The sequence below is a fragment of the Chenopodium album genome, chromosome 26 (genome assembly GCF_948465745.1).
Source record: "Chenopodium album chromosome 26, dcCheAlbu1.1, whole genome shotgun sequence".
NCBI classification, from domain to species: domain Eukaryota; kingdom Viridiplantae; phylum Streptophyta; class Magnoliopsida; order Caryophyllales; family Amaranthaceae; genus Chenopodium; species Chenopodium album.
In genome coordinates, this window is record NC_137859.1 from 12,293,246 (window position 1) to 12,364,224 (window position 70,979).

Sequence of the window (70,979 nt, forward strand, 5' to 3'; positions counted from 1 at the left end):
TTTCCTTCTCTTATAAAATATTCATTTCAGTTCAGTTCAGTTTAGTTCAGCTGAGTTCAGTCAATGAGAACAGGCCCTAAAAGATAAGCTTGTAGTATATATGGACACATGCACTTGAAATAAAAGAACATACAGTTTGGACCGATTGGTTTAACACTTAAGTTAATACGATACATATTTAATACTCCGTATTTTCAAACTTAAGGTTTTAGCATGATCATCAAAACATTAGCATTAGCACTCTCCTCCACTCTCTTTCTCTATTAAAAATTTAAAACTTTGTAGATAAAAACTCCTCATTATCATACAAATTTTGTAGCAATATAATCACAATAAGCTCTCTTCAATTTGAAATTTTGACATCCAAAAATAATCTCCAATTGAACATGTTTGAGTATAATTGGGATTGTTTGGCCACTTGTCATCACGAATTTTGAAGTTTCAATCACATGAAAGTTACAACATATATTACCTTTTGTATTTGTTAGTGCTCCTTTACATATGTCATCTAACACTTTTATATTAGCATCATGTACTCGTGTCCATGATCTAATTTACACATTTTAAGGTATATGGCCAAAATTTACAAACATGTGATTACAACAAAATTACTATTTGGATCCTTCTCCATGCCCAAAATTCAGCTCCATTGCTTTTACTACATTAAAAAATTAAAATGTTGGCTTCCTAGGAATTTTCCAAAAACAACATTATGCAAATGAAAGGGACGAAAATGTTTGGGTCTCTTTCTATTTATAAAACTTTCCGTCGCTTTTGTGATGTGGTAAGTTGAAGCAAAAGAGTCTACGTTTGCTAATTATTGCAAACTTATTGCACACAAAGTAACACAATAACGCAAGAGTTTGGGAACAAACGAAGGTGCTATGATGTTTCGCAACTAATACAAACACGCATTATAAAGACAAATTTATGTTCTTTTGTAGGCCAAAAAAATTTAATCTTTTATCACTTACGATAACGTTTTATATTATTTCACGATCTTGAGAGAACACATACCTAATTTCACACCCTATCTTACAACTGTCAAAAAAATAAAATAGTTATAATACTCTAAACCTAGTTGTTTCTCAATGTTTTTTAACATTTTTTTTTTTTTGAAATAAACCAAGGTTTTAACACTTTCTTAATATGAATCAAATTAACTACTCTGCATAAATGTTTTGATTTTTTAATTTTTGTTCACAAATATTTATTTTAAATCAATAATAGTAACATAATACTAAAACAAACATCGGAGTAACTCATGTCACATCCTGTTGCTGTTTTTTCTCTCCAAAACTCCCCTTTCCTTTTTAAACTTTTTTTTTTAATATATTTTATTGTATAATAATATCATTCCAAATATTTTATTTTATCTTTATAACAAATATAGGTTCTTTTTTATTTGGTGTTCATAGTTATTCAATATACATTTACCTAAATAATTATTTCAACTTCTTTTAAAAAAATTAATTATTTCAACTCCTTTTTAACTATCTTTTAAATGGAGTATTATTAGATTTTGCCAAAAAAGTTATAATAAAATGATATAATTTTTTTGAAGAGAAATAAATTGATTCATATAATAGATGTTAAAGAAATTACTTTTAAAAATCACTTAAATTATTATTATTATTATTATTATTATTATTATTATTATTATTTATATTTCAATTTCAATTCAATATAACTATACATTCAAGTTAATTACAATTTTGTTTATAAAATTTTACTACTATATGTACATATTATCACAAATTGATTTATTGAGTATATTATAGCTATAAAATAAATGTTGTATTTAACACATGATTTTTTAGATATAAAGGTGATATATTATTGTAATTTTGTGTATGTTTGCACTTTTGCTAATAGTTTTAGTGGAGATTTAAGTTTGTTATTCGATAGATTTTTGATGTTTATTAAAAATGCTTTATAAATAAGTATTCACTAATATGGCCAAGACCTAATCAAGCCCCGCTTGAAAAATTCTTGAGTTCGGGCAGACTAAAAAATTCATTTTTTAGATTATTTATTGCTTTGTCTATTAATATATATATATTTGGATTATATGTTTTATCAAACTTTATTTGTGGAATATAATTATTTTTTTAAAAAAAAAAAATTAGACTTACTGTGCATGACACGGGACTTAAGCATTATAATACTATAAACTTTGGCGGTTATCTTATAGACAAAAACCAAAGTTATCCTCAAAAATGCCACTTGTCCAGTTGTCCATCCACTTCAAATGATCAAGCTAAACATGTACACCAATGATTAATATTGAACCCACTACAGTTACAAATGATCAAGTTTAAACATGTAATTTTCATTGATTTGCAATCCACTGCAATTTTAAACAAATGATCGATCCTTCGAAAGTTAACATACTGATCTAAGAACCAATACCAGAAAATACCTGAAAAGCAAGATTAGTTAACTTCACACCATTGGAAGAAAATACCAGGAAACCTCAAGGCAAAAATACAGCAATGTTCTCTCCAACCCCAAGCACGATTTATTTTTGTGCAATTACTATAAACTTTATTCATTCTTTTCCAATATAATTAGGTTTCAGTATATAGGCTATTACAATGAATAACTAAAATACGGATTCATCTATATTGAGTATCATATACAAGAGTAAAAATGGATTTAAAAAAGAAAAGAAAAATCTCTCTAAAATCACTAATAACAACCTATTAACAGATTACTCCAACATCATGGTGTTAATCTCACCCAAAATCGATAATTTTGACCTCCTCTTGAGTAAAGATTCAATTGGTGTTGTAGAATATAGCTTCTGAAAAATAAGAAAACATCCATTTAAGATCATGAAATATGCAGGAGAAAATATCAGTATGAAAATACACAGTATAAAGCACGTATATAACGAACCTGGGACGATCAACATGTAAATATCTCTTCACAAGGTTCAGATCTATCATTAAGGATTTTCTGCATTAACCAAAACAGGATCACAACATGATCATTTAGTAACCTAGACATATATATATTTCTTCTCCAGAAATTAGTGATATATACATACCATGACAAAAAATAATAAAAGTGATATATACATACCACGACAAAATTGCATGAACCAAGCATTGATCAAGGTGGAGGTGGAGGAGATAGACCTTCCCTATGGCGAAATAATTTTACCAATGCTCTACGCTCACAATCCTTTGAAAAAAATCAAAAACAAATATTGGGTTAGAAATCTTCTGTGTCTCGTAAGCGATAAACTGCATGATTGGTAAGACTAAACAGCACAAGTCATTAACATGTCTTGCAATAAAAGTTATTTTAACAGGATCAAAATGCATCGCCGCCAAAATAAAGATGCAAAATAGCACTACAACAAACTGCTACCAAAATCTGTCATGTATCCCATATGATGTTGCGAGAAACAACCAAATGAAGCTGGCAAGCACAATCCCATAACTAATAAGTTGATTTGGGGAAAACATAACAAGCTAACACCAAAGAGAAAGAAGAGAGAGAAAAGGAAGGACTGCCGAAAAGTTCATTACTAAGAGATTTGTTGGAGCCAAACCATCACAAGAGTGGATAATTGCTTTGATCTAAAAGTTCATTGATCATGAGGTTTCCTGATTAGGTGAGAAAGGTAACAATACAGTCACTGGCAAGCAAAAGGAACGACTGGTGTTATTACTAAGGCAGTAGCAACTCTAGCAAGGATATTTTGGGGATGCAGATCATGTCAAGGAGAAATTTCATCGTTATTACCACCAAAAATAAAATTGGCAGTTTGGCATAACCAACCATACAGCGATGAAATACAGGGTAACACTGATAGCCTTACAGCTTCCAGCTGATAATGGAGTATATGAGAACCAAACTGAAAGACCAGAGGGGTGGATAGACAGAAATAGACGGACTAGCATCAAACACGATTTATTTTGAACTTTCATATTCTGTTCCATTCAGTTACAGCCTGAAAATATCTACATGTATTTTTCATCACAGTAGAGTGACAAAGTATTATGCAAGCATGCTGAAAGAATGCAATCTGATCTAATATTAACTACTGACCTTGAACATATTAAGAAAAAATGGTATATCAGGATTCGACTGCTTCAATTTCAAAAAGGTATATGCAAAACTCAGTTGATCACGGGAAGTGAAACGATCAACTTCATTAAACCAGAGGCACGAGAAGAGATTTGACATAGGTGTGTGGGCTCTGATAATTAAGGAACCTTCAGGCACATCTGCACAGACGGTAAGAATAGTTGTTAGATTTAATGAATTCAGTAGTGGATAAAGAGGGAAAAAAAAATGAAAAGAAAAAGGAAAAGAAAGGGGGGGGGGGGATTGAAAGAAATTGTCGCAACAGAGACAAAAAAAATGGATTAATGTATGGATAGGAAAAAGTTACTTGAAATAGGAGTATGAAGTCTATTTTGGTACATCCAATAAAAGGAAATGTGAAAATATTTAGGGACAAAGGGAGTAAAGCATTAATGTTAAGAATAAAGATATTAGCACCCACTACTTGGAAGAGGAATATGTGGATCAGATGAATTAAACTTGGTTAGCCCATCAGACTGGTAAAACTGAAACTGCTCATCAATGGCAGTGTGATTATACTTATTAAGACGCTTATTTTGGAGCACCTCCTCCCAAACACATTGGCGATCATAATGTTTCGAGATGGCATACTCTGATTTTGTTCGCCATAGGAAGTACTCCAGGATCAACAAAGGATCAGCATTAAGCCGCATCTTGCTATCAAGCCAAATAGAATACCTACACAGCAGCAAAAAAATTGTGTTAACAGACTCTACTGATGAAACGACATAAACTAGTCGATTTAACAACTGGCATGAGGTAACCTACCTAGAAGATGGGAATAGACGATGAGCTAGGAGCTTTGGCACCTTACCAGTTCTCCGCATGTCTTCATATGGCAAATTTTTAACTACTACTATTCTCCATAAACCTATGAATCCCCTGTCATCAGGAACATTTCCTTCTGATAACAGTTTCTGTAGTGTTTCCTCATCCAAGAACATAACAAAGCAGACATGTGTCTTTGAATATTCACTGATCTGTAACAAGCATATTTCCACATGTTACCTCTACAGCATCAATATAACAAATCATACTATCTTTAAGAGAGCCTAATAAAAAACCACAGTACATGGAGGATATCCTCTATTACTCCAATACATATGCGTAGCTAAGAAGCTCAACACATCACCATGGTTGTCACGGTTTAAGTGTTTGGACATCAGATCATGTGGCACACTCTTGCCTTTCTGTCAGCTAGGGTGCAAGACTGCAAAATCTATGCAGAAAAGTGTGCACATAGCAACACAAGCAGGTGTCGAGAACATCGAGTTGCAATACTTAATTGAGTTGGAATGCTTTAAAACGAATGGCAACACAATAATTATAATGACCTAACAATGCAGCACAAGTATTATTATTAGGAAACACGGGGTAGGAACTAATGATTCTCATTCATTAATCATCACAGCCTAATGAGCTTTATTTTGGAATTTTAAAAAAATCCATGGATTAAAGTATTAAACACAATAATTTCCTCTAAAACATAGAATTCTTAGAAGAAAAGTCCTAAAAAGCATCTAACATGGAAAGGAGGGTTGGATTCTAACACTATTGCTACACTGCTACATATATAAGGCTATAATCTTCAATGAAGTCTGTTTACAATATAAATGCAGGCTAAGCAATCCAGAATTCCAAATTAGCCTACAGGCTACAGCTAAAAAACTGCAATTAATGACTAAAAAAAGTATTCAAAACTTATCCGTCTTAATCCAGCTTCTTTTCCTATAGTAGGAACTTTATCACCATGTGGTTCTAAAATTCGGAACCAAATGCTTGACTTCCATAAAAATTCAAGGGATATGACTCACTTCCAGGGTCTCATAAAAGACAATACGAGATTTATGACTTCCCTTACCCTTTGAAAGTGCTTGACTGCTTGTTCCATTTAATATTATTTTCCCTTCCCAACTCTTTCCCTTAATGAATTTTTCCTCAAAGTGGGCTTTCCTAATTCCCCTCCATTTCCTCCCCCTACCATTCCCAAAGGCTTTACATATCCCCATTCTTGGTAACAGACGAATGGGGAAATACATAACCTTCAGGGGGGGGGGGGGGGGGGGGGGGAGGTAGGGAGAAAACAGCCTGACTAGAAAATAAAAAATATACGGTATAGCCAATAGAACAAGCAAGAGCCTCACTAGTAATAACATACAGCCAGTATAAAATTGAGAGAGAAATAACATATGATAGCACAAGAAATTCTGAAAAAAAATAATAATAATAATAATAACTCACCAATCTACTTGTTGGTCGTCTTAGAAAATCAGAACTCCCAAAAATGCAAGATGACACAACAACAACACATGACTTCATAAACTTCTTATCCTTCTCGTCCAAATCAAATCCAGTACTTCCCATCCCATTAGGCCCCTTTACAAAACCACAGTGCAGAGATTGATTTATAGCATGAAACGACCTTTCCCGTGCTTCTAGAGTCTGATGACCAGCAAATCTGAGTTTGTACGTGCTCGCCATCAAAGATTCCTCTTCTTTTTCCACATAGTCCACTTCAAAATGTGTGAAGTTTAGATAGTCCTTGGGCTCCAAAATATACTCAACAGACTTTGCCAATTCAATTTCACAAGGATAATCTGGAAGTTTTTGGCAGTTTGAGAAAAGGCGAAGGAGGAAAGAAAAAAAAGAAAAGAAAAAAAAAAGGCAAAGATAATCTGATCCATTATATATGATGTCCAAAGTTCTTGACAACTCTAAGGAACACCCCTGTTTTTTGACCCATCGTAGAACACAGGCTTACCATTTATTTGGGATGAATATACGCAGATATGTCAATCATATATTGAAATTTGAGTTAAATTGTGACAAGTTGTAATAGACTGATTTTCAGATTTGTATATTATATGGATTATAAGATGAAAGCTTGGAATTTGATTAATAATGGCAGATTTGATACAAAGGTGATAGGTAATAGCTTTAGGCTATTACTCTCCTTGATAACTTTAGGTTATCACTCTCTTAGTAACTTGAGGTTAAAATTCTCTCAACCTAATTCCTCACAATTCACAAAATGATTTCTAAGCACTCCCTTTGCTTAAGCTGTCAATCTATTTCTAAGCAAAATTTAAAGGACTAATAGAAAGGGAAGACCGACAAACAAGTGAAATGACTAACAAACACATGGGCTAACTGCTAACATAAAAATTAATATAATTAATGGGCATAAATAAACAAGACAATTAATGAGCCTGTGAAGATAATATTAGTTAAGCACTCCCTTTGCTTAAGCTAGGCTGACATATTAATCAGTCTCAAAATCTAGCTCAATCTATGTTCAGTTGTTCACTTAAATATTTATACATGAGCTGTCATGAACCTTTAAACAACAATCAATAAAGAAACACAAAATAATACTTACGCTTAGGAGACCTTCTTTTAGGATTTATATTGCTCTCAGTGCCTCTTTTTGGCACACTGAAGACAGATGATATGACATCTTCCTTCCCACCTACAAATGAAATACCTCATGAAGATTATAAAACATTAACTACAAAACCTTCCAGATGACATACAAAGTGCTTCCTAGAATACAGTAAATAAATTAACCATCTATAAATAAGAATTCTTATTCCATCCTCTAACAATTAATCAATAGAGAAAATCACTTACTTGTTGGGGAACTTGTTCTTTGGTTAATATAACCCTCAAGGCCTCTTTTTGGCACACTGAATAAAGACGGCGTGCCATTTTCCTTCTCACCTACAAATTATATACAATCATTATGATCTTTTAACGTTACCTACTAAACTTTAAAGACGACTTACAAAGTGCTCAAGAATACAACGAATATCCTAAGATTCCTTACTAACTATGCATAAGAATTTCTTATTCTGCCCATTAGGGGTGTTCAAAAAAACCCGACCCGATTGTCCTGACCCGATTTCCCGATGACCCGGTAAATACCCGATGGGAAGTTTTGGGAAAAAAGCTTTTTTTTTCGGGACGGGTACCCGACCCGGGAAAAATACATATTATCCGGGTCGGGACATGGGCCGCGTTTTGTAAAACCCGGGTACCCGTTTCCCGAAAATAAATTAATATAAAAAAAAAAAACCAAACCCCCCTCAAACTTTAGCCCAACCCATTAGGGTTTTCATTTCTCACAATCTCACCCCCCTCTGCCGCTCTCTCTCTCTTCCCCTCTCTCTCTCTCTCTCTCTTCCTCTCTTTCTCTCTCTGCTTCATCTCTCTTCCTCTCTCTGATCTACTTCGTCTTCACAAATCTTCCTCTCTTCCTCTCTCTAATCTGCTCCAAAGTAAACTAGCTATAATGCAATCAAATGGTTAGATTCATAAGAAATACGGGTACAATAAATGTAATCAGATGGTTTTTGCAAATTAGGGTTCATGCGAGTTCAAGCCTCCACATATCTGCCTTCATTCAAGCCTTCACGGATCTGTCTTCATTCAAGCCTTCACGAGTTCACGCAAGTTCAAGGCTTTAAGCGACTCAATCTCAGTTTAAGCCTTCACGGATCTGTGGTATTTTTAGGGGTATTTTTAATGTTGTTGTAATTTGTGGTAGATTTGAATTTATGTAATCCAATTGATAGTATTATTGTGGTAATTGGACTAAATTCGTAGTGTATTTCGTTGAATTCTTGGTATTGCATTTGTCTATGACTATATTCTTCATTGTTCATGGAATTCGTGGTATCCGTTTTGCTTGATTTTTTTTCTCCATTGAATTACAGCAAGATAAATACATAAATTTAAGTAAAAAGTTATTTTTTAAAAAAAAATAAAAAAAAATCCGGGTACCCTATGTCCCGACCCGAATAATTCGGGTACCCGGAACCCGGGTACCCGAGATATTCGGGTCGGGACATGGGACAAATTCTCAACTACCCGAATCTCCGGGTACCCGGGTTTTCGGGTACCCGAAAACCCGGGTACCCGGATTTGAACACCCCTACTGCCCATAGCCATCAAGATTAAAGCAAGGATATAGATTGAGTATAGGGCGATAAAGAAACAAGTGGCAAGGATATGGTTGATCCCAAACATACTAATGGTTACCATTAAAAGATTTAATACTTCAACACCGTTAGATTAGAGGGATGAACATGCAAAGGAAATCATAGCATCTAATGACTACACATCATTTTATTAACTTTAAGATCACTAAATAAAAGAAATATTGACTTCCTACCATGGATGCCTCCAATTATGATATGTTAGTTACCAAAAATTTAACAGAAATTGGCATCTCAGTAACAGATAGACAATTACAATTCTCTTCTCCGATTCCTTCCCACAGTTTTCTCCTTATATACTACTATTGACATCCTCCAAGAAGAGCATTTCTTTGACTTATCTACAAAATGCCTGCTGAATACTCACAACCAGAACCTCATTGATCCATAGAATACAAAATTAGGAGTAAATCAAACCGATTAGGCAAAAAAGTAGACCTCGTTCATACTAAGCTTAGAAATACATTAATCAAGCCAACTTCAAAAGAACAAACAACCAAATCAAAGGAATTGAACTGTCTTAAAAACATATACTTCGGATTTAACTGACTAAAAAACATATACTTGTATATATATTTCTACTATGTCGTGCCGGAAACAAATGAATTATTATACTTAAATGACTTCATTCTTAAAAATGATGCATTATATGGATCAGAAACACATATTCTCACCATGAAAGTACACTTTAACTACAAAACCTTACAAAGGACATACAAATTGCTTCCTAGAATACAATAAATATACTAACCATCTATGCACAAGAATTCTTATTCCATCCTCTAACAACAAATCAAAAGAGAAAAACACTTACGTGTTGCAGAACTCGTTTGGGTAATATAACCCTCAAGGCCTCTTTTTGGCACACTGAATAAAGACGACATGCCAATTTCCTTCTCACCTAAAAAGTATATACCATCATTAAGAATTTAAGATGACTTACAAAGTGCTCAAGAATACAATGGAAATCCTAACTACCTATGCATAAGAAATTCTTATTCTGCCCATAAGCCATCAAGCTTGAACCAAGGATATAGATTGAGCAAAATGCAATTAAGAAACAAGCGGCAGGGATACAAATTGATCACCCACATACTAATGGCTAGCATTAAAAGACTTCAACACCATTAGATTAGAAAGATGACTATGCAAAGGCTATCAAAGCATTTAATTAATTTTAAGATCATTAAAAAAAGACTTGAAAGACTTCCTACCAAGGATGCCTCAATTTATGGTACATTGGTCTTTTAAAAATTATATAGAAATTCACTAACAGATAGAAAATTACAATGCTCTTATCCAATTCATTCCCCTAGTCATCTCCTCATATGGTACTGTTGACAACCTACAAGGAGAGCATTCCTTTGACTAATCTACTAAATGCCTGCTGAGTACTCACAAACTCATTGATCCATATAATACAAAATTGGACGGGGCAAATCAAAACCGGTTCAGACAAAAAGTGGAACTCATTCGGACCAGAACCGATTCAGAAAGAACTCATTTAGACCAACAAGAAGGGGAAAGGTGGAATCAAACAAAAAATTTTGAGTTGCACTTGACAACAACAAAATATTTCACTCCATTCCAGCACTCCAGCCCTCAATAATTTCCATTTTTTTTTTTTTTTGTCTTCTCCCTCTATTCTTACCTTTTGGTTCAATATAAACCAGATTGGACCATTTAAGATTCCACTATTTTTTACATTCTTATAAACTCCAAAGGATGATAGACGGATAGACCCAATAGAAGGTAAGAGCTAGGACAATTGGGTGGGTAGGTGTGTAAGGAAGAACATTTATGCCTTAAATTTCAAAATAAAAAATTCGATGTGTTTGTGTACAGCGAAATAAGAAACTGGAATCCATTTTTCTGAAGAAGATGACAGGACTGATATGAGTGCTATCTAGCTAGTTCATTCATGATATTTTCCATTCCGAGCCAAAGTTTACAAACACTTAACTCTTTAAATCTTTAATCCCCCCCCACCTCTCCCCCCCCCCCCCCCCCCCCCCCACAAGCACACACACTTTCCACTATTCTTCCATACTAAGCTTAGAAATAAATAAACCAAGCCAAATTCAAAAGAACAAACGACCAAATCAAAGGAATTAAACTATTATCATGTACTTGTATATACATATCTACAATGTCGTGCCGGATGCTAATACATTCTTATACTTAAATGACTTTATTTTTAAAAAAAAAAAATATGCATGATATGGATCAGGAACACAAATTCTCACCATGAAAGTGCACTTTAACACTGAAAAATGTCATGTACATGAAGAACACAGCTCCAATAAACAACAACCAAACCGAGAGTCTTTGTCGACTAATCGAACCGAACCTCCTAGGCCTACGAGCAACTCGAAGAGGGACGACAGCATCACCTTTTTCATTAGCCTTGGAACCCACACTAACAATAACATCTCCTCTTTGGTGTATACTTGCCATTTTACCCTATAAGGATGCATTCTCACAGGGCACATTCATCTTGACATAAAACCATCCTCATATCTGCAATATATCATTGCATTTGCAAATGTGGGTAAAATCAAAAACCAAGAAATTCGTATTACACTAACTGACTAACCTATAATTTATGCTATCAATTCTAGCTCAATGAAATTACCACCTTCATAAATACCGGTAACAGTCACTACCCATAAACAATATTTGAGAATTTAATCTATAATTGAGCGTAATTGGATTAATAATTGAACACAATCAACAAATAGTACTACCCAATTCAAATTAAAGAAAAGGGATAAATAAAAGATTGAATTTTTAAGAACCCATTAATCAAATTGCATTAATCTGTAAATTCTGATGGAAGTAGGATATCAATCAAGAAGAAAATATACCTGTAGTGAAAGATCTGAGAAAGTGGGGGTAAAAGGAGGATGAAAGCGGGCACTTTTTCAAGTTCGAGGGAGCAGAAGAGTCGGTGATGTTGGAACTTGAAAATCGAGTGTAGATACCAAAAAACTTGAACGATTTCCTACTCCTTAGAGAAAATTCAAGTTTGCTTAAAAAAACAATAGAAAAACAGAAAGATTGTTTTTTACCACCTATCGTTAAAAAACGGTAAACCTAACGGAATCTAATATATACTTGTACTTGTATATATATAAAGGTGAATTTTTTTCCCGAGTTTTTGAAGAGCACGTAAGATTTAATTTTCTTAACGGGTTAGCGCGCCATGTAGGATTATAAATTTTTGTTGTAGCAATTAAATAAGAGATCATAAATTTCTTTTAGAATTAAATAATTCAAATGCCACATAGGCAAAATTGGCGAATAAAATTTTTAACTTTAAATTAATTAAATATTATATATTATCTTTTAATATTAGAAATTTTATCTAAATATATAACAAAATTTAGTACCTTAAAATATTATTTTAAAAAAATCAAACAAACCGTGCATCGCACGGACTTCATCGAGTAATATTATAGATAGATTATAGATTTGGGTAAATGATACTCGTAACAACAATCACGACTTTGTCATTAGATAAACACTTAATGTTCATCAAAGAAATAAATTGAGCTTGTTTGCTAAAACACGTCAAATGTTCCGGACATGAAACTTCTAGTTAAAGCTAAGCACGACCAGGTCTATCATACCTCCATTTCATGTGATAAAGTGAGTCAAGTTAAGAGCATACTAAAAAGTCATATTGGTCATCGAGATTTTGCGTAAACATAGTTCATGATCAGCGTACGTGTCACCGACCATCGTACCAACCAAACACCCCCTCCCTAATAATTTACTTAAGTAAAGTGGTCAAAACTAAGTAAGTCCACTCGTCGTGCTCCTGTATATAGAATTTGAGCCAAAAATTTGAAAACGATGACACGCATGATTCGTGACCCACTCACATGTCTTTGGGTGCCCAAACAAAGGTTGTGGTGGGTTGTGTCACACTAGGCCTTTATGTCATGCTAAACCAACCCTTTTATTGGCCAGTCCATGCGCTCATGTCAATCATCTATAGAGTATGAATCTATAACTTACTTCTTATTCTTTACAACTCTACCTATGGCCTACCGCCTACATAGTCAAGACCATGATCGACTTTAATCAATTATATTTATAAAGTCATAAAATACTACTTATGAATCGTAGTTCATAGATACTCTAGATAGAATTTAACAGTTTAAAAGAGTAATCAAATCATGAAATAAAAACTAGCTTTTGGCTCAGGTGATGTCTTAGGTCATTATATGCAAACTAGTTATTGGCCCGGGCGATGCCCCATGTCATTATAAATTTAGAGAAGGTATTGCGTGCGTATGGACGCACGAACTATTTGGTGCGGGAGACTTGACTGATATATTTTACTCGTGGGCTGATATGTTTTATTTGTTGACTGATATGGTTTTTGTGTTGGCTGAGTTTTTATTTATTTATTTTTTCTTTCCTTTTGTTGGCTGATATCATATGTAATTTGGCTTACATGTTTCTTTAATTGGCTGATATATTCATTTTGTTGGCTGATATGTATATTTTAGTTGTTGGCTTATATGTTTCATTTTGTTAGCTGATATGTTTATTTTGTTGGCTTACCTGTTGTTTTTGTTTGCTGATTTCATCCATTTGTTGGCTAATATGCATCCTTTGTTGGTTGATATACTCATCTTGTTAGCTGATACATATCTTTTGTTGGCTGATATATTCCTTTTGTTGACTTATGCGTATTTATAAATGTCTGATATAGTGATATGTCTTGAATGTTGACTGATATAAAATATTAATTGGCTGATATGTTTATTTTAATAGCTAATATGAATTATATATCAATCAGGAACCCAAAATGTATAAAGCCTATAAGCCAACAACCCAAAAGCCAACGACACAAATGTATAAGCCAACCCAAAATAAACCAACAACACAAATGTGTAACCTCAGGTCACTAACTAGTTATACAGTAGGTAATTCAAAACCGAAAAACAATTAAGATACGTGATTAAGAAGGGAGTGGGGGTGCAGGCAAGTCTGCTAAGTCCAGGCCTCCAGGGTGTAGACAACAATTTGTGATCGTATCAAGAGTCGGCCCATTTATTTATTGGACGGATTTGACCCATATTTTTTTGTTTGGACGGATCTGACCCATATATTACTGAACAGGTTAGGGTTTTATATTGAATTGCTCCATTTTCTCTCTCTCTCTCTCAGTTCTCCATTGAAGCGAACTCAACATCGCACTTGACGTTCTCCATTACAAATTATCTGTTCTCAGAGGTAAGTTGTTGGTTTCTTGTTGTAATTATCATATCAATTTCACAATCTAGGGTTTAATTTGTCAAGTCTGGGGTTCGAAAATCTCAACTAAATACAGCGATTGTGGTGCTAGAACCTTGTTAATTGAATAACATATCAAAATTATGAGCTTTATTTGTTAATTTAATCAAATTTGATTGCTAATGTATTGCACAATCCTTTAATGTTAGGATTCAACTATAAAATTAGATGATAAGCTTTTGAATTCAAGCTGAGATTTAGGGCAAATTTAGGTAAAGAGTCATGGCTCAAGTTTGAATTCAAGTGTGATGAGCTGAGTTTGCTCGATTAGTAACCCTAGTTGTTTTGCTCGAAGTTTGATTGCGTAGTAGTTTTTTGTTGTTAATTGAGGCTTAAATTGTATTTTGTATGAGAATTTCATCTATTTTTGCATAAATGACAACTGTTTCTACATGCTAGGTCAATTGATACAAATGGGTTTTGTTGGATGGTTGATGGTAAAAGTTGTAATCAGCGTTTGGCTTTGTCACTGATATTAGATTGACGAGTCGTGCTATTTGTGAGCAATGAACTTGAATAGCGTTCTAAAGTGATAGAATAGAGCTAATATAAAGCTATACAATTATTATAAATAAGGCTAGAGTGCTTTTAGTTACACGACGAATAAAGATAGTATGTGCAAAAATGTCTAGTGTTTGTTAAGGTCTACCCTTCATCAAATCAATCTTTGTTACCAGTGGATTATGTCTTCAGTTGCGTTTTCTGTGATCTGCGGAAGGCTTCCTGTATATTATCATGTCTCCATTATAGGTGTTTGTGTACATAGTATTAGACTGAGTAACATGGTGTAGGTGACATGATGGTTAGGGTAATTGGTATTGTTGTAGCTTGTGAGCCAAGGTGTACTACATATTTCGTATTTGTGATCTGCGGAAGGCTTCCTGTATTTTGTCATGTCTCCATTATAGGTGTTTGTGTACGTAGTATTAGACTGAGTAACATGGTGTAGGTGACATGATGGTTAGGGTAATTGGTATTGTCGTAGCTTGTGAGCCAAGGTGTTCTACGTATTTCGTATTTTTTATATCTATGCAGTACTTCCTAGTGTATCCTGTTTTACTAATACTTTTTTATTGTTTGTTTGTTTGTTTCATTTGCAGTCTAACAATGGAAGAAGATGTTCCAGTAAGTTCTAAATACTTCTGCATATTTTAATTCTTAAGTGCTCTGTGACTAGTAATTAATTGTTCCATGTTATTCTTTCAATTATCTAACATAGTTATTTAATTATGCTCTTTCCAAATTGTGCTAGTGGTTTTGGTCGTTTTGGGTCAATTTAGTTTTGAAATAAATTCCAGGCTGATAAGATACTATAATTTCAGGTCTAATATGAAATGAAAAGGTAGATTTAGGTCCAATCACTCCATATAATGATAAGTTTAACTGCTCAAGGCTTTTAAGGTCAATTTAGAAACTTTTAGGGCTTATAAGTACATAAGATTAATACCATTCCAGTGAAGAGAGTGCTACCTAATAGCGCAAGGAATACATTGTAGTTTTTTGTTTTTTTGAGATGCATTGCTACAGTGGAATTCTGTTGTATAAACTCCTGCAAGCTTCTGGGAATACAACAATTTGAAAATAATAATAGGGGGGTATAAAGCTATAAACTGTATGTTAGATGGACTGCAAGAGGAATTTGCGGAGTAGATAAATGTTGGTTCAAGTTGGAAATGAAATGTATATAACTGTAAATTTGTTAAATCAGTATTAATATTGTTGTGACTTAGAAGGTGCTTTGCATGTAGTTTTAGATAATGTGCTCACTCTTCTGTGCTAAGGTGTTATAATAAGGTGCACCTGGAATATATTGGACTATATTAAATGGCTTCTGCATGGACTATGCTATAGATGGCCTGTCTAATCCGTCTTCTGTTAAGTGTGTTAACTGATTATGTTACTTCTACACTCAAGCTAATGAACAATTGTATTGTTTGATAACTTTTGCTAGGGAAAGAATGAGGAAGAGGAGTTTAATACTGGTCCACTATCTGTACTTATGATGAGTGTCAAGAATAACACGCAGGTACTAGATAACTACTTTATTGCTTTCATATTGCTTTCATATTGTACACTCCCTTCTCAATTGCTTTCATATTCCAAAATATTACCTAGTAAGAGGAGCTTGTTTACACATCCCTTTATATCGCAATTTGCTCTGGTGGTATTTAAATCTTCTGATTTACCTCTTCAGGTTCTTATCAATTGCCGAAACAACAGAAAATTGTTTGGACGTGTGAGAGCTTTTGATCGTCACTGCAATATGGTTCTTGAAAATGTCAGGGAGATGTGGACTGAGGTTTGTCTTAACTATCTACACTTCCCTTCCCCCTTCGCCCCTTGATTAAAAAACACTTAGTATTAGGTCCTGAGAACAGAACCTGCGAATGTTATCTCCCTACTTCATATAACTGTGTATGTGATTTTACCCAGTAATACTACATAACTGTCAAATTTATTTATGGGAGCAAAGTTATCTATCTAATGGCTTTTCACGTGCTGTGACATTAATGTAATTTCTTGTTGGCATGTTGCAGACCCCGAAGACTGGAAAAGGGAAGAAAAAGGCACAGCCAGTGAACAAGGACAGGTTCATTAGCAAGATGTTCCTTCGAGGAGACTCAGTTATCATTGTCTTAAGGAATCCAAAGTAATTTCGCAGTCACCTGATTCGCGTGAGTGGCTGATTCTGCAGATGGCCCCTTTTATGCCAATGTAATCCGAGAGTAGTAATAGATTAGTGAAAGTGTGGAACTTATGTTGGACAGAAATATGTTCTGAATTGATGTAGCCTTTATTCTCGTGAGATTGGTCGCTGGATAATGGTGTCAACTGTGCCGGGATTACATTGAAGTATGGTCAATTAGTATGTCTGAGTTGCTTTAGTTAGACTCAAGGGTAGAAATCTGATTGTCTCCCGAATTATCTTTGCTTTGGTCACATACATATTATGTCACTTTATCTTGATTTGCAGTATCGGATGCACAGTTAACTGTTAATAATTTGAAATGTAGAACTTGTGTCAAATATCCAAGTAATTCTACTGATTGTTGTCAACCTATTATTATGTTTTAGCCATTGACAAAATTGTTTAAGTTTTCCATGTCCTAAAATTTTCAAGTAATCTAGGTCAAAATTAAATTGCAAGTTTGAAAGTAACAGGGACAGTCAGTGAAAAACAGTAAAGGTGATTTCATTACACAGTACACACCATAGTTCTTTCACCCCCGTTGACCTTGTCAACGAGCCATATCTTCTCTTCCCATAACTGTACACTTAATAGTGAAGTAGGTAGTTTTTTATTTGTTACGTTGGAATTTCAAAGTCTAACGTTGATTTCTACTTCCTTTTTTTTTCAGCTACATGCATTGCCCATGGAACGCACAATTGTTGTTGGTAGGAGTCGAACCCGTGACCTTAATGTCAAATAGTGAAACTCTTACCAACTATACCAAATATTATTTGTTTACTTTTAGGCACATAATTGATAATAAATGAAAGAAATATTAGAGACGGAATTTAAAATCTGTTTCTAGTTTAGAAACGGAATTTAAAATCCGTCTCTAATTTAGAAACGGATTTTCGAATCCGTCTCTAACTTAGAGACGGATTTATAAATCCGTTTCTAGTTTAGAGACGGATTGAAAATCCGTTTCCAATTTAGAGATGAATTTAACTTACTTAAGTCGTCTCTAATGTAATATTTTACATAATTAGTTTCAAAAATTATTTAGAGATGGAATCAAAAATCCACCGCTCATATTAGCAACGGGAAAAAAAAAATTCCGTCTCTAACTTAGCAACGGAAAAAAAAAATCCGTTGCTAACTTAGCAACGGAAAAAAAAAAAATCCGTCTCTAAATTTAGCAATGGAAAATAAATCCGTTGCTAGATTCAGCAACGGAAAAAAAATCCGTTGCTAATTTAGCAACAAAAAAAAATCCGAATCTAATTTAGAGACGGATTTTCAAATCCGTTGCAGAATTTAGCTAATGTCGTCTCTAATTTAGAAACAGATTTATAAATTCCGTCTCTAAAATAATTCAGAGACGGATTTTTTGATTTCGTCTCTAATTTAGAAACAGATAAAATTCCGTCGCTAGAATTTCGTTTCTATATGGACATTTTTTTGTAGTAGATCCTGAACTAAATTTTAACAAAATATATGGATGAATATGTTCGAAGTTTCGAACACATAACCTATAAGAATAAAAGTCATTGTTTTACCATCTAAGGGTCTGTTCGCATTTACTGAATTGAGCTAAGCTGAACTGAATTGAATTGATTGGAGCTGAACTGACCTGGATTGAATAGAGCTGAAATGAATATTTGTGAGAGAAGGAAATTAGGAGCTGAATTGAACTGAACAGAACAACCTTAAGTAATTGTCACTTGTTATTATCTTGCACACAAAGTTATATCCATTTATGTTATACTTCAAATGTATTGAAAACACGTATAACCTATCAATTGTCTTTTTAAAAAATTAACAATTGCATAACTAAAAAAAAATTAGCAACCCGGGACAACACCCGGACTATACACTAGTTTATGATTCTAACGTGCTATTTTATTAATATATTTTCTAACTTGATATTAATTTGTTATTAATTTCATTATTTGATATTAAATTGTTATTGATTGTGTGCATATTGAGAATGATTATCTTGTATTGCAAGTTTCTACCGAGCAAGTTTATTATTTATTTGTTATTAATTTACATTATTTTTAAGGGTGCTCCTCTACATTATTTTATTTTGGTGTACATGTACGGAACAAGTCAAATAGAGAATTACGCCTCAAGAAATGCGTTGTGAATGGTTTATTGTCTGATCCATGTCAACAAAACAAACAAATCTTTTTCTTGACCTCATTTTCTCTCTAACCTTTCATCAACCTCACATTCTGTCGTAATATCTGTTTTTTGGTTGAACTAAAATGGCGAATGATCTCGATGGATTGCAAAGCTCATATCTCAGTGATTTGCTAAACTAACGAACGAACTTACTGAGCAAGCGGCAAAACGTTCCTACACATTACTTGAATCCTCTGATTGAATTATGCCGAAAGCATTTGGGGTCAAAGTTATGGATCAAATTTTCAATTGACAAAAAATATTTAAAAAATGATTTATTTAACATTGACTTATTTAATATGAGAAAGATGATATAAAAATGATAAGTAATCTAACATATACTTCATATAAAAACACATAAATTTATGTATGTCAACTATGTGAAATGATAGTTTTATCACGTAATTTGTTAACGTATGAAAATTTTTAATATAATTTTTTGTGTTATTTAAACGCGGAAATAACATACTACAAACTTATAGTACAAACTATAATCAACAGTTATAATGATTCAGATTAAGTCGAAGCTACCAATCTCGTAAAGATGGTTAGTTAAGGAATAAACACAGTGAATCAATGGCGAAATCTTTCCGCGTTTGTAGTATGTTCTTTGGTGGCGAAATATAGTTTCATCACATACTAAAAACTCATTAAACTCATTTTCAATCGCCGAAATCTTTCAATTTCTCTGGAAGTCCGGAAAGGGCGACCATAATCGTCGTTGAGTAGAACTCGAAAATAAAATAATTGGTCTGAAACTTGAGCTTGATTTCTTTGTTATTGATGTTGCAAAGTTAATAACAATGATGTTAATGACAATGTTGTTGATGCCAAACATAATCGTCGTCAATTGGAGCTCGAAGACGCTTGAAGGGGTTATGTCTTCGTCGTGTGCAATTACTAGATATATAAATGGATCAAATTATGGAGATAATTAAGTTCATTCATTTGGGTCGTCGTTTTGCCATAGCTAGAGGTACTAACGATCTTTGGACTAGTAAAATAGGCCAAAGCCCAATTGGACGGATCCTATAAGGTCACACAAATGGGCTAAATAGAGCATTAAAGGACGAGACCAATCATGGGCCTCATCACTCTAGGTGGCCGGCCATATGAAGGATTAGAAGGTGTTTTGGGCTTCGTGCCTTAGTCTAGTTATAATGAGATTATAAATAGACTAGGTGCCCAGGTTTGCGAAAAAGCAATTAACTGACCTATTGATCCAACCCTAATTAGCAAACACAAAACCCAACCCCTCTCAAAGTCCTCTTTCTCACGTCTCTCTCCTCCTCCTCGGGGCGCCGGTGGTGTCTCGTGGTGGTGGTGGTTCGTGCGGTGGTCGGTTGTCCGTAAAGGTGGTGATCGCGGTTTTCCTCAATCACACGACCAATCTAGTATTGGTGGACGACTCGTTCGAATCTCGTGGACTAAGTAGAGGAGCAACACTTGGGGCTCGATTCTCTCCCTGATTTGTCTGTCGAATAGCTACGTGGAATTCAGGCTTCAAAGGTATGATTATGTGTCTTGTGTGCTATGCATGTGATTCTTGGGATTAGGTGCTTAATTGAATATGATTCATATTATTTCCGCTGTGTAGTACCTATAAACTCTTACAGTTTTTAATGGCACGAAGGTGATGGTGATATGAGCATAATACAGAGATGCCATAGTTGATTAGAAGTTGAGCTTAATTTCTTTAAAATCAATGGCGTGAAGTTGATGATGTATACTGAACAATTTGAGAGGAGAGAGAAAGAGAAGGTGAGGAAAGAGAAAGAAAGAAATGTGGAGGTGAAAAAGAGGAATAAAGGGGTTGTTTAAAATACTCTTATAATTTGGTTTTGATTATTTAGGGAATAATCACAAGTAAAACAAACACTGTGGTGAGAGGATCGGAAGTACTGGTGCCATTTCCTTCAAGAGCTTTCTTGCGCAATGTTTGATAGCCATTATCATGTGAATTCCGTAAGAGTGTCTGCAAGTTAATGTACATTACAATAGATAAACCATAAAATACTCATTATGTAGTATGATGTAAAAAAGTACAGAATTAAAACAAGTATCGAACTAACATATTGCCTTATTGCGCCATTTGTAGGGATACTTTAATTAGGCCGTTTAGTAATAGTTTCAGTTAGCCATGAAGAATCCATATTCACGCCAAATACATTGTTGTAGCATGCAATTAAAGATTATGAACCTCATGCAAAGTCCAAATGCAATAATTTTAATTGTTAAACGAGAAAAAGATAGCTAACACGATTGCTTTATAAAACCTATCTCCATGCATAACTAGAGAGACCTCAATACTCATGCAATCAGCTGCATTTTTTGATTCCATGGGAATCAATAACACGGACCTCTTCCCTGTTCATTGAGAACGTAGCACACCACCAATGCCCATTTTTAAGGGAAAAAACACATGAATGCACAGAGGAAGTTACGATGACAGCTTCACCTTCAACCATTCAATACTAATTAAAGATTATAATGGAAATTGTACCACATTTCAATTAGTTAGGTGTCGTTGTTGTAAGTTGTTTGGCATACACCCTCACAACTTTTTTCAACTCCTGTAAACAACCATCTGCACACAATACCTTATTCTACAAAACAAGCCATACTTAGTACACAATGCTAATAGAGGTGATGAAAGCAGATCAAATAATGGAAGTAATAATAGGGGAAGTTCAGTAGTTAGTCCAAATGACGGCTTTAGGATGAAACACCTACTCTTGTTAGCAAATTGCCTCCTCCAAACCTTTTCATATATTCTAGATGATACCCTAACATACTGCAGGAAGACATAAACCAACATAACCATTAACCAATTCCATTTTGCAAACCAATTTACTTTTTCAAACACTTTGAACAAAAATAAATCTAAAGTGTGAATAACCTGGTCTCAAACATTCCCATGACCACTTAAAATCGAGCCACATAGACTGAAATTCACATAATTTCCATCGTAACTAAATAGGGTACGTTTCTTCCTACACATATGATATCCCTTAGGGTTCGTTTGGCATCGCTGTGGTTTTTTGCTTTTGGTGTTTTGTTTTTCAAAACCATATGATATATATATCATATAATGAATCAAAAATTAGTCAAACTTATATAAATCATGATAATTTTGATAACTGACAATAAATTAGTGGAAACATTTTTATCTTGTTTGTTTTTGATGTTGAGAAAACAGAAAACTAAAATTAAAAAATAATGCCAAACAAGCCATAATACTCGTGATTGTTAAAATTTTGCGTAAAAATGTATGTCTGGCACTCTGCCTTGTGATTATTACGGAACGAAGGGAATAGTTAGAGAATACTGTGAGTCTATGATACAAAATTATACGAATTTGCCTTATAAGAAAAAGGAAAATTTCACATTTGCTACCAGGGAAAGTACCCTATTTCATATTTGCTACCCCTTTAATTTTTTATTTTATATTAGTACCACACAAACACACTATTTTTTATAATCACTACCACTTAACTGATGCCGTTACTATTTCCGTTAGTGGAGCCCAACCACCTCACCGCCACCGCTCCATCTTCAACCACCGTCATTGCCACCATCCAACCTCCATTTCCCATCAACGCCGGCGCCCAAAGAAGACCACAGCAGCCGTGAACTCCACCAGCAGCCCACCTCTTTCCCAAACGCCACCAACACCACCTCACCTTCACATAACCACCAAGAGCGCATCCATTCTTCCACCACCAAGGCTGCCGAAAACGGCCCCTTTCCCAGCCCAGACCACCAAGGCTGTCGAAAATGGCCCCTTTCCCAACCCCGATCCCATCCCCGTTCCCAACTCCCTCCCCTCGAAAACCCAAATCCAAACCCCGATCCCAGCCCCCTCCCCTTTAAAACTTGATCCCAGCCCCGATCCCAGCCCCTTCCCCTAGAAAACTCGATCCCAAACCATTCCGACCAGTCTGGTTTGGTGGTTTCGGTGGGTGGTGGTCTGTTCTCGTGGGTTTGTGGGTGGGTTCGTGGGTGGTGGTGGTCTAGGCAGTGGGTTTGTGGGTGGGTTCGTGGGAAAGAACGTGGGTGGTGGTGGTTTGGGTTTGGGGGCTAGGGTGGTGTCGTGGTGGTGGTATAGGGGGTCGCCGGGTTAAGGGGTTACGGTGGTGTCGGTGGTGGTGGATTCGGGTAGGGAAATAAGGGTTAGGGTTGTCAATTTTGGGTGGGGAAGGGGAGGGGTTAGATTCCGACGCCGGCCGCCGCATCTTTGGGAAGGGGAGGGGTTAGATTCCGACGCCGGCCGCCGCCTACAGGGGGAGGGGGGAAGGGGAAGGGTGGCTGATGGGGAGGGCTATGGTTTTTGGGTGGCTGGCTTTTATTTTTTGTTTTTTTTTTAAATTTTTTAATTTATTTTTTAAATTTTTAATTTTTTTTTTAATAAACTTAACGGAAATCCTAACGGATTCCGTTAAGTGGTAGTGATTATAACAGTCAGTGTGTTTGTGTGGTAGTAATATAAAATAAAAAATTTAAGGGGTAGTAAATGTGAAAACGGGTGCTTTTCCTGGTAGCAAATGTGAAATTTTCCTAAGAAAAAAATCAAATTAATTTTCCCGCACTCTTTCGCTATTAAACCCTCTCATTGGCGAGCACCACAGCACAGCCCAAAATGCTGCACGAAATTCTTCTAGCATTGCTCGGATACACCGGCGACCTAATCGTCGACGAACGAGAATGCCGCGATTCCCTCGGAATTCTCTCTCCTGATTCTCCGGTCGCCGATATCCCTACCTTCAAGCTCGCCCCTGACCTCTCCTTCATCGCTTCCAGTGACAGGTTTTCCTTCATCACTCTCTCCATTTCTTTCTTCAATTGTAGTAGTTTTGAGTTAATTGTTGAATTTTGTTGGAATTGTGGAATTTGGTTGATTTTTCAGGGATGTGATTGAGAGGATTATTTCGTTAGGGTTTTACTACAGGGAGTTGGATCGATTTGCTACGAAATCGAGGAATTTGAGCTGGATTAGATCGGCGAGTGCGAGTGTATCGCCGTTGGAAAGGAGTGAGGAGATTTCTAAGAGGAAGAGTGAGAATCAGAGTGTGTATCGGCGTGCTATTGCTAATGCTATTGTTGAGATTCTTTCGGTTTATCGGTCCGCGGTTTTGCAGATTGAGCAGAAGTTGTTGGCGGATACGCTTCCCATCTTGGCCACTGTTACTCAGGGACTCAATAAGGTTGTTCTTTCATCTTTTTTAGCCTTAATTTTTGTAGAATTATATGTAAAAGTAAAAGCATTTTTAGCTTAAATTAGGTAATACCTTATTGAAATGAACATGTTTATGTCTCCATAGAACATTCCTGTCTTTTTGAAACTGAATTCGATTAATTATTTGAATTAACTTAGGTGGCTTGAAGAGTAGGACTATAGGTAACACATACTTGACTCCCTATATCGACAACGATATTATTCTTAAAATTTGGGATAGAGGATAGTGTGATAAAGGGCTCATTTGTTAAATATTGTTACAAAGATATTTAGGCGAAAGCTTTCATATTTTATGATAAAGAGAATTATTCTTTGATCAAGTTGAGGTTTTTATGGGTAAACGGAAATAAATAAGTAGTAGCAATCGGAAGATGAAAATCATGATATATGCAAGAAATAAAGCTTTGCCCTTTTATATGAGTGGTAGGTAATAAAGAAGGTTTGAGGAACGCAATGGGAGATAGTGAGCTCATATAAGACTTTCTCATCTTTTCCATATCAAACAGAAATTGCAGGAAAAGTGATTCCTTTTTAGGCATAAAAATTAAAGATATAGGGTAGGAAGTTGGCATACGTCATTTGAAGAGCTAAATTCCTCATTAGACATTGCATTCTGTCTCTTTGACCATCGATGAAACTTATTATGCCTTAACGCTCCCTAGCACCCCATCTGTTGTTCTAGAGGCTGACTTGCTAGGGATCTTGATGACTTGTTTGATAGCCTATATATTCGCCCTGGTAAGGAAACTTCATTACTAAGCATGTGTTTTTCTCCATAAAAATTCTTATTACCACTCGCTATCAACTTTAAAACGGTAATGGAATATTATAAAGAAAATATATGTGGGATGGATTGGATTTACATGGATATTGGCATCATACTTTCTTGGCAAAATTAAGTAAATGTTATATAAAAATTATGGCAATGTTATACTACTTACTAAATGAGCCATGACCATACAAAACCGATCCTACTCAAAACCTATCTCTATCATTTCCTTAAGGTGATGTTTTGAGACTTAAAGTATACAACCATTCTTCCAATCACCAAAGGATGTCTAAGGCAAACTCAAGTCAAACGACACAATTATCAATCACTCATAATTTGTATTGTTGTCCAACCTTTTTGTTATGTCATGGCAGATGGGATATACTGAACAAAGCTAGAAAAGAAATTAACACATTTAACGTAGTACTCCCTCGGTCCCAAATACTTGACACGGTTCCCATTTTCATCTGTCCCACAATATTTCACACGTTACTTAATATGGAATGGGAGTATGGGACCACTAATAAATAAAATATTTTCCTACATTTTCTCTCTCCTCACCTACCCCACTCCCACTCCACTTGTTGTTTTCTTGTAATATAAAATACAAAAGAGAATCTTTTATATAATAAACAAATGTTTTAAATAGACTCACTTGTAGTTTTCTTAAACTACGTATCCACCTCAACGTCCCAAATATTATGGGACGGAGGGAGTATCTATTAGCCGAAGAGATCAATATGTAAGAAAATTGTGCTCAACCTTACCAAATATCTGACCTTAAATCTCACTTTCCTCCTTATGATTTCATGCAAGATGCAACGTTGTTGGCTACTTCTTTCAGTTAGCCAACATTAGGATATAGTTTCCTTTTCTTCACTAACAACGTGTTGTTTCATATCGGCCCGTCTCTTCCCATCTCCCTGAAACTTAGAAATTAATCTTGATGGATAGTTTATATAGGCACTCAAAAGACACCTTAAGAATTTTTTCAGTGAAATCATGTGATTCTTGGTCATCTGGCTTGCTAATATTGATGATATAGAAACTTTAGAAGGTATGAGGGATAGAAATCAGAGTAAAAGGGGAAAATGGGAACTTAAAGAAAAACAATGAGCTAGTGACTGTATTGTAGAGAAGAGGGAGAACAAAGATGTTATGTTGAAAATTTGAATGCTATGTAGTTGATGTCCATATAACACCTCACTTAAAAGCAATATTTATAAAATGGAGATTTGATAGATCACATAGTTGGCAGATCTGCAAGCCCCAAATGTGCTAAACTACTTTAGAGGCTTTTCTAGTACTTCAAATAGATGCTAGCTAAAAGTGAAGAATCTATGCAGATAAAGTAAAAAGTAATATAGAAATGTACGGGAAGATTTCCCTAGGAGTTATGCAGGTATGTGAAATTCATTAAACTATGGTGTTGCAGGCCATATAGCAAAAATAACCAAATGGACATTCTTATACAATAAAGCTATCCATCTCCGAGGGAGCTAGATCAACAATTGGTTTAATCATAAATTCTGTACATTGTGCCCCCAAAAGTGGCAAAAGTAGGTTCCTTTTATTGACCCAAATCCCCCCCTCTTTACATTTTTGTGTCTCTGCCCTCTTTGGTCAGTCAAGTGAGATCAATGACTCCTGTACTCTACACATAGCTCTGCCCCCTACTTTATATTAGTGATGAATATGTTTTTTAGTGTCTTGTATATCTATTAATTGACAAGACTTTCGTCAAATTCACTATTATAAATCCCATACTAATTCTCATATAGTTGCAGTTCTCAACTTTAGCAACTTTGTCTTGAGGGGAAAAATTATATCTTTTAGAACTTGCTATTTCCTTACACAGTGGAGTATTGTGCCTTTTTTTTAGTTATTTTTAAAGTTTGTGTCACATAATTTCAAAGTTGTTACTGAAGGATTTTTCTCCAGTTCTTTGTTCTTTTGCCTCCTCTTTATGAGCTTATTTTAGAGATAGAGCGTGATGACATTCGTGGAGGAAAGCTTCTCAATCTCTTGCATAAAAGATGTCATTGCGGGGTGCCTGAACTTCAAACCTGCCTTCAGAGGTAAGTTAATACAGAAGTAATTCAATTTTGTTTTGGCCTGTTTTCCTGGTCACATGAATTTAGTTTACTTCTTTTCACTATATTATTAAAAGTTTGAAAAGATGAGTTTGGGTATAGTCATTTATCTGATAGTCCATCATATATAGTCGTTTTGACTTTTGAGAAATGGGGTGTTAGGGTTTGGAATAAGGGGGTGGGGGAGGAAGGGGCAACCCCATTTAGCGTGATGATGTTCCTCACTGCGGAAGCCTTGTATTTAGCATACTCAAAAGTCAGTGCAACTTTGTTTCTTTGTAAGTGAAAGCTTAATTAGAGTTGGTATTTTATTATCTTGTATTTTAAGAGTAATCTATGATGACTGTATGACGTTTCAAACCATTTACGCAACTTAAAAATATGACAGACCTGTGGTTAGTGATTGAGTTGGTTTCCTTATAAAGGAGAGGTAACTTTCAAAGATGCTTGATCTCTTCAACTTTTTGACTTAGTTTTCGGCAGGCCTAACTCTTGGGCAGTTTACTCGGATCTGCAGAATAGGGCCCTCAAAAACTAAAAATTTCACTGAGTATTTAAAAAAAAAAAAAAAAAAAATTTCCCCTATTTACCGATTACAATGCTCACCATTAACCACAATTCAACAAACTATTCAAAGCCTAAAATTTCCCAAGGTTTTAAATGCTTCTTATTCTCTTTTTTCCCAAAATACAGTTTATTCTCTTAATTATCACTCCCATCTTCCCATATATAGTTTCCTTGACTTGATTTTTTTTTTTTTCCCAGCAAGCAAGTATGAGGACACCATCTATTATCATGATTAATGTCTATTACACTATTTATTTCAATTTCTCAAACAATCTACCCTAAATAATGATGTTTAACGGCAATTTCTTAAAAAAATTTATATTGGAATTAAGCTCTCTATTCCTACTATTTCTCACAATATATATTTGTTTTAATCCACTGCAAAAGGGGGAAAATTCACTTATGGAAGCAACATTCCTCAATTTTGCCATGGATGATTTTCCAATAATTAATTCATCAATTAAAATCAATCCAGGCCAGGTTGTATCTATTTACTTTGATGCTCTGGTTTTGATATTATTTCTTGTTCGTTTTCCAACTATTATAATTATCATTGTATTTAAAATTACTATTAAATAAAAGGGTAATGATATGTGCTTAGGGCTATATATAAGCAATAAATATACTTTCTGAAATGGAATTAAGTTGGGAATTCATGACAAAATCACACGTAGACCGGTGTAATAAATGTTAATTTATCCTTAATATCTCCTTTTTTAGCTTCTTATACATAGCCCTAAGGGCTATCTTTATCATTTTCCAAAAAAAAAAAGTGAGTATGAAATTTGGCATAATAGGGCCCTAAATATTGTACTTAGCACAAGGTTTCTAAATCCCTCAAGATGGCCCTGGTTTTCGGGCTTTAAGGATTACCGTATCTAAATTAGGTATTATACTTGTTTTTCATCTTTAGTTGAAGAATCTTCCTTACCTTCCTTGTGATTCTTGCAAAGCATGCAGTCTTACAAAGAGTTCCTTTTGGCATTTAGGGGTCAATGCTAATCAGATGAAAACATAGGCAAATTTATCTCGAGGTTGGAATAATCTCTCTAGTCTTGTCTCTTAAGGTTCCTTTGTACTTCTTGTTCCTTATCAAGTTTTAACTTGTGTAGTTGAGATATTTGAGAGAGTCATGTGGGATTCTTAATTGTTTGTCTTCTGTTCATGGTGCTTCAGCTGCTACTTTAGTGGAGTAAATGGTAGTCCTGTCTCCCTGAAATTTGATTCATAGATATTCCATGAGTTCGGACTTGGGAGGTTGCTTCTCTTGCTGACCTGTTCATGTCTTTGATTTAGTTCCCATAATGGATTCTAAGGTAGTTTTGTTTGGTTGTAACAGATTATCGTATTCCCTCATCCTTTTCCATTTACAATTATTTAGAAGGCTAGGGTCCCAAATTGAGTCAAATATTTTGTATGGATGGCTTTGTTGGAAAGAATTGTTTCCTGTTCTTGATGCAAAGACACATTAAGATTTTATTTCCCAATGTTTGGTATGTGCTTAGCTGGCGGGGGAGAGAGGCTACAATAAACCTGTAACTTGACTTTGCGTCATATGGTGGCTTCGTTTTTGGGAATAAGTTTCCGGTGCTATAGGGTTGCATTAGGTGTGTCTGAGGGTTCTTTGTCAATTGGTGAATGCCTATGAAATTATGATGTGGGTTTTGAAGGAATAAGAGGATTAAAGGATTGCAATGCAACTTTAATCTTTATCATATTACCAGTTTAGGTGATTTGTTGGGAGAGGCATGGTTGAATAATTTTCTATTGGGATTCTAGTTGGTTTTTACGGTATAGAGCAATATATTGTGCCTCTCTAGGCAACATGGGGCTATCCCTGGAATTTCTCTTTTAGATGTCTGAAAGATTCTGAGGGCTATTATGATGCCTGCTAATTCTCTCTTGGATCACTATTTCTTCTTCTTCGTATATTAATTTTTTTAAATGGAACAAAAATTTTTTTATCCAAATTTTTTTGATAATTTCTTTAGTACTAACATATGATCAATATTCGTCTTTTGTCTTTTGTTTGAATCCTTGATGGTTTCTTGAAAGTGCTTTTAATTCAATGCATTATAACTATAGTATATCATGACTGTGAATCAGTGGGGAGATGTATGCTTGATGCTTCTAAAGTTAAGTCATATCATACTATTAGTATAATAATTTGCATTTTACACTGAGATTGAATTATGTTCAGTTAATTGTTACTTATTTACTTTCTGACATATATGTTTTAGGCTGCTTTGGCACGGGCACCAAGTGTTGTTCAACCAACTTGCATCTTGGATGGTGTATGGTATTCTTCAAGATCCTTATGGAGAATTCTTCATCAAAAGGTAATAGCATAGACCTGCTTTATTTTCATTGAGCTGCCTGCTATCTCCTGAGACTTTTCTTTTTTGCAATTATACGGTGTGGCTCGTTATGTTTGTTCTTTGATAAAATGCTTGCTTTTTTCAATTTAGCTCTTCATATTTTGCAGAAGTTTGTGAAAGATGTCACTTTATGTCTAATTTTATCTTGTGCAGTGAGAGTTCACTAAGCATTGTTATATCAATTCACTTTCTAGTTACAACTCGCGGGAACTTCGTTAGTTGCTTCTTTTGTGTGGGAAAGCTGTTATCAATTCCACCAGTCCTGTCCTTGTATGCCTGGCACTGGCAGTATAGGGAAGCCAGTATCATGGAGTATTAGAGGCGCTGTAACAATTTGAAAGAAAATGTACTTGAATGTTAGAAAAATAACATAATCTTTGCCTTCCTCTTTGCATCTCGATATTCATTGGTCCACACATCCATTAGTTCCATGCAGTAGAGGTGGTATGCCTAGGAATTTCTCTATGAGATGACATTTCGTAGCAACTCATCCTTTTTTTGCGTGAATTTTCTTATGCTGCACTGTATTATATCGGTAGAAGGATTCCTGTTTGGTGGAGAACCTAATAGCCCAATTTGATGTCTCTTTGCTAATTTTTAGTAGGGCTTTAACGTTTTCCTTGGGGTCCCCATCCCTTCATTGGGTTTCTTTCTTATTTTTGAATATGGGGCTTTAGCCCTTAATATCACCATTATTGTGTGTGTAGGGAGGAGAGGGGGGGGGGGTGTTGGGAGCTGTTGAAAGTCTTTCTTTTCTGTTTCTTTTAAAAGGTTCTTGGAAAAAATAGGTCTGATGATCATGTCAATAAAGCTTCACTTGTGCTAACATTTTCTTTTGGCCCTTTAGAGTATATGAGCTGTGATACAATGATACCACTGGTGTGGGAAGTCGGGAAGTGTGGGAATATCAGGGATGGTTTTGTATTATATGCATGTAGAGAAGCAACTAGGTGTGAAATTAAATAACGTTGTATTGCATGTGGGAGCTGAAAAGAGCAATAACTATAAATGGCGGAAATGTGAGGGCCTCACTTAGACCCTAAGTGGAGAATAAAATAACTTAGAAACCTGAGAGGCTAAGACAATATACTAGATGATGTAAAATCTTATTACCTTCTTTTGTGTATTACATTATTATGGCGTTAGTACTCTTGTGTCCCCTAAAGCCAATTTAGCAATTCTTAGTTTTATGGGGAACTCAAACAAACATACTTGATATCTTGCAAATAACTTTTATTATAGGTTTTATCTATTTGTCCCTCCCCTTCACCCCCCTTCCTTTTTTTTGTGGGGAGGGGAGGGGGGTGTTTGATTTTCTTAGTGGTGCATGTGCTGGGTTCTACTTTGGCTGTAGGGCTGGGTGTCATTTGGAGCTCGTTATTTTTTCAATATGGATCCTTTGACTTGTAGGTTCTTCGATTTTTAGATATGATTATTGATCTTTGCTCAAGATCTCTATTTTCAAAAAGGAGAGATTTGCTACATATATTCATTTGTAATTGAAGGATTGAAGAAAAGGAAATTCTCCTTTGTGTTTTTTTATTTATCCGTCCCTCTATTCAATCTAATTAGTTAGATTTAATGTGAAGTTTATGTTCTTACGTACCCGTGTCTCTTTGACAGTGAAGAAGGCAGGGAGTTGGGGAAGGACTCTTCAAATCCTGACATGATTCGGAAATTGACACGCTTAACCATAGAAGATTCCTCTCTAGCTGATTGGCACTTGGGATTTCATATATCTTTGGTATTTTTCAGCTCTGTCGGAGATGCTTATTCTATATTAATGTATTGGCTGCAGCTTGTGGTGGCTAGCTATACTCTAGTTTTACCTTTCAATTTGCATCAAACTTGTTTTCTGTTGCTATTATCATGTGTGCTTGAAATGTTGGTGCTACTGGGACCATTATCTGTTAGGTTTCTTCTTTGCATTCTTTCTTATTTCCACTCAGATACGACATGATTGGTGGGCTTTTCAAGTCATATATATCTATCTCAAGTGCATGGAGGATATTTCCTTTGTAGTTTCAAAGCATAAAAAGGATCCATCTAAAGAAGTTCACCAACCAGAAAAAGACTTCGCTGTATTGGCTTTGTTTGCTAACTGGAATTGCAGCGAATGCAGATGTGATGCGTTTGAAGCTGTCTTTGCACTAGTGAGGAATGTGTTAGTTGTTTATGGTCCAATTTGTTATGTTCCAGGAGCCACCCACCCTCCTGTCCTGTCAAATGACCGTTAAATATAAGCATGTTTGTCAGTAGAGCATCTTCCTCTTGAATCTCTCTTTGAACACTTGATTTTTGTATGTATTCTGTAGTGCTTCTGCTTCAAATGGATAACTTTCATATATGGCAATGCAGGATATGCTTCCTGAATATATCCACATGCGTGTTGCAGAGTCTGTTCTGTTTGCTGGTAAAGCTGTTAGGGTGCTTCGGAATCCCAGTCCTGGATTTGCACAAGATTCATTGTACCACCCTCAAATTCCAAGGGAATCCTACATAATTCAAGGATTTGCTGATCGCTTTTCGTTCCAAAAGGATTCTTCATCAGATTCAGAACTTACAGGAGAAGAATTACTACCACAGGCTGAGGCAGATAAGATTGAAGCAATACTCCAGGACCTAAAGGTTTCTTTCTTGCAGTATGTTTCTTTCTTGTAGCTGAGGAGTTTACGTGATATACTTGGCTTGTAACTAGTTATGGAATATACGACTGGTGACTGTAGTTTCTTCTGGTGCTACTTATTGGTCTTTTTCCAATCAAAGGGTTCACTCAAAATTAACAGTATGTTTGGTAAAAGAAAGGGGAAGGAAAAGAAGGGGAGGGAGGTCCGGAGGAGAAGAGGAGGGAAGGGAAAGGGAGGGGAGGGAAGAATTGTGAGTTTTCTTTCCAATTCTTTCCATTGTTGGAGGGATCAATCTCCTACAATTAATCCCTCCATTTCTCTCCCCTCCAATTCCTTTCCTTCCTCATTTGTTATCCAAATGAAAGATACCTCATCTCTCCGTTTCCTTTCCCTTCCTTTTTCTCCATTTCCTTCAATCCAAACACACTGTAAGAAAAAATAAATAATGGAACAAGAACCAAATTTTGCTGTCTGAGATGCTGATAGCATTCAAACATGAAATTCTTGCTTTGATATGCAGGAATCAACAGAATTTCACAAAAGGTCATTTGAGTATGCTGTTGATTCCATTCGAGCTATTGCAGCCAGTCATCTATGGCAGGTGGTTTATGCAAATTTTTATAAACAAATTTGTTTCTATATTTTTAGGGTGCTATATGAAAATTCTTGAATGACAAATGCAGCTTGTTGTTGTCCGTGCTGATCTGAATGGCCATTTGAAGGCCCTTAAAGACTATTTTCTGTTGGCCAAGGGAGATTTCTTCCAGGTTAGATATGGAAGTATTCGAGATTTTAAGTTTTACTTGCTATGCTGATTTTGTATTCTATTGTGTATAAAGCTTCACCATCATCTTTTAGTTTGTCAGTTTTGCTTCTATCAGGGTTCTCTGGCATGAAGTTGGTGAACTGTTGTTTTCATACCACAATTACTATTTTTTAATATCATGACTTTTCATAGGGAATGCTGTTTGTGTTGGTAGTTGAGCAGAGTAATAATTTAACTAGACATACAGTTATGTTCAGCTTTCATCATGGATTTTTGCATCCTTCAGTTGTCTGCTGGATTTAACATCCTGTTTTTCTGTCTTTGGCACCTTTCCTTTAGCTCTTGAACATGCAATTTTTTCTCCCTTTTTTTTTTTTTTTTTTTTTTTATTTTTTTTTTACCAGTGCATCTAATGGATTATTTATTGCTCAAAATTATACTATTAGGAAATAGTTTAATGAGTGTCTTGTATGTCGTTCTTCCTATTGTAAAACCCAAAGCTTCCAGTTGTTGGTTATGGGTAATCTGATGATATTTGTTTGTTAACAAACTTTTGCATAAATCTTTTTTTCATTCAAATTAAGGCTGTTCAAGACCAGACCGAAACAAAGACTGGAAATATAAAAGTTGACTCCCAGAGGCCAGACCAGTTATCTTGGACAGGACCCGGATTGGACCGATAAAACCTGTCCAAAACCTGGACCAAACCAGTTTTCAATTTTTAACCAGTTTTCAATTTTTTCATTACTTTATTATTTTTACATTATGAAAAACTAAATTTAAGGAGAATGATTGTTTTATGCATATTTTGAACGTCTAAAATAAAATAGCTCATAATGTAATAATAAATAATAATAGCATATTGAAGGTAAATCTAAACATTATTGAACTTTATTCATAAATTAAAACAAAAAACCGGTCTTGATTTGGACCGGACAAAAGACCGATATTTAAAATTTCTTGACCGGTTTCTTTGGCCCGGTTTAGTCCATATTTCCGGTCCGACCGGGTTTTGAACTCCCCTGATTCAAATATTCTCTTTGTGCTTATTTCTCATGTTATTAAGTATGTATAATTGCTACTTGAGCAATCACCTCTAGGCATATGCTAATTTGTTGTTCCTTGGAATAGTGTGTCATGGTCATCTCATACGTGTTCATGCTATATAGCTGACCCAGATTAGTTTCACAAACTCTTGGACTGTTGGGTACAGTGGTTTTTGTTGTAATTTCTGTGTTTGTTGTTTTGAACAGTTTGGCCATAGCAGTGCATTGTATTCTATTTTTTTTTAAGTCACTGAAATCACTAAAGTCCTGTCAATCATAATGTCTTCAGTGCTTTTTGGAGGAAAGTCGACAATTAATGCGTTTACCACCTCGCCAATCAACTGCCGAAGCTGATCTTATGGTGCCATTCCAGCTGGTATGGTGCACCACTCAAATATCTTTTCATATTGATGTGTAATCTGGCATTGATCTATATTTCCTCTGTGAGCTTATCATTAGGATGTTAAATATGTAAGAGTAGTTTCTGATTAATTTGCTATACTTCATAAATAAATTACTCATGTTTGATATAGGGCATGTCATTTTTGGTTCTAGCTATCCTTATATACACGGGATACTTGTTCTCTAATCATCCATATAATATGTTAACAAAATTTAATCATAGAATGGTTTTCATCTTTGTTGTAAGTGAATAACTGATGACCACAGACTAGACATCTTACTCCCTGTCAGCAATCAAGCTACAACGTATGATTAAGGCTGTGTTCGGTTCATTTGATCTAGTTTGAAATTATATTATCTGAACAAAAACTGTTTTGTCTAAACTTATCTGAACTTATACTTCCTGCGTGCCTTCTAGTTGCAACTTTTTGGCTTTCACGCTTGCCAATGCATGATTTTATCCCTTTTGTTTCTAATTATAGATAGTAAAATATAAAACTTGATTTTGTGAGAATATAAATTGATATGAATCTAGCAAAAACTCATATGACTATATTTTATTTGAACCTATCTGAACTTGTATTATTTTGTAATCGCAGTGTTGGGGATTTCACGCTTTCAGGTGAATTGCAGAGTTATTGCAGAATTATACATGAGTGAGGGTATAATGGTCTTTTCATATTATCCAAAAATAGAAACAGGAACAATATTTTGGATCTCCGAAATAGGAAAACAGGAACTATATTATGGGACGGAGGGAGTAGTAAATATGAAATAGAGGTAGTAGTATATCGAAAAATTCTTGTAAAATTACTAGCAAATGCCAATCCTAAGCAGAACGTTTTCCCAAAGAGAGTATGGGGCTAAAGCGATTGATATAAATTGAAATAATTCTGCATAGTCTCAAAGGTTATTAGCTCCCGGAAGAGAATCAAATAAGTAAAAGGTTCCTAGATTGATTGATTATTGGTGATAAAACAACATAAAAGTTGTTATTGCTGTAGAGTTGTGGATATGCTAACTACCAGTAATTTCTATTTAATAATGTGGTGATAAAGGTTTTCTTTCTTTGTGATGCAGGCTGCAGTGAAGACAATCAGCGATGAAGATAAATATTTTTCCAGAGTATCATTAAGGTGAGAGCCTGTACTCTGTTAGCTGATTAGCATTCCCTTAGAAGTTTAAGTATTACTTTACAACTACACATTAGTCTAGTTTTGAAGAATTTGATTTGTCTTTGTTCAGATTTCTTTTTTATTTTTTTTAATTTGCTATGCAATTTGGTATTTTTTTTCCTTTATAACTTTGAGGTTTTGACATTCCTTGTGGTAAAACTGTTTGCATCACTACTGATCAAACTTTGAAGCCAAGAGACAGAGAACCATCTGTCCTCCGGAAGCCAAGAAGACACTATGACAACACCCCCGAAAATATTGTAATACACTATTGTCTGTGTAATGGACTGAAATTTGAACTAAGCAACTGTAACTAATTGAACAGAAAAATAGGTGGAAAGCTTGATGATTGAAACAAAAGATTTTCAAGGAGAAGTTGACAACTTTAGGCTATCACTCTCATGGGTAACCTGAGGGTTACCAATCTCAATACACTTGTCTAAATTTTCAACGCCCCCCCCCCCCCCCCCCCCCCCCTCGCTTACTCTTACTAGAAAAGTGATTCCTTCTTAATTGAGTGGGAGCTTGTGCTAATCTTTTCATTAGTTGAACTTTTTAAAACGAAGTACTTGGAAAATTTCTTATGCTCACACGTACACTGCATTCATTTTTTTCTTGTAACGTTTGATTGTTCACGCTTATCAATGCCTCACCCTCTTTATCAACACAAGCTTTTTAGGTATCCCTTTCACTTTGGACTTTTGTAGGCTCTGTTTGCTTTATTCCTTGACATTTAATGTAGTTTATGATGACCTCTAGGATGCCTTCTATTGGAGTTGCTTTAAAATCAACACAAGCGGATGCTAAATCAAAATCTTACTGCAGTGGAACTTCCAGTGCTGCCTCAACAAACACTACAGCAGATGTGGATGGCTGGGATGGTATAACTCTTGAGTATTCTATTGATTGGCCCCTGCAATTGTTTTTCACACAAGAAGTGCTGTCTAAGTAAGCCTTGACCTTATAGCATTCAGATATTTTATGGATTTAAGAGTGGATACCATTACCATATCCGATGAGTAACAACTCCCTCTTATGACTTTGTTGAAGGATGTATCATATATTTCTGTTTTTGTGAAATTTGTTGATTGGAGAAAGAATTATCCCCACCCTTTTATTAACATATGTTCACTGCTGAATCTGCAGATATTGTCGTGTTTTTCAGTATCTGTTACGCCTTAAACGGACACAAATGGAGTTGGAGAAGTCATGGGCTTCAGTGATGCATCAAGATCATCTTGATTTTGCGAAGCATCGCAATGAACGTATTAAGTGCCCAACATCTCAGCAGAGGCGACAACGTTTCAGACCAATGTGGCGGGTTAGAGAACATATGGCCTTTTTGATTAGGAATTTACAGTTTTATATCCAGGTAAGACAAGTCAAATATTTGAGGGTATTGTCCTCCATCCTTGTCTTAAATAATTTTTTTTTTTTTTTTTTTTTCGTGTGTGTGTGTGTGTGTGTGTGTGTGTGTGTGTGTTTGTGAATATTCCTTCCCCCACCCTACTCGAATAAATCCTTTGCATAGGCATGCCATCATTAGAGGAACTGGGGTAATGGCGTGGCATGCCTTCATGAAAATATATATGTGTACATGTGCACTCTTATGCCCATTTGATGCAAATAGTTTGATCAGAGTTTCAATTGCATGATGAACTCAATTGGCTATAGTGAGTTCGAGGGCTCCCAGTGCTATCTAACCTTCACTAATATAGTACTATCCAAAGAAAACTAGAGAAAGAGAAGCATAAGTATAGATAGATGATTCTAGATGCTCCCAGTGGCAAGAAAATTGAACTAGCATAGACTTCTATGTGTTAAGTATGGCTTCTTCATTGGCGAAGTCGCCTCTATTACTTTTTAATTTCCACCCGTACGTCTCCTAATATAACTGGACCGAAGAAGCAGAAATGTTGCACGTCCTGCGTACTTCTTGTGATTAAAGATGACCTTTACAGTCTATGGTTTCTGCATTCATTACAGTGTTTATCAACTTCTCCTTCTGAGTTTATTCGAGGATTATCTTGTCAAACTCATTGCATGTCTTTCTTCAGGTGGATGTCATAGAGTCACAATGGAATATTTTACAAACTCATATCCAAGATTCACGTGATTTTACTGAGCTTGTGAATTTTCATCAAGAGTAAGTCAATATTAACAGTTGCTCCAACTTTCTTTTTAGATGCCGTGGTGATTCTTCATTACAGTTGCATGCTGATTTGTATTTTGGGAATCTTGATGTGTATTTGAAGCATAACTCGTCAGCAAATAATGTATTTTTGCTGCAATACTTCTCCATCCAGCATCTTATTATGGTAAAGGGTAAAAAAGCAAGAGAATAAGAAGAAAAGGATAACTTATGGTTGTTTCATTGGAATTGTAAAGGGGAAGGCAGAGATTATATGGTTAAGTGACTTTGCAATGACTTGTTAGTGTGCACATTCTTGCTTCCTGGGTTAAAACTCCAAGGCTGTAGTCTCTGTATACTGGGGGAGTGAGAGCTGTCAGTATAGGCCTATTATGATTTATGACTATGTATGTGGTGGGGCTGAGACTTGTGTATTGTTGTATGTCAGCTATATCTGCAGGTTGCTTCTGTGCAGGGAGGCACAAATCTTTCCTGTCAGAAATAAGGCAATACTTCTTTTGTTCCTCAATCAATCTAACACTTTGCCATTTAAAAAGTTACAAATTCTTACTTTCTGCTTTTGGGTTCTCTCTTGTTTTCTTCTCATCACAAGGGCTCCTTAATCTCCCACCCCCCACAATGTTGTTTAGTCATTAGTAAAGAGCACAGGGATTATTCAAACAGGTTCTACTCAGGTCTTTGAGTATGGCATAGGGACTTTTCTGACTGCTATCTCTGACATCCTCCAGCCTAGTTATCATAATAGTTGTAATCAACCAAAATAAATCGAGGGTATGGTGGAACGCTTGATTAACAACCATGAAGCACTGTTAGTATCGTAGTTGATGCTTATTTATGTTTTTAGAATCCTATCCTACTAATTTAAATCTATCTGATGAAAGAACCTGTAATCTTGTAGATGATCTCTTTTTCCTGCCAAAGTATATATCTTAACTGTATGAGCCAATGTGTTTAATACTTTACATAAATTGCCTTAATTATAACCAAAATCTATGCAGGTATATGTCAGCCTTGATTTCTCAGTCATTCCTGGACATTGGTTCTGTGTCAAGGATATTGGACAGTATAATGAAACTTTGTCTGCAATATTGCTGGTGCATTGAAAACCAAGAAAGCCCTAATACAGCAGAGTTGGATCACATAACTGAGGTAACTTGGATAAATTTTGTTCTGTTTGGTTGACATTATGATGAATTTTTGGGAGACAAAGTAAACACTTAACAGGATACCTTTTTTTTTTTTTTTTTTTGGTTCATGTATTTTGTAAAGATAATTGAGTTGTACCGTTCATTTTGTCTGGAGCTTCTTCTGACCAAATATCCAGCCCGGCTTAATGCATTCTCACTGGAACTAGCATTTTACTAGAGTAGTTTTAGCTTAGAATTGTAGATCTAGGTTCCAGTCTTCTTTGGACAAGAACTGCTGAAAATAATGTCAAAGAATACCAACCTATATCAAGTGCTGCTGTAGCAAATGTGAACTATATAATATGAAGAATATGGTGGTTGTATTTTGGATGCTATAGACTGTTTCATGCTTTAGCACCGGAGGATAATTAACTTGCAACTGTTATCACTTTGTATGTGGAGCATTGCTTTCTGATTTGTGGAATTATAGTTCCTTTTTGTGATCTTGTTATGAATATATTATGATGTGGTGCTCCAACCAGTTGATCCTTAGATACGTGTTGTCCCTGCTTTTGGGGCCAGTTGTCAATGGATAATCGAGTTTAACTCTACTACTATCAGCTGAGGTGTCTGGGTTCCTAGAGCTTTACACCAGACTGCAAAAGATGAAAATAAGAAGTTATTTCTCATTTGGTGGTACTTAGGATGCTTGAAGCCTAGATCTTCTGGAATAAAATTGAAGGAACAATTATCACCAACTCCACTCTCACTAATTATTTAGCTAGAGCCAACTACAAACCTACAAGGTGCTAGTCCGCAAGTTTTCCGTAACTTTTCACTTCCTAGTCCCTATCACCCTGCTGTCATAGAGTAACTCTAGATGTTTTATAGATTATGCCTAATTCAAATTAGCTTTCTACTTATTGTGTGGGTAATTTGAATCTTGTGGAATCCATGCCATATGCTGTCGATTTATGCTAGCTTAGTTCATCTATAATTGTCACATTACTGTAAATACTGTTCAAATTACACTATCACACTGATAATTGTTTTCGGATGAAGGAAGTATTTGGATACCTGGACGAATTGCCTCTTTTCACCATGGCTGTTACCCAGGCTCTTAAGAGCCCTGTGTAACTTCCAGTTGTATGCCTAAACAAGGTCTGTTAGGTCTAACTTTATTGTATAGTTTCTGGTATCAAACTATTTTGCTATCTGAATTTTCATCATGCTTCCCTAGAGGAGCTGGTGAATTGGTGATAACTTGAATTTTGGTACTGACTTCTTGTAGTAGATCAATCTGGAGGGGTAGTTTAGGTATTCTAGTATATATTAATTTATTAGGGTTTATAGTCCTTAGTATAAATAGGTAGAGAGGAGTAGAATGAAGGTAGGCAGAAATTTGGTGAGAACCTTTTGGAGAGTTATGGCCTAAAGCCATTATTGGAGAGTTGTGAGCTAAACTCACTATCGAAGATTGATAGCCTTAAGCTATTAAACTATCCTTTGTAACCCTTCCACCATTATCAATCAATCTTAAAGCTTCCATCTTTTATTTCTTGCAACTTACAAAAATATCAGATTATCTACATTATTTAAAGAATCAATCTTTCTCTATAATCTTACTGTTATTTGCACTAGTAAGTAAGCAGTAAATATCAGTTCATTACACCTCTCTAGTTCTAGTAAAGGAATAACTTCTAGCATGGGAGACATAATGAACTTTTCTTATTACAAAGTTTCTGAATACTTCCTAACTGCATCTATTATGTTATGTGCTGTGCTATGCTATGCTATTCCCTTTCCATTCAAACATTACTAATTACATTGTTCTTGCATAAGTTTTGTGCTGTTACATTAACCTTAATCAATGTTTCAGGAATTCAACAAAAAGTCAAATTCCTTATACACTATATTGCGTAGCAGCCGACTTGCTGGAAGTCAGAGAGCCCCTTTTCTGAGGCGTTTCCTTTTGCGACTAAACTTCAATTCATTCTTTGAGGTGAATCTGTTACCTTCTCTCCCTATCATTGGTTATTAGCTTTGTTCTCATTTTGGCTGCAATCTTAGAACTACATATCATGCTTTGAATGTTGAGGGATGATTATTGCTCACAGTCCAACCACTCAGTTTCCCTTAACAATGGCATATTTAAGTACTTTTTAACCTTTTCTCAAATAAGTGTAAACTATCAGAGGACTTTTTTTAGTGTTCCGTGACCAAAAAGGAGGCATTTTGGAGACCTTGTTGAGTTGATTGTTTGCTTTGACAATCCCTCTTCCTCCACTAAAATTGATCCAGTAATGTAATCCTTTCTTACATTGTCCATCTCTTCTCTTTTTTCTGTCTATATGTGCACTAACTTAGATGTATTTGTCCATAAGAAAAGGAAAAAAAAGAGAGGGGGGGGGGGGGGGGGGGGGGGAGAGAGAGAGAGGAGGAAAAAAAAAAAAAAAAAAAGACAAAACAGGGGTAAGCTTGGAAATGTAAAAAAAATTCAATGAAATTTGAAGATGTGCAGCATTAATCAGAAATAGTGTGCCATGTAGTTCCCCTCTCTGTATTTGCTAAATATCTTACCGTAAACATTGTTCCTTGTAGAGTATTGTTCCTTCTGTATTTGCAAAATGTCTTATACTTTTTAACTCCGATACAGGCAACTGCAAGAGGTGTTCTGAATGTTGTTAGGCCACGACCTTCTCTTCCTGTATTGCAGCAATAAGTTTATGACTGATGTATCTGTTATCAAATTTGAGGCAGTGCAATGCTTATTGGATTGACTCCTATTTATGTACTCTTCCTGTTGTATAGCAACTTGTGAATGATGTTTCGGTTGGCTAACAAGATTTAGCGTAATGCTTCGGCCTCTACTGTTTCTGTACATATGTGCAGGTCTGTAAGTGTACTCACTAGCATTTGTGTTAACCTTTCTGATTTATAAAATTGGATGTTGATGGAAATGATAGCTAATTTAATAATTGTGTTTTTTTTTTTTTTGGAGAAATTTAGACATAATGATTATCAAAATTGTGTTTCTAATCTACTTGAATTATTATTATTTTTTTTTACTGGAATTATTTAGTTGAAACTTTTTTATTTTTTACATTTTTCATTGCGTGATTTTATAGATTAATTTTTTTAGTTTTTCTTGTGTATGGTTGACCACATCATGTGGCCACATGTAAAAAAAACAAAGTAATCATATAACACTAACCGAGTAACCCTTATAACACTCACTAACCACTATAATGCTGACAAATAACCACTGTAACACTGACTAACACTTTATAAGGGGGTGTTTGGTTTGCAAAGTGGTATAGGTTTGAAATCAGGAATAGGGTTAAGGTGGTATCGGGTTGGAACTTGATACTTAATACCATGTGTTTGGTTCAATTCTGGAATAAAATATCATCCTCTTAATTTCATGTATTTGATACCTAAGGGTATGGAATGAGCCAAACCCACCTCCCTCCTAAGGTTTCTAAACCCCATACCTTATGGGTTTGAGGTATGAGTTTTAAAATCATATTTTTGACAACCAAACATATGGTATGAGTTTTGGTCATTCTAAACCCATACCTCATACTTATAATCCGCAAACTAAACGCCCCCTAACATTAATGAAGTAACCACTATTATATACTTATAGTTGGTCAAACGGTGTGGCCAACCACTTTTTTTTTTCCTTAATTTTTTACCCAATTTAAATTCCAAAACTTTTAGTAATAGCATCAGATAATTGACTCATGCAAAAATTTGTCCAAGAATTTCTGCGGTTTTGTCTTTTTTATCAACCCTATTTTGTTCAAATTATTATTTACAAATCCAGATATAACAATTATTTCCTCTTTTATTTCTTTTCAAAATTGGACCATTTTTCTTTTTAGAAAGTTGCATATTATTTGCACTTTTTTTATAATGGAATATTTTTTTTTTTGAAAGAAAACAGAGCGGGGTTACATTAAATCAAGTTCCGCCAAAGTTGTGAGGCTTTGGGAAAAAGGTCCAAAACAAACAAACTCATCACATCCTTTAGTGTCCCATCTGGCAACTAAGGTCTATTCTGATTTACTGAACTGAGCTGGCTGAACTGAATATTTTATGATTAGAAAATTAGGAACTAAACTGAAAATAAGCCAAAGAAAACAGGCCCTAAATGAGTTGGAGTATTTCTCGCCTGTTTTACATGAGAACAATAAAGAAATCAAAAGACAAAGACATAGTAACAAATCATCTTACATAAGGAAGAAGGGAGTAAACCCAGTAGCCTTTGATCTGATGCCCGAAACAACCGAGCTAGCGTCGCACTCCAGCTGAACCATTGAGTAGTCCAACCGTCTAGCCAAACTCATGCCAAATCTGCAAGCTGCAGCTTCTGCAACATCAACTGTCCACACCGCACCAGTTCGTCTAACAACTGCAGCAAAAATAGACCCTTTTTCATCCCTCATCACCACACCCAGCTTTGATCTGGCTCCAATGTGGGCGTCACAATTATTTTTTATGACTCCACTAGGAGGGCAACTCCATGAATTCACACAAGGAACATGTCTGCCACTAGTTCCTTTAAACACCGTTTGAGCATACTCATTAATCATTGACCAATTTAACAAAACCCATAGCAATGCTTACTGGAGCTAGAATTTGTTATGTACACCCGCGTGTACCGTACACCCAACTAAACTAAGGTTAGTTTTGATTCTTTAATTGATGGTATAATGAAAAACAATCATCAAAATGAGAACAAATATTCATGGCTATACTGTACACCCGGGTATATATAAGAACCTCTCTACTGGAGCAATAGTAGCATTATCAAAAGTCTACTTATTTCTACAATGCCATGCAGCCCAAGTGAGGATATTTGAAGGAATTTATCTTTATTTGCCTTGGCGGTTATCCACTCCATACTGTCACTGAAGAAGGAGGAAGGAGCTTGGTTGATAATTGCTGTAAAGTCACTGCTAGCCCATATTTCACTAGCTGCTTTGCAATTGAAAGTAGCATGAATAATGGGAATATTTTAATACACTTTTTATTTGTGTTTACTCATAAAATATGTATTTAAGGGTGTGTTCTATTCACCTGATTTTCACTGATCTGAACTTATCTTAACTTATCTAAACTTACCAGAACTTATCTGAACTTATTAGACCTTATTAAAACTTATTTTAGATGAAATTTGTACTTGGTTAATCCTTATTAAAACTTATTAGACCTTATATGAACTTAACTGAACTTATCTAAACTTATTACACCTGAAATAAGTGAAAATAAGGTGAACAGAACAGACCCGAATACTCACAATTGATTTAAACCGTTGTTATCTCACTTTTAGGCGTTGTTCACTTCACCTTACAAAAATAACACTTAACAAAATAATTTTATTTCAATAAAAATAATTTATGTTTAGTAAAACTAAGTTTAGTTTAGTAAAAATCAGTTATTTCAATGAAGAAATATTATTCCCTTAACATCAAATAGAATTAGAGGTGCTTTTGAGTTACTTATTATTACTATTATTTTTGTTATTTACTTCACCTTACCTCTAAATAACTTAAAAAGATGAAATATTATTCCCTTAAAGTTACTTATTATTACTACTCCCTCCATCCCCTTTTGATAATCCCTTATGTGTATTTTTATGGGAATTAATAAACACAAATATGAATAGTAAAAGTACATTGAAAAAGTAAATTGACATGGGGTATACAAAAAAAATAGAGAGATAAAATAATAAAAGTACACGGGAAAACAAAATTTACATGGGAAATTTAATTTTGTACAAGTATTGTTGCAAATTGGAGGAAATTTTGGTAAAAAAATTAATATTAATGGTTGTTGGAAAAGCAAATGGGGTGAACATTTTGGGACTAAAATTTGCTAATAAGGGACTATTAAAAGGGGACGGAGTTAGTATTATTTTTGGTTTATAGAATTGGAGGTGCTATTCAAGAAAGGCGTGTTAGGCAAAATATAGTTTTGGAGGTAGCTGTTAGCAATGAAAGTAATGGTTAGCTATCAAGTATCAATAAAATGTTATCGTAAAAATAGATATCGAGAATCAAGCCGTTCTCTCTCATCTCTTAAAATCCTCTCTTCTTTCTCCTCCTGTTTCAACTTTCCCCTTTAAAACCCTAGGAGCTCGCCGGAGTTCCGGCGCCGCGGCCGTACTTCGGCGAGCATATTGGTTTGGTTTCTTTGGAGTAGTATTGGTTTGGTTTCTTCAAGTGACCCGTTTGAGTACCTTACTTGGTGATAAGTTAATCCCGCCAGGTAAGGAAAAACTAGCCATGGTCAAATAGTTTTGATTCTCTCCGTTTCTCTCTTTATGGTGTGTAGTATGTTTTTGCTCCTTGGTTTGTAAGGAGTCCCTAATCTGCAACATTTCCAGCCAGTTCAAGTTTAATATTGTTTTTAATGTCAAAAGTTGTTGTAAAGGCTTAAGTGTTAAAAGTCATGCTTTAAGTTTTAGTTTTAGTGTTAAAAGACATGCTTTAAGTTTTAGTTTAATATTTTTTTTTGAACGAAATCAATAGAGCATTTTATTAAGAAAAGTCTAATCCCACCAAAGTCATACTCCAAGTGATCACCCGTTTCCCACCTTGCAAGTTGTAACTAGATGGGCGACGGCGTTACATGAACAATTAACATGAGTAATAATACAACTATCAAACCAAACTCTATCTATCCTAATATCATCGTAAATAACAAATAAAGGAGTAAGTCCCCAGCTATTTGCATTCACCTGCTTGACCACATTTACCGCATCACACTCGATCCAATTATCCAAATGGTCTTGTACCCCGCCCTTCTCGCCAGCCTCAAAGCATACAACACAACCATTGCCTCAACATATTCAGGTTGTGAGCCATGAACCCTCTTTGTAGCAGCACACACAAGTTCCCCCTCTACATTACGTCCCATCACACCAAGACCAGCAACACCTGAGTTAGGAACGTGTGCATCGGTATTGAACTTTAAACACCCAGGCGAAGGAGGAAGCCACCTATCGCGGCTAGTGATACTAGCTTGACCAACAGCCCGCGCAATAACCTTATGAGCATAAGAGTTATAATCCTACACTAATTTGCAAAAACCTGCAGCAAGCAACACGAAGTTGGGTCTTTCATTATAAAAGATTTGCAAGTTTCTGCACCTCTAAGCAGCCCACATTATCACAGCCATAGAACAAACCACATCAAATGAGTATTTGCGCATCAACCAATCCCACAGAGCAACAAAAGACTCGTTTGATGCATCCACCAAATGTGCTCCCAAATCTCCTTCGCAGCTTCACACTCAAAGAGGGTGTGTATGATGGATTCTTCCATTGCCCCACAAATCTGGCACGAGCTATCATTGATAATGTGGCGGTGACGGAGTCTAGATTTGACAGCCAAGTTGCCCTTCACAACGCTCCATATAAAGTGTTGGAGTTTTGGGGGGCCACAGATCTTCCATACTAATTTCCACACGCCTTCATTGATGTTCTCAACATGCCCCTCAATACTTCCCAGCTTCGCCAGCCAATAGCCCAATCGAACAACATAAATCCCAGATTTTGTCCCTCCCCAATATCTCCTATCAGCACACGGAGTCATTGGTAGTGGGGTGCTAATACCTTAAGCCTAATCTACTTTTGAACTACTGGGGTGCTTATACCTTAAGTAGAATTGGTAGTCTGATTGGAGTCCCAATTTATGGTGATGAATGCACTTCTAGGCAGCTTAGGGTTTCTTTTGCTAGATTTCTCATTAAAGTTGATGTAACTAAACTTTTGCCTAGTTTTGTCTGGGTGATGGGGCATGACTGTGCTGCACCCCAAAAGTCTATTTAGAGGCAGAAAACTGCTGCTAGTAAGCCTGCTCAAGCATAGGTTAAGAAAGTTTAGGTTCCTAAACAAGCCAATACTGATAATGTCCCTTAAGCTGCTGAACCTGTTAAGGAAGTCACTCCTGCTCCTCAGATTCAGAAACCTGATGAATGGCGGGTTGTTGGCAAGAAATCAAAGAAGAAAGTCAGCACACATATCACCTTTCCTGTGTCTAGCTCAAATGCTTACCTACCTTTGACTAATGATGTTAATGATGACCGATATTGATGATACTGAGATGCTAGGACCTGGATCAGAACAGAGCACACACCAAGCACACAGAAAATAATAGGAACAGAAATGGGTATGTTGTATTGATAATCAGGGAAATTAACCAATACAGGTCTCCTTCTTTCGAGAGGAAGGAATCTCTCCAACAAACTAACTCAATCAATATTTTTTTTTGCATACCTTCTCTATTACAAAACTCCTATATATAATCAGATACACAGCATCTAGCCTCTTCTTACAGCTAAGAATAACAAACTTATTCTCATAATTACTAAAGTACCCTGAAACCCCATAACAAACTTCCTAACAGAATTTCCCACTCTTCCTCAAGTTGCTGGAATCTTCTCCTTGGGCTTCCTTCGAGCATATGTGATTAAAGGCCTAGGCTGACCCCTTGCAATACCCCCTTCCCAAACATGCACCTTGTCCTCAAGGTGGAAAGAGGGGAACCTGTCATCTATCTCAGAGAATTGCTCCCAAGTGGCCTCAAACTCTTGCAACCCTTTCCATTTGATTAAAACTTCAACAGCCTGCTGAGAAGACCTCACCCCCAACACTGCTTCAGGTTCAACATCAAGGACTAAGTCAGAATTAAGCTGAGAGGGAAGCTGGGTGGGTAAGTGCCCTGTTCCTATGGTCTTTTTCAGTTGTGAAATGTGAAAGACAGGATGGATTCTTGCAGAATCAGGCAACTGCAGCCTGTAAGCTACCTGTCCAACCCTTTGCAGAACAGGGTAAGGCCCATAGTACCTCAGGGAAAGCTTCTCATTCTTCCTCTTTGCCAAGGACTGCTGCCTATATGGTTGTAGTTTCAGATATACCAAATCCCCCACTTGAAATTCACCATCTCTTCTACTCTTATCTTCATATTGTTTCATGTAACATTGTGCCTGAACCAAATGATACTTTAATTCATCCAGAATAGCATCCCTTTCCAGCTACTGATCTTCAATAGAAGAGACACAAGTGCTGCCAGGAGTAAAACGCACCAAATGGGGAGGGTCCCTGCCATATAATGCCTTAAAGGGGGTACAGTGTGTGGCTGTGTGGAATGCCGTGTGGTACCAATACTCAGCCCATGGAAACCAGGCTGCCCAACTCTTGGGCTTCCCGTTCACAAAGCATCGAAGATATGATTCCACACCTTTATTAAGGACCTCTGTCTGACCATCTGACTCGGGGTGATAAGCTGTACTTCTCCTCAAATGTGTGCCTTGAAGCTTGAACAACTCAGACCAGAAAATGCTGAGAAATATCTTGTCTCGATCTGAGACAATCGATGAAGGAATTCCATGAAGTCTTACTACTTCTTTCAAAAAACAAAGAGCTACCCCTTGAGCAGTAAATGGATGCTTCAATGGTATGAAGTGCCCATATTTTGTGAGACGATCCACCACCACCAAGATTGAGTCCCATCCCCCCAACTTAGGCAATCCCTCCACAAAATCCATGGAAATGTCCTCCCAAACCTTGTCGGGGATAGGTAAGGGTTGAAGCAACCCTAAGGGTGAGAGGGTGGAAACCTTGTTCTGCTGACAAACATGGCATTGTTTGACATAGCTTGCCACATCGTGCCTCATACCCAACCAGTACCATTCTGCCGCAAGACGCTGATATGTTTTCAAATCACCAGCATGCCCACCCACAGGTGAGTCATGGTACTCCTTGAGCAGACGAGCAGTGAGGTCTGACTTGCTAGGTACTACAATTCTGCCCTTATATTTCAGCACTCCGTTGTCAAGAGAGAACCATTTCGGAGCTAACTCCCCCTTACTCAATTGAGCAATCAGTTTCTGTAAGCCCATGTCCTTGTCAATGAAGGCTTTGACATATTCCCAGCTTACTCCACAAGATGTTACCAGGGTTGCACACTCTATCTCAGGGCTTTGCTGTCTTGATAAGGCATCGGCCACCTTGTTGGTGGGACCGGGCTTATAGTGTATCTCAAAGGTGTACCCAAGCAACTTGCTCACCTATTTTTGGTAAGCATGACCAACCTCCCGTTGTTCCAATAAAAACCTCAAGCTCTTTTGATCCGTGCGTACAATGAATTGCCTTCCCAATAAATAATGCCTCCACTTCTCTATAGCAAACACGATAGCCATCAACTCCTTCTCATAAATTGGCTTCGCTTGAGCTCTAATTCCCAAGACTTTGCTGAAATAAGCAATCGGGTGTATTGCCTGTAACAATACTGCCCCTAACCCGAACCCTGATGCATCAGATTCGATGATAAAGGGCAGTGAGAAATTTGGCATAGCTAAGATTGGTGCTCTAGTCATCGCCACCTTTAATGCTTCAAATGCTTGAGTAGCCTCGGCAGTCCACCCCCAACTATCCTTACGTAGTTGTTCCGTCAAGGGCCTGGCAATTTCAGCATAACCTTGTATAAATTTTCTATAATAGCCCGTGAGGCCTAAGAACCCCCGTAAGTCCTTGAGACTCATAGGCACTGGCTAATTAACCATGGCATGAATTTTTGAGGCATCAACCTCTACACCCGAGGCTGAAATAACATGGCCGAGGTAGGCTACCTTTTCCTTCCCAAAGTCACACTTCTTCATATTGGCATAGAGGGAGTGCGAAGCCAAAGTTTGCAACACTTGTTGCAAATGGTGGTAGTGATCATCCATAGACCGACTATAGATGAGTATATCATAAAAAAAACCAGAACGAACTTCCTGAGAAAAGGCCTAAACACCTCGTTCATTAAGGACTGAAAAGTAGCCGGGGCGTTTGTAAGCCCGAAAGGCATTACGAGAAATTCGTAATGACCCTCGTGAGTACGGAACGCTGTTTTGGGCACATCTTCTTTCTTAACTCGAATCTGATGATACCCCGACTTGAGGTCTAATTTCGTGAACACCGTAGCACCATAGAGTTCATCAAGTAATTCATCGATCACGGGTATCGGAAATTTGTCAGGGATTGTTTCCTTATTGAGTGCCCTATAATCGACACAGAAGCGCCATGAACCGTCATTCTTTTTTACGAGAAGTACAGGGCTAGAAAACGCACTGGAAGAAGGTTGGATTATTCCAGCCTTAAGCATGTCCTGCACCAGCCTCTCAATTTCATCCTTCTGGTACTGGGGGTATCTATAAGGTCGTACACTGATCGGGTTAGTCCCATTGTTCAAGGTAATGGAATGTTCAATGGTACTAGAGGGAGGTAGTCCTTCTGGCATCTGGAATACTTGCTGAAACCGATCAGTAAGAGGTCTAAGTGCAGCAGGAATTTGGTGTTCTTCTCCCTTTTGTCCTTCCAGCTGGTTAAATTCTAGCAAAAAACCATGCCCTTCTTTCTGTAAAGTTCTCACCATAGCTTTGAGAGAGATACAAGTCCTCTCCAACTGCGGGTCTCCCTTCAATGTAACCATTTCCCCTCCAACCTGAAATTTCAAGGTCTGAGTCTTCCAATTGGAAGCGATGGTACCCAATTTCTCCAGCCATTGGATGCCTAATATGACATCTGAGTTTCCCAGAGGAAGGATTAGAAAATCCTCAACAATTGTGACCCCTTGAAGGTCTAGCAGAACACCTTTGCTCTCACCTTCCCCTTGTACTGCTTCCCCTGTTCCCAGAGTAACCCCAAAATTCTTCGAATTAGTGATCGGAACCTGTAATTGGAGTGCTGCGGCAGCGGAGAGGAAATTATGTGTTACCCCTGGGTCCACCATCACTATCACCTTGCCCCCATTGATGGTGCCCAACATGCGCATTGTTTTCGGGTTCGTCAGACCCATAACCGAGCTCAAAGAGACTCCCGTGTTTGAGGGTGGGTTTGTGTTTAGGTTAGGTTCAAGTGGCTGGGGTATAGGTGGAGGTGGTGTGGTGTCAGCAATCTCAACCGCTACAAACTCACTGTCGTCGCCGTCCTCCTTTTCGTCACCCTCAACGGTGAGCAAAACGCTCAACTCCCGGCGGCGACAACGATGATTGATATTCCACTTCTCATCGCATCGGAAACATAACCCTTGTTCCTGTTTCTGCTGGACTTCCTTCTCCGTCAACCTCCTTATCTCACCGGAGTTTTTGTGGTTGTTGTAGGTGGTTCGGGTTGAGTTAGGCTGGTGGGTAGTGTTTAGGTACGGGTTTGTGTTTGGGGTGGAATTAATTTGGGTGTGAGTAGCTGGGTTGGGTCGAGAAATCGGGTAAGGAGTTTTCCAAGTGGGTAGGCTGTTATTTGTTTTGGGCCTTGGGCCGAGCTTGAGCTTTTCATCAATCCGCATAGAAAGCTCCATGGCCTGATCCAATGTTACTGGATCCAGGATCCGGACCTCGACCCGGATATCCTCCTTCAACCCATTAATGTACTGCCCTTTCGCAATTTCCTCAGGCACACCTTCAATCGGAGCGAGCAATTCGATGAAACGGCGCCGATAATCAGCCACCGTACCTGTCTGGTGGTGGGCTAGCCACTGTTCATGCAGTGTACCAGTCGCGGTGGTTCTGAATCGCCGGAGTATCAGCTTCTTCAGAGCATCCCACGTGAGCAACAGATGTCTGCGGTGTTCCCATTGATACCAAAGCAGCGCGTCGCCTTCAAGCGCGACCACCGCCGCCTCCAACTGGTCCTCTGTAGTGAGTCGATAAAAATGGAAGAATCTCTCAGCCCGGAGAATCCACCATCAGGATTTGTGCCATCAAACAGGGGCAAATCAAGCTTGCGCAACCGCCAGTTCGATTGTCCCCCTTGATCGCCACCCTCTGCAACCGCCAAGTGTGGTGGCGCACCAGCAAATGGATTGTCCCACTGAAATGGTGATATCAGCCTTGAATGCCACCAATGCTGAGGTGATCTCCTGAGCAACGCAATTAGGAACTCCAGCGATTTCCTGCTCCAGCAAATCCAAACGTTGAGCATGGGTCAATCGAGCCATTGTTTGCACAGGTGAGATCGCGGTTGCTCTGATACCAAATTGCTAGGACCTGGATCAGAACAGAGCACACACCAAGCACACAGAAAATAATAGGAACAGAAATGGGTATGTTGTATTGATAATCAGGGAAATTAACCAATACAGCTCTCCTTCTTTCGAGAGGAAGGAATCTCTCCAACAAACTAACTCAATCAATATATTTTTTTTGCATACCTTCTCTATTACAAAACTCCTATATATAGCCTCTTCTTACAGCTAAGAATAACAAACTTATTCTCATAATTACTAAAGTACCCTGAAACCCCATAACAAACTTCCTAACAGAATTTCCCACTCTTCCTCAAGTTGCTGGAATCTTCTCCTTGGGCTTCCTTCGAGCGTATGTGATTAAAGGCCTAGGCTGACCCCTTGCATGAGACTACGAATTGCAAATCCTATCGGGGGTGAAGGTAATCCCCTTCTGGGGTCATGACTCATGATAGTTCTCTCTTGGAATATAAGGGGTCTCAAGGAATTTAAATAAATTTTTCATAATTGAAATTTTTTCTATTGAGATTATTTATTTTATCTAGTTTGCAGAAATTATATTATTTTTGCTAACTTAAATTAATTATTTTGACAGGTTAAAATTTAAATTAATTAAGTTAATATTATTTTTGTTTTTTAAAATTACTTATTTTTACTAATTGCAATTTGTTTTTACTGAACTTGGACTGATTGATTTAACATACGCATAGTTTTTGATAAGGAAATTGTCTAACGAATTTAAAATTGCAGGACAAAATTGATTAAATATTTTTTTGGACTTCAAAACATTTTGAATGCTTATAACTAATAATTAAAAACTCCTTGAATATGTTTACAGATCTTCAAACCCTTCCTCATCAGCTTCCTCTTCAGTCCTTTGAAATTCACTTCGCCACATTTCCATCTGCATAGATGTCCAACAATATTAGTACAATGTTTTAAATAATAAAAAAGAAAAATTTAAGGCATTTCAGTAAAAATTTATCAACTCAATTTCTCAACTCAAGACCCCGCATCGTTTCTATTGCTTTGAGAAAAGATTTTAATCACAGTTTATAACTTCATAGGCAAACATTGGACAAAGTCTACATTACAGCTAATTTATTCTACGACGACATTTTGACAGATACTAGTAGAGATAATTTATCAAATTATATTATGTATGTCTCATCTTATATCCCATTATCTTTAGTTGTGCAGTTGTGCCTCAACTAGGTGATATGACAAAGTTGGATGTGAAACACATGATCCCATCCTGTTAACTTCATCTTAGAAATGGAATGGGAAAAGCGTCAAAAACACATATGTTATAGTATTTCAAAGCCAATTCCACAATTAAAGCCCTTTTTTCTCCCATATCACAGGTGAAACTAAGTATGAATGGAAGATCATATGTGCTCTAACCTGATCATCTGAAAATCTCATATGCTCTGCAACAAAGAGCATAGTGCAGGAGGTTTCGTCTGATAGATCTCTACACAAACTTCTAGCCACATCTTTATAGTCAATCACATGAACCTGAAATCCATGGCGCATGAAAAGCTTGTGCATCCATTCTTCATGACTGGTCTGGGAATGAATAAAAAGTAACAAATAGTCTTTAATAGAGAAAAGGATGCAAGTTAGGTTCAAAGCAAGCATGACAGGGAAATGTAACTACCTTCAACTCAACTTCAGTTTCTGCTAAACAGACAGGGACTTCTCCCATTACAAGACTTCCCTTCATGGCTAAACTACTGACAACAGACAGAATATCTTCAAAACTTGTCAATGTCATTAAAGGCAGACCCTGCAAGAGGAAAAATTACATTTACTTCAATAAAGTGCACTGATCTATAGTAAATAGAAGGGTAAAGACAGACAAATGTCGATGACATGAAAACCTGGAGAGCCCATATACTGGGGCGGTTACCATTAAATCCTTTCTTACGCAGGACTTCTTGTATGTTAGAAGACTCTAGTGAAACATGAAGCAATAAGCAGCTCCTGCTGATCTGAGCACCAATATCTAAAATTTGATAAACCATGTCAAGACTCAAGACACAATCCTCTAGTTACAGAAATACACAGGCAGACTGCAAGATATAATGAGTTTATTAGAAGATTTATGATACATAAAAACTTCCATGAAATGAAAAATTGCACCAAGATATTCATGAAATTTATTAAGTAAAAAATTCAAGGGAAATTCTACATGGTAGCCTCTAGTTTTTGCATTTTCTATCTGGTGGAATTTTTTTTTTCGCCATATTCTATATTGACCTCCTAGAATTGTATAAGTCTAATGTGTGCACTAATTATCCTTAAATGGACAAAACCCATGTTTTCTTGGTTCATCTTCATTATTTAACTGTTGACCTTGATGTTTCGATGATGACACGAGACAAACTTATATAAAGGTACTAATGGCTTTAGTGTTTTAGGGGTGCTTGAGAACAGGGTATGTGTATTCGGTCCATAAAAGGACATTCAAGGAGCAAAGGAAGCCTTCAAGTAAAGACACATAGGAAGAGTTCCTTGACAGGACTAGTGCTTTGGAGTAGAAACTGAGGACAGAGAAGTTCTTTTAGGAACAGAAGCTTGTAATAGGTTGTTGCCCTATTCTAGTAAATAATCTTTGTTTAAAATCCCTAATGGTCATGGTTTTCTTCTTGTTTAGGGTCAAGAAGTTCTCCACGCTAAAGTTTTGCTTGTCATTGAGTTCCTTTAGCTTCAGTATATTCCGCAAAATGTTAGGCAAACTTCGCATAATACAATTCAACCCCCCTCTTGTAGTATTCATATAGAGTAACATAAACTTAAATAACTATAATTACTAACTCACCCCTACATTGTTTAATCAAAACCCTTGATGACTCACTACCACCACCCAGCTACCATCGAAACTCCACCATCCAGCCACCCAGAAGCAACCCTACCCAACCCCACCACCCAAAATTACCCCCATGGCCCCACCTACCAAAAACCACCCAACCTCACTTTCCTCACCTCAAACCCACCCCGACCTCACCCCAACACCACCTCCACTAACCTGAAACAGCCCGCCCACCCAAACCACCCACCCCAGCCTAGATTCCACCTCGAAATTGATTTAGTTGAACAAATTGCAAGCTAAATCGAATTGGGGGTTTTGTGTGCCACAATTTGCAAGCTGCTACTGTCGGTGTGGGTTGAGCGTAGCAAGGGAGTTGGGCGTAGGTTAGGGTTTTAAGGTGCAGCAAGGGTCAAATGAGGTGAATCGTGAGTGCTCTATGGCTACAATGGTGGCGATAGTAGCCGGGTCAGTTATGTTGTCGTGAAGGATATGCGATGTAGGTGTAGCAGAAGTTGCATGTTGTTGGTTTTGGGTGAATGTAGAGTGGTTTTGGGTTAGATGTGGTTGGTGGGCGATGGTCTTGGTGGAGGTAGCCAGTAGCAGCTAGGCTATGGTGTTGATGGTGGTAACAGCTAGGTGATGGTGGTTCAGTGGTTCTGGAGGTTTAGTTGGTGGGAATTGGTGGTGGTGCGGTGTAAATTAGGGGTGAGTTAGTAATGTTTAGATTTAGGTTAAGAATTAGTCATTTATAGCTAGGTTAGCCATATAAAACACAAAAACGGCACATTTGAAAATTATGCAACAATAAAGGGTCTCTTAATAAATGGTCAATAAAAAAATTCCACCAAATAGAAATTGCACAAACTAGAGGCTACCATATAAAATTTCCCAAAAATCAAAAGAGCACAGCCATAAGAAGAGTACTACTCTCAATGTATCAAATGGAATCATGGAAATATGATATAGAAAGTCGAAACATTTTTTATAGCTCATAAGCACTAATCGCAACATCAACACCCTGATGCTATTGGGAATGGAAAAAATTAAGATTCTAATGATTTCGATATCAATATTTGAAATCTTCACGAACATAAGTATAAGAGGCCACCACATTTTGCAGATGTACACACAACATACCTTTAAGCTTCTGAGATACGTCGGAGTAGATTCTATCTGGTGATATGTCAAATATCAATGTAGAACTTGGCCAAGTTAGTCTATAAACACGGGTATCTGCACCATCTGTCAATAAAACAACCTACATAATTTTCATAATGCCCTCAAACATAGTCACTGCCCTTGATATTAACTGAAAGCTGCACATGTTAAGACTAGTCATACCTGTTTCAGTTCATCGTTATTTCTCAAATTTTGGAGCAAACTATCATCAATGAACTTGGTAGCAACGCAATAAGGGTGCACATGCTGCTCCATATAGACAGGAATATTTGCAGGAACCAAGCAAGCCACATAAGGATCATGGAAAAGAGGGTCTGCAAATGCAGAAAAGCCAGAGGCCCGACATGTTAGAATCACAATCTGAGCACCACAAACCATTGCCAAAGAAAAATCCTTACAATAAAGACAGTTAAGACAATATCGAATCGACATTACAGGATTTGGGCTGCTAAATTTTCTATTTCAATCACTTCTTAGAATGATAAGGGATTGATTAATTTTATATACTTCTGCAGTTTATTGAACTTCAATATCATCCTTTGTTCTTTCGGTTATTTACGACGTTATGCCAAGTTCTCAAGCAGTTGATACTAAACCAACTGATTAATACATAAAACTACTACATAAACTTATATCTATTTTCTCCCTTTGATTAACATAACAGGCAGACAGGCAAAGGCAGAATTTAGCCGATCAATCAAAATTCATGCAGCTTGAAGCCTGGAACATATGGTATGGCTTCTGCATTAGATTAATAAAGGGTGTAATTGATACAATGGTTTGTTCAAGTTCCAACTATTACCTAATAATCACATATTCAACTTAAAGGGAGGCCACTACTAGGGAAACAACTTTGAAAACAGCTGCCATGGTAATGTATAGAGAAGCAATTTATAAGAACAATAAAGATTAACACTTAATTTCGTAAATACCCATTTGAAACAAACATTAACACCTAATTTCGTGAATACCCATTTGAAACAAACACTAACAGACTTTAATACAACAGTTGATTCCTGGATTTCCATGAAATTTTACAGAAGCCTACCAACTGTTCGATAAAATGCCTAAATGAAAATTTGAAGACAATGAAGGTGGTAAAGGAGAGGATTACCTGGGCGATTGGTCTCTTGGAAACGAAGAGTAGCTGAATGCAGGGCAGCTTGAAGTAAAGGGTCGTCATCACTGCTCAAATTTGCGGCGACCCTGAATCGGTTTTTCGATTTATTGAGGTTGTATTGGTTATGGAGGAATGCAGCAAAGGTGGGGACATGGCTGAAATGCCTGAAACATTGTAAAGCTTCCATCTTTAAGAGGGTAGATTTGCCAAAGAAGGTAGAGATTTGAGTGGGAAAAGCTATTCAACTTCAATTACAGTCTTACATGTCTTATCATACGGGCTACTTCGTAGCAAGATGACTATACTCCCTCCGTTTTTAAATACTTGATCCATTTTTTATTTACGGCCGTTTTTAAATACTTGGTCCATTTCCTTATTTAGAAAGCATTTACAATATTTATACTTTTTATTAGTATTTAAAAATACAAACCATCACCCTCATAATGCCACATGTAAATTATATTTTCCACCAATGCCACATGTCATCTCCTTTAACTTTTCTCATAATAATAATACTTGTAAAAAAAATACACTAGCTTTAATTCAATACATGAATAAATGTTTGGTTCACTTTCCCCCAACTTAATATCTTCTACAATTACATTCAATTTTCACCCCTTTTTCTCCTTTATAAACTATTCATTTTTCAATAAAAAAAAATATATTATAAAATTAAAAATTATATTATATACTTATAAACAATCTGTGCATTGCACGGGCCAAAAGTCTAGTTTATATTAATTTTTCTCACCTAGTGGACCCAATATATATTCTCTCTTCTCCAATTCCCTCCACTACTTTTGTTTTCTACAATTTTTATTTTTCCACCATCCCCACTACCTCCATATTTTATTACTTTCTCATAAAACTCCGTGCATGGAGAAATGGACAAGTAATTAAAAATGGAGGGAGTATTTTTTTAAAAAATATTTTCACACATACCATCCACGAAAAAGGAGTGCGTACCTTCAATCTTGGCAACTTCAAAACCTTCATCGCCGAGGCCTACGACACTTCGCAAAGGTATTCTTTTGACCATTGAGTTCAAAATAAAGAATATTCAAATTTAGAGTGATAATCTCCCTATCATCAATTGTATTGAGGGCACTTGAGGAACTTATGCACTCATCTCACCAAGTTTGACAATTGAGGCATAAGACATACAAGTATTTTTTTAGAGGCAAATTGAACAAATGACTAGATAGCTAATGTAGGTCATTTAGTTAGTGATAGTATGTGTAGAGTTCAAGACCCACTACCAACACTTGAAGGGTGTTGCGTGGTTTTTATTTTGTTTAAGTGGAAATATTGTAATATCTTCACAACTGTCAAAGCTTGTAGAATAAGCTAAGGCAATCAATAGGTAGTTTGTTATATAAGTCAAAACATGTTACTTGCAGAAGTAGCACAAGTATAAGGGGTTAAAAAAAAAAAAACACTTACTTAGGGTCTGTTCACATTTACTGAACTGAGTTGAATTGAACTGAACTGATTAGAGCTGAACTGATTGGAGCAAAACTGAACTGAACTGAATAGAGCTGAAATGAATATTTTATGAGAGAAGGAAATTAGGGACTGAACTAAACTGATTGGAGCTGAACTGAGTTGAACTTAATTGAACTGATTGAAGCTGAACTAAACTAAACTGAACTGAAATTGAGCTGAAGTGAACAGACCCTTACTCTAAGGTTTTGAGAGAAAACATAAGAGAGTGAGTAGTTGTAGTTAGTAGCTTGTGAGTGCAAATATTAGAGAGTTTGTAAGCTTATTAAGAGTATTTGTACATGTGGTTTGGAATCTTAAATACAATTGTTGTTTGTGTTTGAGAAGGGTAACAAAGTTACCCATAAATTGCTTGTGTTGTTTTTGTTGTTCTTTGGCGTTGTTGCTTGTTTTTGCTTGATTTCGAACTTGAATTCCTAACAATATGGATATTATTCCTTGTAATAATTCTAGTCTCTCAACCATTCTCTCTCCGATGCATTAGGAGTTCTCCTTGTCACCTCGTGAGGAGGGTCTCTTAATGTATTTTTTTCTTACCTTTATTTAAAAAAACCACATAAATTGATATTTCTCATAGATTAAGGTCCTATTAAATTGAAATATTTTTACAGAATCTATTTGATCATTTAACTACTCTTGATGACACACAAATTACTTCAAAATTGTTGTCGAGAATAAATTTAATTTGACAAAAGCCTAAAGAAAGAATTGTTAGAAGCAATTTTGTTAAACAATTGTACACTACTCTTTCTATCCCTAAATTTTTATCCAATTACACTTTTGTGAGTCAAGTTTAAAAATCTTTTACCACAAATTATCACTAATTTATAAAATAAAAGTCATTTATTTCGATGTTTACTTTTATAATATTACATTTTATAAAATTTTTGTTTAACAAAATTGGAGATATTTAAGTTATATGGTAAGACAAATATGAGAGTATTTGGATTATGAAAAGTTAAATAGAGCAAACAAATACTCCATAGTAACAAATGGATAATCCAACTACTAAGGGCCTGCCCTTTTCAACTTAATTTCAGTTCAGTCCAGCTCGGTTACTAACTTCCATCTTTCATAAACAAATCATTTCAGCTCTATTCAATTTAGTTCAGTTCAGTTCAGTACCAAGCAGTTCAACTCTGTTCAATAAATCAGAACAGGCCCTAAACATAAGAAGAATGAGAAGCTTGGTAAATTTTATAAAAATAAAAAATGAAATATGGTAGTAGGTGTTAGTCAAATAGTTTCAGCTAAATAAACACCAAATAGGCAATTATTAGTAGCTTTTAATCATCATTATTAAAATTAATAATTACAAGTATATAAATTAAAAAAAAAAAAATTCCTCAACCATCACAATTCACCAAACACCCAATCTACCAACCCATTTCGAGTACTACACAAAGCTCCCACTAATTGACACCAACTTATCTTCAAACCTTCAAAAATTCATCAATGGAGTTTGAACCACCCACCACTCAAACCTCTGAATCCCCAGAAAATGACAACAATAATCCGCCATTGTTAACCCCCTTCAATCCTCCAACAGCTTCCCTCTCTCTTTCTCTCTCCTCTGCTCTTACTCTTCCTACCCACTTCTTCATCCCTTCCAAAATCACCCAACTTTTCTCCCCCAAAAACGTCAAAATCCCACCTCAAATCACCTCTGCTCTCTCCACTCTTTCCCTCTCTTCCTCTACTCTCTCTCCTCCAAAACCCTTCTCCAAAAAGTCCTCATTCTCTGCTACCCCTCTTCAAAACCCTCTTTCTGTCAACCCTCGTCTTCCTTCTGACCCCTCTAATGGCGCCGCTGCTCGAAGAGCCACCATTGTTTGGTTCAGAAATGACCTCAGAGTTCATGATAATGAGTGTCTTACAACTGCAAACAATGAGTCAATGTCTGTTCTTCCTGTGTACTGTTTTGATCCTAGGGATTACGGGAAATCGTCTTCTGGGTTTGATAAAACCGGGCCGTTTCGGGCCTCTTTCTTGGTTGAATCGGTTTCTGATCTTAGGAAGAATCTTAGGGCAAGAGGGTCTGATTTGGTTGTGAGAATTGGGAAACCTGAGACTGTTCTTGTTGAGATGGCTAAAGCAATTGGGGCTGATGCGGTGTATGTGCACCGGGAAGTGTCGAAAGAGGAGGCGAAATCGGAGGCGAAGATTGAGACAGCAATGAAGGATGAAGGGGTTGAAGTGAAGTATTTTTGGGGTAGTACATTGTATCATTTGGAGGATTTGCCCTTTGAATTGGATGGTATGCCTACAAATTATGGTGGGTTTAGGGAGAAAGTGCAAGGGTTGAAGGTTAGGGATACTATTGCTGCTTTGGATCAGTTGAAAGGGTTGCCTTCTAGAGGGGATGTGGAGCCTGGAGAGATTCCTTCTCTTGTTGATTTGGGTCTTAACCCAAATGCTACATTGTCTCAGGTTTTACTTGCTTCTAGCATTTCGTGTTCTTGTTTGGTTTCGTCGAATTTGTTTGATTAATGCTTTGATTATTTGATTATGTTGTAGTATCTTATATGTGTTGGAATTCATGGTTTGATGTGTAAAATTGCATGATATATTGCTGTGAACTCTTCTCAATTTTTGCACTGCTTAATTGGGTTGACTAAGAGGAAGTATTTGAGCTTTTTCAACTGAATGTTATGTGAAGACATTTGGATTTCTATGAGGAATTTTGTAAATGTTTGCAACTTTCTGCATAATGTTGGACATATAAGTTAATGGACTATGGTACTATAGAATTTTGGTTGTAAAGTACTTAAAGATGCTAACTTGTGCTCCTTAAATTGTTTATGTGATGCTTTAATATCTTGTTTAGTGGAGAGTGGACTAGAGCATGTAGGCTGTTTATACATGGAAGGCATTTGAGGAACCATAGATTGACGAATGAGCCTCCCTCTCGTTCATTTCCACTTACTGTAACCTTTTATCTGGCAGTCAAGAGTCACTTATGTCAAACAGCCTCCCTTAGGTTGTATGTGTTCATGGAACTCCCTATCACGCCTTAGGTGGCATACTTTTCAGAGGCATTTGGGGATGTTGATGTTGTAGTGTCTTGTGGGGTTATTACTATATGTATTCTCCTGGAAATATTTTCTGTTGGGAAGTGCAAACATTGAAGTTAACCACTCCTTTAGTCTTGTCTTGGTCTATGAAACTTTTAAGTGTGTCTTACGTTTTCATTATGATATTGTTGCTTTCGCATAAAGCTAATGAATCCATTTAGTAAAGGGAATGGAATGTATATCAACCCATTATGAAATAAGTTGTTTGGTTCAGCTATAGTTATAGAAATGGAATGGTACCCACAACTAGTGTTACAGTATCCTAGTCGGTATTTTTGGCCAAATTTAACAAGGCAGCAGATTGTGAACTGAATCTTATACTAGTGAATTGGGTAACATTGTCCACCTCATCCTTATTTTTCAAAACATCAGAACCACCATATTACTATATTATTATCTTAGACCCAAGCTGCCATTTTTCTCTGATCATCCCTCTTTCTCCTCTTTTGTGGTTTTGCTGCTTAATGTGATATTTTTGCCAAAATGAAGGTTGGTCTTAGCCATAGTAAGCAAAAATGGGGCTCATTATGACTTGATCTGGCTACGGTGATGTTGAACAGTGTTGTTTTTCTTCTTCCTCTTCAATTCTCTTGTAGTTTACCTTCATGATCAAGACACATGTGTTAGTTGCTGTTGTAGAGAGCAAAGTGAGCTTTCTGTTTCCACCAAATAACATAATTTGTTATACTGTTATCTCTGGGTGGTGCAGGATTCAAATTTGGGGTACTGTTTATTAGAGGCAACTGATTCACTCCACTACTTTACCAAATTAGTTGAAACAGAATCCTTCCTTTGCTTCTCTGACCAGTTCCCACTTTTACTCCCTACCAAACATGCTCTTCATACGTTTAGCCGTTTATACTTTGCAAACAATTATCTTTTAGGACATGGAGGCTGAATTGTTTAGGCAACTGTTTTGGTAAGCTGAATAAAATTTTGGACTTTGTAAATGACAGAACACTTTTTGGAGTTAGGCACATATTAGTAAAATTGGAGTGGCAGAGATGTGTATGTTGAGATGGATTTTAGGAAGAACACCTTAAAGGATAGATTTAGAAATGAAGATATAAGGGATAACTGATTGTGCGGTTTGGGCATTTCAAGTGGAGATCAAAATACACCAGTATGAAAAGTAGAGGTTTGAGATAAAGGGGACCTTAGAATAAGCTGGGGAAGACCAAAGACAACTTGGATGGAAGGAATTAAGGACTTGAAGAAGTTGAGTTTGCAGGGGCATATAACATTGGGACCTTAGAATAAGCTGGGGAAGACCAAAGATGACTTGGATGGAAGGAATGAAGGACTTGAAGAAGTTGAGTTTGCAGGGGCGTATAACATTGGGACCTTAGAATAAGCTGGGGAAGACCAAAGATGACTTAGATGGAAAAAATAAGGACTTGAAGAAGTTGAGTTTGCAGGGGCATATAACATTAGACAGAAGGAGATAATCACGGTTGATGAGTACAGGTGGTTCATGTAGCCGACCCATCTTTGAGATTAAGGCTTTGATTGCTGTTGTTGTTGAACATGACTAATCAATAATAGAGGACTTGTATTGATCAATTTTAGGCCTCTGGACTGGATCATAAATATGCTGTAGTGTGATATGCAAATTCTTTATAATAAGATTTTGGCACTTCTCTTATCTGTGTAAGTTTTTCATAGGATGGAAAACCACCTGTTAATGGTTCCCTGGTGGGAGGAGAGACTGAAGCAATGCAAAGGCTCCAAAAATTTGCAGCTGAATGCAAGGCGCAGCCACCAAAGGCCAAGGACGGCACTAACAGCATATATGGTGCCAATTTCTCTTGCAAAATTTCTCCATGGTTAGCCATGGGATGCCTTTCTCCTCGACATATGTTTGATGAGCTGAAGAAAACTGCTTCCAGGTACTGGGTCATCTTGTTGTGTTTATGTAGCTTTGTTTGTCTTGTTGTCAAATTTCTACAGCTTTTAACTTTCTTAATATTCACTTGTATAAATTATCAGAACAATTTCTGCTTCAAACCGAAAAGATGGTGATGATGGAATGAACTGGTTGATGTTTGAACTTCTGTGGAGGGATTTTTTTAGGTTGGTTACCTCTTGACAGAATGAATTTAATTTGACAGTATCGTTCTTATAAATTAACCTCCTGCAATTCTCATATTGGTGCGTATGTGTTCTTATTTCCCAGATTTATCACAGCGAAATACAGTTCAGCAACAAAACATGCCAATCCTGCCCCAGCTACTGCTTGCACAGGTGCACTTGCTTAAGCAACTTTTTATATGGTGATATACGAGTGAGAGATTAGGGTAGCTGACAAAAGCAAAGGGCTCTTGTATAACAAAATGTGGTGAATGTGGGAGCTTTAATTCTTGGGTCAGCTTATTTCTGCCCGTTTTTTTTTTCTGAGGATCTCTGCATATTTTGTCAAAAACATATCCCTTGTAAACACTGTCCATCTTTTGAACTATTGACTGGGCTACTAATAATCAAAACTTCAGCTTTAGACTATGGTATATCTCACCAAATATCTGGCTAATTAATGCTTGTAGTTTTTTCTGTTGGCAATTTATGTATTTTGTTTAGAAGTTGGGAGTTATTTTGTTACAGTCCTTGGGGCAAGGTCATGCTGGCGAACTGAAGCTACATTTTGTACAAGAGATTTTTTTTTTTTTTTTTTAATTTTTTTTATACAATTCTTTTAAAACATTAAAAATATGAATATTTCGTGTACAATTACAAGTAATTTAATTAGCAAGGTAAACTTGAACTAATGTGTAATTTATAGCGATGTGAAATTTTATATACACCTAGGTGTAAAATGCATCCAAGTTGGTTCATTAATATTATTTTAAAAATTATCTTAAAATGAGCAAAATCATTAAGCACAAGCTAACCTGTCACTATGAAAGCTATACTACTGATGAAGAGTAGAGAACAGATGAAGGCTATCCATCCCTGAGCAATACGATAAGGAGGCACGAACGCAAACATGAACGTCCATGGTAGGAGAAGCAAAACCAGATAAATCTAACCGACCTTAAAAAGATAGCCTCCAGCTTTTTATGTTCAAACTGTCTCACCAAAACTTAAAAGTCAGTATATCCACAGAACAATGACAAGAAGGCAGCCTGCTCCTACATATGCAACAATAAGATACATACCAATATATTTCCCTCCAGAGACTAAATACAGCCCTAAAAGTTCATTTCCTACCTTATCAGTTATCGAAAATTCTTCTAGATACAAAGAAAGTTAAAATTCATTTTGCTATATAAGAAATATTTCGGTAATAAATTTTATATTTCCAACACTCCCAATCCTAGGACTGTAATCTGGAGGAAAATAGAAGATAAAATCATTTTTCATGTCTAATAAGCTAGTTCCAAAAAAAAAAAAAAAAAAAATCATTTAGAGGGTAGTTTATTGAAGATTCAGTTTTTACTGAGGCTATACCGAGCCTTACACGAAAATCAACAGTAAAATTCAGTTTGGCTTTGAGAGGCACAAGATGAACTAAGGAAACTCCTGATGTGTGTCAACATTACCTTTTTACATTGTCAACATGAATGGAAAAGATGTCGGCAGTGTTTCTGATGGGCCAAAGCCGCGTCTACAAAAGCTGCAAGATTCTTGGAGGGCAGGAATGCCATCTTTGAAAATCTTTTGAGCAGCTATATCTAATAGCAAGACATCAGCAGCAACCCAAGCAGACCATCAAAAGCCCTTAAGCTCCTACAACGTCGAAGGGGACATAAATCAATATCCAATACACTAACACTAACACAAACACAAAATATGACAGCAGACAATCATAAACACAATGTAATTATTAGAATCCTATCATCGACGACCTCTCTAACAGTTGGTTTGGTAACCGGGCATAAACAATGGTTATGGGAATGATATTGTATGTAAATTTGGAAAGAAAATCAATGCTCGTTCCCATGATCATTCAAGATGACCCCTAAATTGTCTGTTTTTTTTTTATAAATGTCCGTTCCCACCAAATACTTAGGGACAAGATTGTAAACCTATCAAGAATATAACTACTTTTCCATACTAAATTACACTTAAAATCCATACCTATATACACCAGAAACAGAGAAAAATAACACCAATTTATACCCCAAATTTTTGCAAGTCTTCTAAACTTACTCCCAATCAGAATAAATAAAATCTACTACACCAAAGAAGTAATTAACCCAATATCCTACACCAAAGTAAAAATAATATTTTCATTTTTTCAAAACTGCTCTGCTCCAGTCAACACTCTGCCCCCTAATCTTGAAAAAGTCAACGGACAAGAATTCAGGCAAAGCAGGCAAGATTAATAAAAATATTAGTCAGCAAGATTAAGTGGTTTAATATCTTTTAATATAAATATTAGTCAGCAAGATTAAGTTATTTTCAAGTGTGTTGTATAACTAAAACTCTAAAAGTAATAGTTTGACTAACAATGAATTTCAATAAAAGCATGCTTGATTCTTCAAACTATCATTATTCCTACCATTCTGGACTATAAGAAATTTGTAATCAATTCATGTTGTAATGTATCGGCGTTCCAAGCAGCACTGCACACCAAACTAGAATACATACTCTTGAGTTCTTTACTTGAGGTAAATTAGTAGTCAAGTCTTTTGTTGACAATTTGACAAATATATAACTTGTAATTTTTTAATTTCTTATATAAACATGCATGTAATATGAAATTGTTGGTCATCAAACAAAAACAATTATAGCATTATATTGTAACATATAGTAAGATCGAGTATTGATTATGGATAATCTAAATTTGCTCACTTTGTCAGTCTCACTATTGATTGTGTTGATAGTTTACAAGTTTTTATGTTTAAGTTACAAGAAGAAAAAGCTGCCCCCATGTCCTCCATCTCTTCCGATCATCGGTCACCTTCACATGCTAAAACGACCACTACCCCTTCACCAAACACTCCATGAAATCTCCACAACCTATGGTGAAATCCTACTCCTAAAGCTCGGAGTCCGTAATGTCCTCCTCATCTCTTCCCCCTCCGCGGTGGAGGAATGTCTAGTAAAAAACGACACGATTTTTGCTGACCGCCCAGACACTCTTGTTGGGAGGCTCCTACACTACAATAGCACATCCATTGCCTTTTCACCTTATAATGATCACTTCCGGACCTTAAAACGGCTCATGACACAGGAGGTGTTTTCGTCTACTAAGATTCCCCTCTTCTCTGGGATTCGACAAGATGAATGCACTCTCCTAATTCGCGACCTTTACCATGAAGCTTTAGCTGCCACTCAGGAGCCGGCGAAGGTCAATTTAAATCAGGGGTTTAATGACTTGGCTCTCAACATTATGACCAAGATGACAGCCGGGAAGAGGTAACTATTTTGCAACCTTGCTAATTATTAGTGTCAATTATGCTCATAATTATTAGTGTAAACTAACTGATGAGCAACAGAAGGTACTCGTAAATGTATTTTCTAATGACTTATTTGTATGATTATTCTGTTATAGGTACTATGGAAAGGAAGTCGAGGACATAAGTCAAGCAAAAGAGTTCAGTGAGATAATTAGAGAAGGATCAGCGTTAAGTGCAGCTGATAATCCAGGAGATTTTCTTCCTATGCTTAAGTTTATGTTTCGAGGATTGGAGAAGAAGATGGTTGCATGGATGGACAAAACGGACAGCTTCTATCAACAGCTCCTAGACGAACGAAAAGGCCGAGTGAACATAAATGGTTCTAAGGCTATTATTGATGTTCTAATTTCAGCTCAAAAACAGGACCCTGTCTTTTTTACCAACGAAGTCATTAAGGGCATGGTTATGGTGAGTACAATCGATCTAATCTACTTTCTCCGCCTTACTTTACATGTAAGGTTGAGAGTTTCACACTTGTCAATACACAATTTAAAATATTAATATCTTTGGTTACGTATTGGTAAAATTAATCATAATCAAAATTAGACTTTAATAAAGTACAAATTGAAAGAAATCTAATAAGGTTAAATAAAATCATATTGGGTCTAACACGTATGCCTCGTTCTCTTCACCTTATTTTTGCTGAACTGAAATTATTTTTACTGAAACAAAATTATATTTGCTGAACTTAAATTATTTTTACCGAACTTAAATTAATTTTACTAAATTTAAATTATTTTTGCTGAACTAAAATTATTTTTACTGATTTTTTTTTATTAAAAATCTTCTTTAAGAAAACTGAATTTTACTGAACTAAACTTATTTTTACTGAACTGAAATTATTTTTACTGAAGTGAACTTAATTTTACTGAACTGAACTTATTTTTACTTAATATTATTTTTTTAAGGTGAAGAGAACAGGGTTGTAGAGATGCGAATTGAAACATGGTAAAAAGGGAAAGAAAACACAAGTAGGAGAAAGATGAAGTAACATCTTGAAATAGAAACATTCCACAATTTTGAGTTTTGAGTTTTGAAATTTTTGTTTTGAAGGTACTAGTACTTGCTGGAGCAGATACTACAGCAGCAACCATTGAATGGGCAATGGCACTTCTCTTAAACCATCCAGAAGCAATGAAGAAGTGCCAAAAAGAGATAGATGAAGTAGTAGGACATGATCGCCTCTTGCACGAAGATGATGTATCCAAGTTAACTTACCTTCAGAATGTCGTAAATGAAACACTTCGTTTATACCCACCAACACCACTTCTCCTCCCACACGAGTCATCGGAGGACACGACTATTTGTGGCTATGATGTGCCCCAAGGAACAATGTTAATGGTAAGTTTATGGACCATCCACCGAGATCCAAAGACATGGATGGAGCCTGAAAAGTTCATTCCAGAACGATTCGAGGGGAAGGAAGGGGAATCTCTTTATAAACTATTGCCATTTGGGCTTGGAAGGAGGGCTTGTCCTGGGTATGCTATGGGTAAAAGAGCGGTATGTTTGGTGTTAGGGTCAGTACTTCAGTGCTTCGACATGGAAAGACCTGATCTAGATATGATTGATATGTCTCAAGCCACTGGACTTACTATGCCTAAAGCTAAGCCATTGGAAGCCTTGTGCAAAGTTTGTCCAACCATGGCTAATTTACTTTCTAACCAATTTGGAGTGTAAGTTTAATGGGTATGAACGAGTATGAATTTGCAAAGGTTAAGGTTCTTCTATACCTCTACTATTGCAAGTCTTAGAAGACTATAACAAAATATGTTGGTACCAAAATGTGATTAAGTAAATAGTAACAAAAAAAAGTCTATTTATAATCGATACAATAAAAACACTTTTGGGTTCAATAAGATGTACCAACTACTTATATTTTAGTAGATTTTTGTAGCAATAGGGTTTTACAATAGTATTGTTTGGGTCCAAAATGGCTTATTTTGAGCCAGTCAATTTAATGTCTAAAAGCCTAATAGCTTAATATCATGTTCATGCCAAAAGCCCAAAGCAACGTATTTGCAACCAAGAGCTGTTTGTAATTTTTTTTTTTTTTTTTTTTTTTTTTTTTTTTGTTCTTATGATCAACTTACTACGTATTTTGTAATGTTCTAGTTTATGTTTAAATTTCTTTTTTCCTATGTTTTTTTTTTTTTTTTAATACTGATTCAAACTCTTGTCTCCGCATTACACAAGTCATATGTGGTATTCGAACCCACATCTTTTGTGCATTTGCACAATACTCTTTCCATTGAGCTAATAGGCTATTTATAAAAATAAAAAAATAAAAAAAAATAAAAAAAAAAACATTTCAACAAAAATAAGGTGGGAACAATATATTGGCTATATTGTTTTTCAATTATTGACCATACTACCAAATAATCTTTATATATAAAAAGTCAAAGGATTTTCTTTGAGATTTCAATAAAATAAAGAGTAGAATAATTTTATATCAAATTAATATTATACAGTACTTTTCTAGATTTCGGGCCTGTTCTCTAACGTTGAAATTCAGTTTAGTTCAGCTCGGTTCCTAATTTTCTTCTCTTATAAAATATTCATCTCAATTCAGTTCAGCTCAGTTCAGTTCAGCTCAGTTCAATTCAGTTCAGCTAAGTTCAGTCAATGAGAAGAGGCCCTTCGTCTACTTATATAAAGCCTTAGAAGCATTTTAAATCACTTTTTTTTTTTAATGGAATAGGAAGGGGTGATTTTGTTAAAAAATAAAAGTCATTCGGTACTTAGACCATCTCCAATGGTGAGACTTGAGTTAATTTAGGAGAGAGATAGTATTTTTTGCAAAGGATACCTAGAAGTTGGTATCTAAATTTAGCAACTTCAAAAGAAAGTTGCTAAGTTTAGATACTCAATTTTGAGTCTTATTTGACAAAAAATATGGGCCCTTATCAATAATATAATATATTTTGTAATTTATTTAAGTTTTATTTTATTTTATTACTTGAAAAACTTACAATATGGATTTGGTGGACCATAAATTGAAAGTGACATTAGTATACTATAGAGAGTCTCACCATTGGGAAATTAGACTTCACATGAGTTGCTAAATTGAGGAGTGGGTTGGGTATCACCATTAAAAGTAGAAAAACAATTCATTTTGTATTTCAATCATCAATATTAAGTCTCACCATTGGAGATGGTATTACAATCAACCCTTTGGTGATCTGAATTCTCAATACAAGAATTAAACACCCGTGAACTAATGGCATCTATTTAGGGTAAAAATACCCTAGACACATGGCCCAATCAGAGAG

At 36.2% G+C, this 70,979-nt stretch overlaps 6 protein-coding genes across 7 annotated transcripts; 4 read left to right on the forward strand and 2 right to left on the reverse strand.

The window, feature by feature from the left end:
- Positions 1 to 2,506: 2,506 nt before the first annotated feature.
- Positions 2,507 to 12,103, reverse strand: LOC145617882 (putative hexosyltransferase MUCI70). 2 transcript variants are annotated; one of them, XM_081672638.1, is made up of 12 exons: positions 11,966 to 12,103; positions 11,345 to 11,618; positions 9,913 to 9,999; positions 7,732 to 7,821; positions 7,481 to 7,570; positions 6,343 to 6,698; positions 4,870 to 5,081; positions 4,523 to 4,779; positions 4,063 to 4,241; positions 3,088 to 3,189; positions 2,902 to 2,961; positions 2,507 to 2,806 (listed from the first exon to the last, which is right to left on the reverse strand). In XM_081672638.1, exons 2-10 carry the CDS (start codon positions 11,553 to 11,555, stop codon positions 3,118 to 3,120), a joined length of 1,554 nt encoding a protein of 517 aa, XP_081528764.1. In that variant the 5' UTR covers positions 11,556 to 11,618; positions 11,966 to 12,103; the 3' UTR covers positions 2,507 to 2,806; positions 2,902 to 2,961; positions 3,088 to 3,117. The 2 variants fall into 2 exon arrangements, with proteins under 2 accessions (XP_081528764.1, XP_081528766.1); XM_081672640.1 differs by lacking the exons at positions 2,507 to 2,806; positions 2,902 to 2,961; positions 3,088 to 3,189 and having other exon boundaries at positions 4,100 to 4,241; positions 4,693 to 4,779.
- Positions 12,104 to 14,242: 2,139 nt separating this feature from the next.
- On the forward strand, positions 14,243 to 17,384 carry LOC145616504 (uncharacterized). Its single transcript, XM_081671240.1, has 5 exons — positions 14,243 to 14,348; positions 15,509 to 15,533; positions 16,360 to 16,434; positions 16,603 to 16,707; positions 16,946 to 17,384. Exons 2-5 carry the CDS (start codon positions 15,516 to 15,518, stop codon positions 17,060 to 17,062), a joined length of 315 nt encoding a protein of 104 aa, XP_081527366.1. The 5' UTR covers positions 14,243 to 14,348; positions 15,509 to 15,515; the 3' UTR covers positions 17,063 to 17,384.
- A 5,454-nt stretch (positions 17,385 to 22,838) lies between these two features.
- LOC145616482 (gamma-tubulin complex component 4-like) lies at positions 22,839 to 42,762 on the forward strand. Its single transcript, XM_081671211.1, has 16 exons — positions 22,839 to 24,069; positions 24,170 to 24,467; positions 27,210 to 27,346; positions 30,169 to 30,267; positions 31,930 to 32,050; positions 32,665 to 32,934; positions 33,454 to 33,534; positions 33,617 to 33,700; positions 35,035 to 35,121; positions 36,228 to 36,283; positions 37,082 to 37,270; positions 37,469 to 37,694; positions 38,380 to 38,468; positions 39,473 to 39,623; positions 41,481 to 41,603; positions 42,258 to 42,762. Exons 1-16 carry the CDS (start codon positions 23,903 to 23,905, stop codon positions 42,321 to 42,323), a joined length of 2,244 nt encoding a protein of 747 aa, XP_081527337.1. The 5' UTR covers positions 22,839 to 23,902; the 3' UTR covers positions 42,324 to 42,762.
- Positions 42,763 to 53,374: 10,612 nt separating this feature from the next.
- Positions 53,375 to 58,002, reverse strand: LOC145618430 (O-methyltransferase 1, chloroplastic-like). Its single transcript, XM_081673198.1, has 7 exons — positions 57,726 to 58,002; positions 56,774 to 56,925; positions 56,570 to 56,690; positions 54,501 to 54,625; positions 54,278 to 54,406; positions 54,022 to 54,186; positions 53,375 to 53,521 (listed from the first exon to the last, which is right to left on the reverse strand). The coding sequence occupies exons 1-7, from the start codon at positions 57,916 to 57,918 to the stop codon at positions 53,450 to 53,452; spliced, it is 957 nt and encodes a 318-aa protein (XP_081529324.1). The 5' UTR covers positions 57,919 to 58,002; the 3' UTR covers positions 53,375 to 53,449.
- Positions 58,003 to 60,608: 2,606 nt separating this feature from the next.
- Positions 60,609 to 64,807, forward strand: LOC145616618 (blue-light photoreceptor PHR2-like). Its single transcript, XM_081671371.1, has 4 exons — positions 60,609 to 61,664; positions 63,974 to 64,197; positions 64,298 to 64,381; positions 64,485 to 64,807. Exons 1-4 carry the CDS (start codon positions 60,690 to 60,692, stop codon positions 64,564 to 64,566), a joined length of 1,365 nt encoding a protein of 454 aa, XP_081527497.1. The 5' UTR covers positions 60,609 to 60,689; the 3' UTR covers positions 64,567 to 64,807.
- A 2,269-nt stretch (positions 64,808 to 67,076) lies between these two features.
- On the forward strand, positions 67,077 to 69,701 carry LOC145618501 (cytochrome P450 81Q32-like). Its single transcript, XM_081673278.1, has 3 exons — positions 67,077 to 67,666; positions 67,803 to 68,115; positions 68,761 to 69,701. Exons 1-3 carry the CDS (start codon positions 67,077 to 67,079, stop codon positions 69,385 to 69,387), a joined length of 1,530 nt encoding a protein of 509 aa, XP_081529404.1. The 3' UTR covers positions 69,388 to 69,701.
- The last annotated feature ends 1,278 nt before the right edge of the window (positions 69,702 to 70,979 follow it).

Bases quoted from the DNA above. Each gene is read 5' to 3' on its own strand.
- LOC145616504 (XM_081671240.1), top strand. The intron at 16,435-16,602 runs GTACTAGATAAC...TTACCTCTTCAG, and splicing joins GTGTCAAGAATAACACGCAG to GTTCTTATCAATTGCCGAAA. The intron at 16,708-16,945 runs GTTTGTCTTAAC...GGCATGTTGCAG, and splicing joins TCAGGGAGATGTGGACTGAG to ACCCCGAAGACTGGAAAAGG.
- LOC145616618 (XM_081671371.1), top strand. From the start codon at position 60,690: ATGGAGTTTGAACCACCCACCACTCAAACCTCTGAATCCCCAGAAAAT. The intron at 64,198-64,297 runs GTACTGGGTCAT...ATAAATTATCAG, and splicing joins CTGAAGAAAACTGCTTCCAG to AACAATTTCTGCTTCAAACC. The intron at 64,382-64,484 runs GTTGGTTACCTC...CTTATTTCCCAG, and splicing joins CTGTGGAGGGATTTTTTTAG to ATTTATCACAGCGAAATACA.
- LOC145616482 (XM_081671211.1), top strand. From the start codon at position 23,903: ATGCTGCACGAAATTCTTCTAGCATTGCTCGGATACACCGGCGACCTA. The intron at 32,935-33,453 runs GTTTCTTTCTTG...TTTGATATGCAG, and splicing joins CAATACTCCAGGACCTAAAG to GAATCAACAGAATTTCACAA. The intron at 37,695-38,379 runs GTAAGACAAGTC...GTCTTTCTTCAG, and splicing joins ATTTACAGTTTTATATCCAG to GTGGATGTCATAGAGTCACA.
- LOC145618501 (XM_081673278.1), top strand. From the start codon at position 67,077: ATGGATAATCTAAATTTGCTCACTTTGTCAGTCTCACTATTGATTGTG. The intron at 67,667-67,802 runs GTAACTATTTTG...ATTCTGTTATAG, and splicing joins AAGATGACAGCCGGGAAGAG to GTACTATGGAAAGGAAGTCG. The intron at 68,116-68,760 runs GTGAGTACAATC...TTTGTTTTGAAG, and splicing joins TCATTAAGGGCATGGTTATG to GTACTAGTACTTGCTGGAGC.
- LOC145617882 (XM_081672638.1), bottom strand. From the start codon at position 11,555: ATGGCAAGTATACACCAAAGAGGAGATGTTATTGTTAGTGTGGGTTCC. The intron at 10,000-11,344 runs GTGAGAATTTGT...TATACTTTTTAG, and splicing joins TGTTAAAGTGCACTTTCATG to GTGAGAAGGAAATTGGCATG. The intron at 7,571-7,731 runs GTAAGTGATTTT...TTTCATTTGTAG, and splicing joins AAGAACAAGTTCCCCAACAA to GTGGGAAGGAAGATGTCATA.
- LOC145618430 (XM_081673198.1), bottom strand. From the start codon at position 57,918: ATGGAAGCTTTACAATGTTTCAGGCATTTCAGCCATGTCCCCACCTTT. The intron at 54,626-56,569 runs GTATGTTGTGTG...ATCAAATTTTAG, and splicing joins CGTATCTCAGAAGCTTAAAG to ATATTGGTGCTCAGATCAGC. The intron at 54,187-54,277 runs GTAGTTACATTT...ATTCATTCCCAG, and splicing joins AAACTGAAGTTGAGTTGAAG to ACCAGTCATGAAGAATGGAT.